The sequence below is a fragment of the Oryx dammah genome, unplaced genomic scaffold (genome assembly GCF_014754425.2).
Source record: "Oryx dammah isolate SB20612 unplaced genomic scaffold, SCBI_Odam_1.1 HiC_scaffold_16, whole genome shotgun sequence".
Classification (NCBI taxonomy): domain Eukaryota; kingdom Metazoa; phylum Chordata; class Mammalia; order Artiodactyla; family Bovidae; genus Oryx; species Oryx dammah.
The window spans coordinates 60,177,460-60,249,548 of NW_024070200.1; the positions used below are offsets into that span (position 1 = coordinate 60,177,460).

At 43.7% G+C, this 72,089-nt stretch overlaps 1 protein-coding gene across 1 annotated transcript; it reads left to right on the top strand.

The window, feature by feature from the left end:
* The first annotated feature begins 19,544 nt into the window (after positions 1 to 19,544).
* Positions 19,545 to 34,043, top strand: ARRDC4 (arrestin domain containing 4). The gene is made up of 8 exons (XM_040257001.1): positions 19,545 to 19,971; positions 25,142 to 25,208; positions 25,919 to 26,066; positions 27,992 to 28,094; positions 29,033 to 29,289; positions 29,979 to 30,141; positions 30,739 to 30,893; positions 31,271 to 34,043. The coding sequence occupies exons 1-8, from the start codon at positions 19,680 to 19,682 to the stop codon at positions 31,325 to 31,327; spliced, it is 1,242 nt and encodes a 413-aa protein (XP_040112935.1). The 5' UTR covers positions 19,545 to 19,679; the 3' UTR covers positions 31,328 to 34,043.
* The last annotated feature ends 38,046 nt before the right edge of the window (positions 34,044 to 72,089 follow it).

Genomic DNA, 72,089 nt, shown 5'->3' on the forward strand with positions numbered 1-72,089 from the left:
TTCCTTGAAGACAGGTATGTCAGCAGATCTAAGTCTGACATTTCTTTGGAGAGCTAGCCCTCTCATTGCGTGTGCTCAGTCACTCAGTCGTGCCTGACTCTGTGTGACCCTGTGGACTGCAGCCCTCCAGGCTCCTCTGTCTCTGCAATTTTTCAGGCAAGAACACTGGAGTGGGTTGCCACTTCTTTCTCTGTGTGTCTCCTGCACTGCAGGTGACCTCTTTACCTGCTGAGCCATTGGGAAAGCCATTCACTGCATGCGGTATGAATACGTGTATAAATCATGATTGCTACATAACAAACTGTGAGGCTTCCCTGGCGGCTCAAACAGTAAAGTATTTGCCTGCAATGCTGGAGACCCGGGTTCAATGCCTGGGTCAGGAAGATCCCCTGAAGGGAATGCCAGCCCACTTCAGTATTCTTGCCTGGAGAATTCCATGGACAGAAGAGCCAGACCAGCTCTCTATTCCATGGGGTCGCATAGTCAGACACGACTGAGAGACTAACACACACAGACGTATCACAAACTGTATACTGTAAATGTTTGTGGCTTAAAACACCCTTTTTTTTTTAAAGTTCATGTGGTCTTCTGGGACCTTCTGCTGATGTGGACTGATCTGGCTGTACCCAGGGGCCCATGCCTCTTCAGTCAGCTGGACAGGTGACTAGAAGCTGGCTTTTTGTGCTGGTTTCAAGATGTGTCTGAAAATTCTTCCACATTCTTTTTTCTGAAAGGTGGAGCATAATTCTCCTCCCCTTGGATATTGGCCAGACGTAGAGACTCATTTCTAATTGAATGTGGCAGAGTGATGGTGTGGGATCTCTGAGGTCACAAAAGGTATTGCTGCTTCCAGCTGGTTCTCCTGGATGATCTGCTCTGGGGAGGGGCGTGGGCTTGTTATTAGGGCACACAAGCATGCTAGAAGGGGAGAAAGGCCCCCGCGAGGAGTAAGGAAGTTGTCTAGTAAACAAGTAATGCCAACTGACCAGCCAAGTGAGGGAGCCACTTGGCCTATAAGAGCAACTTATCAGAAGAGAAAGTTCTGGCCTCAGATGACTACAGGGCCGGCCAAAATCTTGTCCAAACCTCGCGAGAGACCCCCAGCCTGAAGCCCCCCATCTAAGTGGCATGTGGACTCCTGACCTTCCGAGGCCGTGTGAGGTAATAAACATGGACCACCGCCTTGAACTGCTGAGGTTGGGGAGCCGTCTGCAGCACAGCGGAATTAACGGACTCACTGGCTAGGATGACTCAGCTGGGACGGCCCCTCTGCACGGCGTTCAGCCTCTCATGCCCCACCAAGTAGGCCTGCCCTTGTTCTCAGGACTTGAAGCTTCCCAAGAGAGAGAGCAGAAGCTTATGAGCCTGTGTGACCCACCCCCAGAGATGCCACCTATGGCTGCTGTGTTAGTCGCTCAGTCGTATCCGGCTCTTTTCGACCCCGTGGACTGTAGCCCGCCAGTCTTCTCTATCCATGGGATTCTCCAGGCGAGAATACTGGAGTGGGCTGCCACGCCCTCCTCCAGGGGGTCTTCTGAACCCAGGGATCAAAGCTGCATCTCCTGCAGTGGCAGGCGGATTCCTTCCTGCTGAGCCACCAGGGAGGCCCGAAACATCACCGACTGTCGGCTAAAGCAGGCCCGCCAAGGTTCAAGGTGGAGAAACAATACCTTCCCCTTGAGGGAAAAAGCTGTGAAGTCATTACAAGGGCCAGGAATAAAGGGAGGGTAGTAACTGGGGCTGTACTGCCAGTCAAGCTACCCAAACAGCATTGTCTGTCAGCCAAGGTGTTTCCCTGCCTTGGTCCCGGAAGTGAGCTCTTGACTGCAGCACGTTTAAAGTGCTCTCCACCCCAGGACTGTATGACTCAAGAGGAAACGTGAATGCTTTCCTCTTGACAGTGAGCAGTTTGTAAAGGCAGAGCACTAGTTCTTGACCCCTAGATTTCTGGAGCTCTCCTACTTCCTGTCCCATCTGGCTCTCAGTCATCCTTTCTGTAAACTAGTAGATGCTTTCTTATAAATGCCCACTCTTTCCTGCCCAAGTTAGTTGGAGTCAGTTTCTGTTTACTATCAAGAAACCCAGCCAAGGAACCCAGTGACCTTGGCAGCACTCAGCTCAGGACTATACGAGCTCTGGTATTTCTTCCAAAGTTAGGGGCCAGAAGATGCCACAAACGAAGCTCTGGGAGATCCTTCAGATGATCACTGGCATTTAAAAAATATCTTTGAAAACTCTTTAAACATACTTAAGGACGATTGTAATAAAAAATGCAAAGCAATCATAATTAATGGTATAGAAACTACCCTAAGATGGTGTTTTCTGGGGACTTCCCTGGCAGTCCAGTGCAGGAGGTGTGGGTTCGATCCTTGGTCAAGGAACTAATATCCCACATGCTGCTTGGCACAGCCAAAAAAAAAAAAAAAAAAGCCTGCTGGATTGTGTATCAGTAAAGAAACTGTGTATCTGGCAAGGGCTGACTGCACTGTCTGGCAGCATTTCCATGCGGCAGTGTGACTGTCTGCCAGGGAAATCATAGAGCAGGAGAGGTCAAAGTTTCTGGCACTTGGACCAAATACTCATATTCAGGCTGTGAAGGCGATGGCATCACACCTCCTGCTTCCCCTTGACATATGGCTGTTTCCGGCCGCTGTCTCCACCCATCTACTGCAGTACAGCTTTATAGTCACTCCCAGCCTGAAATGATTTCCACTTTCAGCTGGTCATGCTTCCTTATTAATTTGTTAAACAATCAGGAATGACAGAAGGTATCAACTCCCTTCCGGGATACTTAAACTGTGAGTAGTCATTCATATGCAAATAGTGTGCCCACGAACTTTTAAGAACTTTGCTTATGCAGAGTTCCAGAGCACAAATGTTGCAGAATCAGATGCCTCCCCCAAACATTTCTCCCTCTGACATTCAGCAGCTTCTAAAGGAAACTCATTAGTGGTTTTTCACTGCTGAAGTTATAGCAGCTATCAGTCAGCAATGGGCTTGGGCACTTGGCGGTGGAGACAGTGTGTCCTAGTGATTAGGAGCACAGGCTTTAAAAGTGAGTGAAAACTGTGAGTTCCAGTCTTCGCTCCACCTCTCATTATCTGAGTGATTTGGGGCAAGTTCCTTGACTCCCTGGGCCTCAGTTTCTCTATTACAAAGATTGTGCCAAAAAGAGAAACTATCTCATGGGGTTCTTCAGAGAATTATATGAAAAAATATGTGCAATACACTTAGTCTATAGCTTGCAATATAGGAAGCAATCAATAAATGCTAATTGTTAGTGCTTATATCATTATTATTAATACTAATACCACTACTATTCATAATAATCATTTAGCATACCAGCAGCTTCCAGGACTGGAACAGCAAGTCCCAACAACATCTGACTCACCAAGTTGCAGTAGCAGAGCTACTGCTGGCCCAGGCAGGATTGGCACCAGCCCCTAAGGGCAGCATCCAGTGGGGCAAGGCGAAATGCTGCGGCTCAGACTCCAAGTTCCATCGCTAGTTGCTGTCAGCATCTCACCTTCACACTCCATCTGGGTTGGATTAGCCATATCTGAAGCAGAGCCAAGCCTCAGAAAGGCTGGGCTCCAGACTCAGCAGAGAAGCGGAGTGGATGCCTCAACCTTGGCAAGGAACAAGACAGCTGCAAGGGTCCGACTGAAGCTCGGGAACACCCAGGGTTCTGGCCACACAGCGCCAGCTGGGGCAGCAGAAACTCTCCAGACCCATCCAATCGACAGAAAGGAGCCAGTTCTTACAGGGCTGCCAAGGCCAGATCTCAAGCACACTGATGGCAGGGCTGTAATGTGAGCTGCTCCTGGGCTGTAGGGACAATAAAGATCCTCCCCTCTGTGCAAAGGGAAGAATAACAAATCAACAAGGAAAAGGAAAACTGGAGTTCACAGAGCAGGACATCTGCGGCAGCCACAAAGCATCCAGGCAGGAGCAGGGCTGTGCACCTGAGCAAGAGCTGTTATCTTATCTGGCGGATTCAGGGCACCTCAGGACTCGGCCACCCTCTCCTTGATCTTTGGACAGACATGGTCAAAGGATCCCAGCTGATGAGTCATTCGCAATAGAACTCTCCCACAGCCTGCAACTCACGGCAGGTCTCAGAGGAAATCAGAATCAGCATTTTAGCAAGATGCTCACAGAATACCCACACGTTTCAGTTTAAGAAGTTCTGTGAGGATGCTTTTACCAATTGGTGAGGTTTAGCATGTGAGTTCAAACCTATTTGCCATCCTCCCTACGAAAACAGACGGAAATCTCAGGTTGCTGAAGGCATGAAGACGTCCCTTATTTCAGAAACAAGATCGGAATCTCTAAGCAGTCTGCCAGAGACTTCTGGCTCATGAGAAGGCTGCCGGTAGCCAGAGCTAAGACTGTCCCAGCCAAGAGGAGATGGAAGGTCAGGAGGAAGTCAAATATTAAGATCTCTGGAAAGTGGAACAGACATCTAGAGCAGGAACATGGTAAAAACTAGAAGACGCTTCATGTGACCCTTGTGTGTCATGAAGTATCTTATCAACTGTCTTGTCTGTTCCACTTCAACATTTGTAGTTTTGAGATGGAACCCACTCAGCTGTGCTAAGGGGCTCCAAGGAAAGATGACTTTCTCTAGGGCAGGACGGCAGATGGGAGCCACAGCAGTCCCCTGAGAACAAGGAATTGGTGACTGAAAGAATCAGAGCATGTGAAAGAAACAGAAGAAAAGTGACAATGTGGGGAAGTACTCAGGGCCCTCCCACATTTTCTTTAACACTGTGCATCTTTGTGTGGGTATGAATTTCATGAAAGTGGCTTTTCCCTCTGTGGCTTCTTTTGAGAATCCTCTCTAAGGGATGGATCTTTACCCCTCTCTCTCCATCACCAGTGGCACTAGTGGAAAAGAACCTGCCTGACATTGCAGGAGACATGAGACACAGGTTCAATCCTTGGATGTGGAAGACCCCCTGAAGAAGGGAATGGCATCCCACTCCAGTATTCTTGCCCAGAACATCCCATGGACAGAGGAGCCTGGCAGGCTACAGGCCATGGGTTTGCAAAGAGTCAGACACGATTGAGTGACTAACATCCCATCCCCTAAACACAGAGACCCACATATATGCCGAACTTGGCACATAATTTCAGGGGTTTACAGAACACCTATGATTTCAGGGATCTCAGGTTAAGAACTCAAGCCTGGCACTTCCTGTACATTTTTATTTCTTCTTTGAATCCCTAACTTTAAGCCCCAATACTACCATTGTTTCTAAACAAATAAGGATTACCAGGTTGTTTTCCATTTCCAATGAGAATAAACTTACCTTTCAGACAACAAATATTCAGAGCCATGGTCCTTGCACCAGATATGCGATTTAAGCTGGGATTTCTGGGAAGGCTCAGAAATAAACATCAGTGACAAGGCCAGAGTCTTTGATGCAATTTGTTTGGGTGGAACCCAAGTGTAGGGAGAGAGCAAATGAGCCAAGATGGTCTGTTCAGGCTCTCCTGCTCCACATTTTGTAAATAATGACTATGTAACAGCTGAGATCATTTCTAGCACCGCACATGTGCAGCACGAGGTTATCCTTGGTTGTGGGCTACTGTCTGTGCAGTACCCCTCTATGAATGTCACTATGAAAGCCCAGCCTGCTGCTGTGCTGGGGCTACACTGGAGTGACCCCATGACTATGTCACGTGAGGTTATGTTATGGCTCCGTTATGGCTATGTTATGGTTATGCTGTGGCTGCTGCGTCAGCCAGGAGAGAGGCTGTGTTAAGGTTGCCAGGCCAGCCAGGAGAGAAGAAATGTGTCTGCAGTCCCTATGGCTCTTCAAGTCTTCTTCCAGCCTCTTAGCTCGCACCTTGACTACCATGGGTTCAGCAGACAGTATGAACAGCAAGACAATTGCCACTCTCAGCAGGGTCAGCGATACACCAAGCATCTGTATTTTTAAAGCGCCCAGAAAATTCTACAGTGCGTGGTCAGTTTAGAACCCCTGCTCTAGACTGACTGCCTACAATGGACCTGGGGTCATCAGCAGTCACCCCTCTACCGACTTACTGCACCTTCCCCTGCGGCTCGCAGCACCCGCTCTGCACTGGTAGCACATGTGCGCAACCTCGGGTCAAGTGAGGCGAAGAAAATCTATCTGTAATCTTTGCCCGCATGTACAGCCCTGTTTACATCCTAAACATGAAGCCTGAAAAAAATACTAATATAAATAAGTTTTTATCGAAGTATAGTTTATTTACCATATTGTGTTAGTTTCAGGTGTAGAGCATAGTGATTCAGTACTTTCCCTGGTGGCTCAGATGGTAAAGCATCTGTCTACAATGTGGGAGACCCGGGTTCAATCCCTGGGTTGGGAAGATCCCCTGGAGAAGGAAATGGCAATCCACTCCAGTACTCTTGCCTGGAAAATCCCATGGACAGAGGAGCCTGGTAGGCTACAGTCCATGCGGTCACAAAGAGTCGGACACGACTGGGCAACTTCACTTTCACAATCATTACAAGATTTAAAAAGAAATCAGTTGCTCAGACACGTCTGACTATTTCTAACCCTAGGGACTGTAGCTCTCCAGGCTCCTCTGTCCATGGGGTTTCCCAGGCAAGAATACTGGATTGGGTTGCCATTTCCTCCTCCAGGGGATCTTCCTGACTCAGAGACTGAAACTGCCTGTGAGAATTACTTCCCAGTGAACCACCTCAGTTCACTTCAGTTCAGTCGCTCAGTCATGTCCGACTCTTTGTGACCCCATGAATTGCAGCACACCAGGCCTCCCTGTCCATCACCATCTCCTGGAGTTCACTCAAACTCATGTCCATCAAGTCGGTGATGCCATCCAGCCATCTCATCCTCTGTTGTCCCCTTCTCCTCCTGCCCCCAATCCCGTCCAGCATCAGAGTCTTTTCCAATGAGTCAACTCTTCACATGAGGCGGCCAAAGTATTGGAGTTTCAGCTTTAGCATCAGTCCTTCCAAAGAACACCCAGGACCTTTAGAATGGACTGGTTGTATCTCCTTGCAGTCCAAGGGACTCTCAAGAGTCTTCTCCAACACCACAGTTCAAAAGCATCAATTCTTCAGCGCTCAGCTTTCTTCACAGTCCAACTCTCACATCCATACATGACCACAGGAAAAACCATAGCCTTGACTAGACGGACCTTTGTTGGCAAAGTAATGTCTCTGCTTTTCAATATGCTATCTAGGTTGGTCATAACTTTTCTTCCAAGGAGTAAGTGTCTTTTAATTTCATGGCTGCAGTCATCATCTGCAGTGATTTTGGAGCCCCCAAAAATAAAGTCTGACACTGTTTCCACTGTTTTCCCATCTATTTCCCATGAAGTGATGGGACCAGATGCCATGATCTTAGTTTTCCAAATGTTGAGCTTTAAGCCAAATTTTCCACTCTCCTCTTTCATCAAGAGGCTTTTTAGTTCCTCTTCACTTCCCCTTTTACTAGTTAACATTAAAATCATATTTGTAATTAGAACATTTAAAGGAAGATTCAAATACTATCTGTAACCAATGAAGAATTTCAGGATTTTGGGTGTCTGGAGTTGTGGGTGTTTAAAAGACATTCTCACCTAGGCCATTTTCCATAAAGATGTGTAATAAGGATCCCAGGTAATCATCCAAGCCATTTGCTCGGAACCTCATGTCACACTTCTTTCTTGGACCTGAGCCACACAGGATGCTGCTGTTTGAAGACACAGTGATGCTGACTTACAGCCTTGACTTCATGCCCAAGTCACACCGTCATAGATTATTTGGGGGAGAGGGCAGTGAAGACATCTCAGTTGCTTGGGTTCACTATTCTAACTATCAGAGTAGAAATAATCCTTTCCTTTTATTCATCAAACGTAGGCTGGCATAAGAGGCATTTCGATTACTGTTAACAAAATGGATTATCACAAATGTTGATTCTGAGTCAGAAATTCTTTGAGATTGGACACAGTGGGTTGCAGTGTAATAACATTTGATTGAAGGAAACCTTATTGATGAGACTTTTTTTTTCTTCATAATATCATATCCAGGCAGATTCTGCAATCAGGCAGTGGCTGATTTCAACATCCTAGAGGTGAAGCCCAATGAACCACATCCATCAACGTGAAAACCATCTATTCTAACCTTGAAACAAATTATTTTGTAAAAAAGCTGTTAGAAGTAATCAACTTTTCCAAGTAGAACTTTTAAGACTGCCAATTACTTCCTCACATTCTTTGCCAGTACCCTTGAGCTTTACATTTATTGCTCAATGATTTTCAGAGAAGTAACATACTTTAAGCATTGACTGGAAAAATCCATGTTCTCATAAAATGCACATGGAAATGATCTGCATATACAGACCAGAGGTGGAGTTATAAGCAGGTATCTTTGGGATACTGACACTTGTTTACAAAATACCAGATGCCTCACCTGAAGTTTCACAGCTGCTAGTGGTGATTCTGAGAGAAGTCAGAGGCACGTCCCCACCCTACTTGTGAAAAACCTTTGTACGTCGTATGGGGGCGGGTGGTGAAGGCTAAGATTCATGACTTATTGACAGGTACTTGTTAAACTTGGATTTTATATCACTGAATGTAAACAGAAACAGACTCAGACATGGGAAACAAATGTGGTTACCAAAGGCAGAGGGGAGAGGAGGAGGAATAAATTAGGAATATGTAACTAACAGATGCAAACTACTGTGTATACAATAGGAACAATGATATAGCACAAAGCACTATATACTCAGTATCTCATAGTAGGAACTCCTTAATAGGAAAAGGAGTACGTCAAGGCTGTATATTTTCACCCTGCTTATTAAACTTATACGCAGAGTATATCATGAGAAATGCTGGGCTGGAAGAAGCACAAGCTGGAATCAAGATTGCCGGGAGAAATATCAATAACCTCAGATATGCAGATGACACCACCCTTATGGCAGAAAGTGAAGAGGAACTCAAAAGCCTCTTGATGAAAGTGAAAGAGGAGAGTGAAAAAGTTGGCTTTAAGCTCAACATTCAGAAAACGAAGATCATGGCATCTGGTCCCATCACTTCCTGGCAAATAGACAGGGAAACAGTGAAACAGTGGTTGACTTTATTTTGGGGGGCTCCAAAATCACTGCAGATGGTGATTGCAGCCATGAAATTAAAAGACGCTTACTCCTTGGAAGAAAAGTTATGACCAACCTAGATAGCACATTCAAAAGCAGAGACGTTGCTTTGCCAACAAAGGTCCGTCTAGTCAAGGCTATGGTTTTTCCTGTGGTCATGTATGGATGTGAGAGTTGGACTGTGAAGAAAGCTGAGCGCTGAAGAATTGATGCTGTTGAACTGTGGTGTTGGAGAAGACTCTTGAGAGTCCCTTGGACTGCAAGGAGATCCAACCAGTCCATTCTAAAGGAGATTGGTCCTGGGTGTTCTTTGGAAGGACTGATGCTAAAGCTGAAACTCCAATACTTTGGCCACCTCATGTGAAGAGTTGACTCACTGGAAAAGACTCTGGGAGGGATTGGGGGCAGGAGGAGAAGGGGACAACAGAGGATGAGATGGCTGGATGGCATCACTGACTTGATGGACATGAGTCTGAGTGAACTCCGGGAGATGGTGATGGACAGGCAGGTCTGGTGTGCTGCAATTCATGGGGTCACAAAGAGTCGGACACGACTGAGCTACTGAACTGATTAAAATATATTTGTTTTCTACATCTCAACAAGAGCATTTGTTTTTCTTGCCTTGAGAAGGAAGACTGTCAGAAGTGACATGACTACCAGCTACTGTCACATGAAATATAACAAGGTACTGACACATATGTGTTCTCACTGAATCCTTTAATTATGACCAGCCTGACTTTGAAGAAACTGAGGCTTAAAGAGTCCAAATGGCTTGCACAAGGTGCATGCCATGAGGAAGTGGCAGAGCCAAGGCTCAAAACCAGCCCTGTCAGACTCAAAGTCCTTTTCTACCAAGCACCACAAAGGCCACCATTTGTTGGCATTTATTGGACAGCAGGAATTTTTCAGGGCTTCCCTGGTGGCTCAGCTGGTAAAGAATCCACTTGCAATGTGGGAGACCTGGTTTGATCCCTGGGTTGGGAAGATCCCCTGGAGAAGAGAAAGGCTACCCACTCCAGTATTCTGGCCTGGAAAATTCCATGTCGGAAACGAGTGAGTGACTTTCACTTTCAGGCACTTTTCATTCAATAATGTGACCCACAGCAAGGAAGGTGTTAGCATCAGAAGCTCAGAGAGCTTAGTCCCTTCTTCAACTTTACGCAGCAAATGCTAGAAATAAGGTTTGAATCCTACTCTTTGACTGTTTCCACTGTTTCCCCATCTACTTGTCTTGAAGTGATGGGACCGGATACTATGATCTTAGTTTTCTGAATGTTGAGCTTTAAGTCAACATTTTCACTCTCCTCTTTCACTTTCATCATGAGGCTCTTTAGTTCTTTGCTTTCTGCCATATGGGTGGTGTCATCTGCATTCTTATTATTCTTGAAAGAAAGTGAAAATCCATGTCGTGTCCTACTCTTTGTCACCCCATGGACTATAGAGTCCATGGAATTCTCCAGGCCAGACTACTGGAGTGGATAGCCTTTCCCTTCTCCAGGGGATCTTCCCAACCCAGGGATTGAACCCAGGTCTCCTGCGTTGCAGGAGGATTCTTTACCAGCTGAGCCACAAGGGAAGCCCATAAGCAATAAGCAATACCCCATAGCAATAAGCAATACCCCATAGCAATAAGCAATACCCCATAGCAATAAGAAATCTGAAAATATATAGGAGGAAAACAATCCTATCACATCAAAATAGCAGAGGAAATATAAATTATAAACCTCACCAAAAATGTGCAAGACCCATATGAAGGAAAAGATACAATTTTATTGAAGAACACGTAAGTCCTGGAAGGTGTTTAAAACTGCTCATTCCCAACAATTTAACATTAATTCACTGTTCTCCAATGCTATTCCTATTGAATATACAGTTGTTGTTTTTTTTTTAATGAAAACCAGACAGGTTGGCCCTAAAATTTTTTTTGGAAGAAAGCATGTATAAAAATAGCCAAAATAAAATGCTTAAAGAATAGAAAGGAAGTGATACTTGCTCTACTTGTTACTAAAGCATATGTAGAAAAACCTGAAATAAACAAAGATGTTGCTTTGGTGTAGACACAGCCAACAGAGCAGTACAAGAGAGAATTTTTCTTTTTAAATATACTGAGGGACTTTGTCAATTCACTGTGTGATAGAAAGCCATATTCTCATACTGAAGAATGGGGATAAACCAATCACAATAAATTATGTAGGAGGAATTAGCTGTCTCTTGGGGGGAAAATAAGTATTTTTCCTGACAAGAGACTCAGATTATTTAAGAGCTTAAGATAAAAAAATAATTAACAATTTTAGAAAAAAATATAGAGAAAGGCTTTATAGTTGCAAGAAAGGGAAGGTCTTTTTATGATTAAAACAATTGATAACATAATGTAATGACTTATACATGTGACCACAGCAAATGAATTTATATTCAGTTTAAATTTAAAGCATCTGTAATATTTATAAAAGACTAAAATGCACAAGATGAGAGAAAATGTTTACAATGTATAACACCAAGTTTCAATATTCAAAAGACGTAAAAAATAACAACTCAATGAGAAAAAGGACAAGATGAATTGCCATCTCCCAGAACAACACGCTGTGTGAAAATATGCAGTTTCACTCATAGTCGCTCATATTCATAAAAAAGGTAAATTTAACCCCTAATGAAATACCATTTTTCACCCATCTGAGTGGAAAGTATTTCAGACTGATTATATCTAGTGTTGACAAGATAAAAAATCGATGCTGTCCACTCATTAAGAGGATATGATTTTTGGGGGGACATTTTAGCAGCATCTATTTACATTTAAAATGACACATCCTTTGACCCAGCAACTACACTGTAAGGTTTCTATCCTAGGGGAAATACTTACACACATATACAGGAGACTTACACAAGATGTTCAGCACTGTTATTATTAATGACCCCAAACCTAAAGCTACCTGAATGCCTATTAGGGGTACTGCAATTATACAAACAATGGTGCTGTTACAAAATGGAATTGTGCATTACATAAAGGCAGGCCTTTAGGTACTGATAAAAAAAAAGCTCCAGGATACTTTGATGTGAAGAGAAACCAGGTGTAGACCCATAACTATAAGATAATTTATGTATGTGACTGTGTGCAAGACAAACACATAAAAACTAAATATACACACCATGCGTGCATGCTTAGTCACTCAGTCGGTGTCTGACTCTTTGAAACCTCATGGACTGCAGCCAGCTAGGCTCCTCTGTCCATGGGGTTCTCCAGGCAAGAATACTGGAGTGCGTAGCCATTCCCTTCTCCAGGGACCTTCCCGACCCAGGGATTGAAGCCAGGTCTCCTGCATTGCAGATGTATGTTTTACCACCTGAGCTACCAGGGAAGCTTACAAATGTACATGCTGAGCTGACAACAGTGGGTATGGCTTCAGATCAGGGAGAAGAGCTCCAGTGGTGGAAGGGTCTGAATGGGACCAGAACAGGGGTCTGGGGCTGGCGCCCGTTCACATGTTCGCAGCACAAGTCCACTGGAAAACAGTCTTGATTCTCTGGACTCAGTTCATAAAGTGATTTTTAAATGTTATTACAATTTACAGTGCTTTCATGATAATTTTATTACTTAATTTAATTAGACTTCTTCCTGAGCATCAAATATTTGCAAGGAGGTGTTTTGTGAAATCAACAAGAGTCTGTTACCACATGACCGTCTCCAAGGCAGAGTAGGAGGCAGTCATGTAGAACGAATGATGTTGGGTCACCATGAGCCTTTCCCATCGAGCCTGCATTCAATACAAATCTAATTATATTTACCTAAGATCATTAATGGTTACTTATCTCACATGCTTTGCTTTCTGATCTGCCTGTTCAGTTTTCATAATGGAATTGTAATCTGCTATTACGTTCATCTGCAGGAGACAACTTTCCTTGCTCTATTCAGTTGTCGTCACAACACACTATATTACCTGTGTGTAAACCATGTGGCGGAGAAGGCAATGGCACCCCACTCCAGTACTCTTGCCTGGAAAATCCCATGGATGGAGGAGCCTGGAAGGCTGCAGTCCATGGGGTCGCTGAGGGTCGGACACGACTGAGCGACTTCCCTTTCACTTTTCACTTTCATGCATTGGAGAAGGAAATGGCAACCCACTCCAGTGTTCCTGCCTGGAGAATCCCAGGGACGGCGGAGCCTGGTGTGCTGCCGTCTATGGGGTCACACAGAGTCGGACACGACTGAAGCGACTTAGCAGCAGCAGCAGCAAACCATGTGGACTGCAAGGAGACCCAACCAGTCCATTCTGAAGGAGATCAGCCCTGGGAGTTCTTTGGAAGGAATGATGCTAAAGCTAAAACTCCAGTACTTCGGCCACTTCATGCGAAGAGTTGACTTATTGGAAAAGACTTTGATGCTGGGAGGGATTGGGTGCAGGAGGAGAAGGGGACGACAGAGGACGAGATGGCTGGATGGCATCACTGACTCGATGGATGTGAATCTGAGTGAACTCCCGGAGTTGGTGATGGACAGGGAGGCATGGCGTGCTGCGATTCATGGGGTCGCAGAGTCGGACACGACTGAGCAACTGAACTGAACTGAACTGAAACCATGCAAGAAGAAGGCAGGATCCTTAACGCTGTTTAGAATAAGATATCTTTAGCAAAACAGTCCGTCTGCCCTTATGTGAACTCCAGTCTCTCCACCAAAATGGAGAATCAAATAAAACTTGTCTGCAGTACTTCTTTATAGAATTGTGTTTTATTTTCTCTTGTATCCCTGTCCTTAGTTGCCTTCTTCCCTCATATGCCTTCTCCCATCCAACTTTCCTTGAACCAAAAAAAAATAAAAAGTTCATTTCAGTTATTTCCTCTGCAGTTGCCACAAATCATTTTTGGAAGAAAGCAGAGGGTCAATTTGGGTCCATGGATGGACAGGGTGGGCTTCTTGGGTGGCTGCCAAGAGATCTGTCTGCAATGCAGAAGACGCAGAGGACACTGCAGGTTTGACCCCTAGGTCGGGAAGATCCCCTGGAGGAAGGCATGGCAACCCCCTCCAGTATTCTTGTCTTAGAGAATCCCATGGACAGAGGAGCCTGGCGGGCTACAGTCCATAGGATCACACAGAGTTGGACACGACTGAAGCACCTGAGTATACAGGTATGGACAGGGTACTCCAGAACAGTGCTGGCCATGTCCAAAAGGGCATCACTAACTCAGAGAGGAGCACGGCATAGTCAAGTGTACATACACTGTGATAGTAGGGAATCCATGCTGGTAATGGTCAACATCTGATCTCATTCCTTATTAAAGTAAGTTCATCTTCTTTCCTTTCTCCTTTCTCTTCCATCCTTCTTCCCTTCCTTTATCTTTTCCCCTTAACTTACACTGAAGGCAGTTTAATGAAGATGGAAGGCCTTGGTTCTGACCTTGGCCCTGCACTTACTGGCTGTGGAATGAAGCAGGCTGCTCCATCTTTCTGAACCTCAGGCTCCAACCCTGTAATCTTGGACCTCACTCCAAGGGGCCCCTTCACCAGGTAACTGTGAGGCTGAATGGAACTGCATACATTGAACATTCTGACTGGCATTCAATGGTGTGCAATAAAGCTTAGGTCCTTCTCCTACTTCCTAGACATCTTTGCTTTGTGAACTCAATTTCCAGCTCTGAAACAGGAATTCAGACAGCAAACACATTTCAAATGTCAGCAACCTTGTCAGTGCCACCCCCAAATTAAGATCCAGGTATGGGTGAGCATAAACTGAATACAATAGGCAAAAATAAGATGAGTGTGTGCATGACACAAGAATGAATGGGAGCTGGTACGTATGTAGTGATTTAATTACCTTTATAAGACCTGTGGCTCAGCGCTAAGGAATCCACCTGCATTGCAGGAGATGTGGGCTAGATCCCTGGGTTGGGAAGATCCCCTATGGCAACCCACTCCAATATCCTTGCTTGGAAAATCCCACAGACCGAGGAGCCTGGTGGGCTATGGTCCACGGGGTCACAAGAGTAGGACATGACTTACAGACTAAACCACCACCACCATAAGACCTGGATCAGGAAAGATACTGGGCAACTGGGAGTCAGCATACAAAAAGCTTTCTCGCAGTGATAACAACTAAAACTCTGATAATGGTTAAAATAACAATAACAATATAACAATAATAATAACAGCAAGTATCTGAGCACCAATAACAGTTAGCAGCTTAGGGAGGGAAGTCAAAACTTAAAAAGCAAACCATATTAAAAGTGAGCTTTGTGGAGGGTTTTCTTTTATCTCCTGACTTGAAACCAAGGGTGGCCCCTGTGTGGAAGTACAAAGAAGACACAGGCAGCAAAAACTCAGAACGCTTCGCTTTTAGTCAGAAAACTAACACAAAGTGTTGACACAAGCCGGAGAGTATGGGGGAAATCCCTGTTGCTGTCCTTGTTGTTTCCAGTAAACTTTTACTTTAGAATAACTTTAGGTTTTCAGAAACACTGTATAGTATCGAGTCCCTGAGCCCCCCTCACTCTATTTCGCCCATGGTTAACATCTCATGTTAACATGTTCCATTTTTTAAAACCAAGAAAACAATGCTGGTATGTTTAGACTATGATTTTAAACTCCAGACTTACTGTCCTTCACCGTTGTGGGCGCCATTCTAGGACACCACATTTCATCGTCATCATGTCTCCATGGTTCTCTGGGAGTTTCTGGGTCTTCTCTTGCTTTCTTGGCCTTGAGTCTCGAGGCACACTCATCAGGTGCTTTGTAGAATGTCCTTCAGATTGGGTTTGCTGGATGTTTTGCTCATGTTTAGACTGGAGTTATGGGTTTTAGCAAAGAACGTTAAAGAGCGAAGTGTCCTTTTCATGCTCTCACATCAAGGGTAACTTCTGTCAATATAACTAATCACCAGTGGTGTTAACCTGGCTAACGTGTTTGCCGGTTGGAGACAAGTGACTCAGTCTAGCGCACGCTCAAGGGGAGGGAAGAGAATCTACTTCAAAGGCTGAGAATTCTTCTGTAAGGAAGATCTGTCTCTTCTCCTCCATGTTTTAGTTTACATAACCGTTGTGATCAGTATTGAGTCACATAGATTTGGGATTTTTTTTCTCTTTTTTTTTTTTCTCCTGGCTCTGCCCTGAGGAGGCCATGGTGGCACAGGAACCTAAACTCAAGGAGAAAACCTGTCCATCTGGATGGAGGACCCTACGGCCTGGAGTGTGAAGATCCCATTTTCTTTTCTCCTTTCCCTTACTGTTTTGCCTTGATAGTAACTCTAATCACAGCAGTACATGTAGCTAAAACTCCTAGAAGAACACCAGATTTCTACCCAGAGGGCTGGATGAAGGGGTCCCTGGGAGTCACAGGAAATGGGGAAAATAACAAAGGGTAAAGAAATAGGGAAAGGCAGCCCCTAATTCTGTGTATGAACTGATCAGAGTCCTAGGCTCACTCTGAGCTGCTTGCATAGGGTAAAGACCCACAGCAGGAGAACAAAGTCTTTAAGAACTGAACTGACATAGGAACGTCTGCCCACAGAAGGAGAGCTCACACACAGGTTCACTACCTGTCAACAGAAAATAGCTGGCATTCTCCAGAGGATTTTAACAGGACTCAGAATCGTGTAAGATTCAAAATGTTTATAGTATAATCTAAAATTACTCAACATACAAAATACACGGAAATGTGACCAATTCTCAAAAGAAAAGACAATCAGATGTCAAGCTCAAGATTATCCCGATATAGAAACTTTTTCAAAGACCTTTAAACAACTATAATCATCATGTTCAATGAGACAAAGGTAGATACTCTTGAAATAAACAAAAAGATTGATGTTCTTAGCAGGGAAATAAAAATTATTTTTTAAGTGAGTATTTTAGAACAAAAAAATACAATATTTTAAACAAAGAAATTCACGGGATGATCTCAATAACACAATGAAGGTGACAGAAGAAAAAGTCAGTGAACTTGCAAACAGATCAACAGATTTATCCAATTTCTATAACAGAAGGAAAAAAAGATTGAAAAAAATCATCCTCAAGGTACTGTGGGACAATATCAAAAGGTCTAATATTCATGATATTTAAGTCCCAACAGGAAATGGGAAAGAGATAAATGCAGAAAAAAAAGGTAGACATTATCAAAGAAAACATAAATTTGGTGAAAAACATAAATCTACAGCTGTAAGACAAAATAACCTCAAAGGAAACCAAACCTATCCACATTATAATTAAACTGCTGACAACTAAGATAAAGAAAAAAATCTTGAAAGTAGACAGAAAAAACAATTTCCTTTATGTATGTCCATGGGAAGAACAACTGGAAGGACTGTTTGGTTTTTCATTAGAAACCAAGGTTCTGAGAAGGCAATGCTCTGTAAAGTGCTAAAAGAAAGAACATTACACTGTCCACCTGAAACCAACATAATGTTGTAAACCAACTATATTTCAATTTTTAAAATAGGTATGTGGCAATGTAAAAAAAAAAAAGAGAGAAGAAAAGAATTGCCAGCCCAGAAGTCCATATTTCACACACATATCCTTCAGTAATGATGTCAAAATAAAACTTTCTCAGACAAACTAAGGGAACTCATTGCAGCAGGCCTTCTCTAAAATACTAGAAGGAATCCATCAACCTGAACTATTCCCTGCAGGAACTTGGAACTTCCGAATAAAGAAAGAGTAACAGATATGATAATAGACAATTTTTTTTCTTAGATTCTTTAAAATACATGTTATTACCTGAAGCAAAAATGTAAACACTGTCTGATGGAGTTGTCAATACATGTGGATGTAACATACACGCCAACTATGGCATCAAAGGGTGACTCCTAAAAAAAAGCAAAACCAAGAACACTACAAAGAGATATAGTTCAAAATCAGTGGATACATTTAAATAGATTACTAAAAGATATAGGAATATCTGAAAAGACCAGAAAGGTGTAATAGAGAAACACCCACCACAGGCACAAACTAAGAAAATAATAAAATAATACACTTAAAACCCTAAAATCAACCATACTAATGATTGTGTTAGCCTAACACACTGGGATGGAATTGGGGTCTTCTTCATGACAGGTGGATTCTTTACCAGCTGAGGTACCAGGGAAGCCTCCGTATACAAGGTTAGGTTAGGATAAAAAGAAAAGTGGTGGAGTGAGCATGCTGGGGGCAAATCCAGATAAACTGGAAAAAAAGAGAAGAGCAGGTACTTCAGGAATTTATGCAGAGATGGATTTGGGACCTTTTCCATGTTCTTTAGGAAGAGATAAAAGTTGTAAACCTTGTAAAACCTTATTAAAGTTTCACGTTAACACGCTATATTTAGAGCGGAAAATCAACCTTTAGTTTGGGATTATTTTAAAAAACAAAAGAAACATCGGTATCAGGGAAGATTTTTAAATCTCAGTATATGATTGCTCATTCCGTGATCCTCACAACGTTGCTATTTTTTTTAATAAGGGAAGAATTTATAAGGGTTAGAAAATGATGGCCTGATAGTGGCAGAGCCGTTAGATAACAATAATAATAATAAAATCAGAATCGGGAAGGAATGAAAGATTAAAGAAGAAAACGAAACTAAGGAGAGGTGAGAGGAGCTGCGGACAAGAACAAGTCATCAAGGCAACTGGAAATTTTCATGAATTACGACACGGAGGTCAGGAACTCCTTTAGGGTGGGGCAGAAACTTGGGTGGCAGACGTTGTTTAGAAACAGCCTGGTTGATGACCTTATTCAGAGCTGGAAGAACGACCATTCCTTTCCTACCATTGTCAGTCTAAAGAGGCTGAAAGGAGATGGGCAACTGAACTCCTTAGGGTCCTTTCAGGTTGAGAACCCCAGCCTTCAGTCTCCCTGTCTGCAGCTCTATCTTAGGCGGGCAATTTTGAAACGCGGGAGTGGCTGGGGCTCGGAAACCTAAATTCCGAGGCGGCCGGCCCCCAAATCTCACAAGGATATACTGTTAAGTTCGTTTCTCCAGGACACGTATATCCTCTTAATACAGATGTAATCAGAACCACAAACCCTTTACAGGCACCACCTCACGTTCCAGTGTGAATCCCCTTAAGCCCAAGCTACTAGAAACCCCGCCTCCACCTGTAACCATGGGAACGGCTGACACGCCGCAAGCCGGAGATTCCTGTTTCCGCCCCCTCCCTAACAAATATTGTTTCCCACTAGCTGTCCACATGGGCGCAACGCCTCTCTATTGGTCAGGACCCCAGGACCGTGCCTTGCCCCAGCCAATAATCGGCCTGTGCACGTGCACCCTCGCGTACCCTGATTGGTCACCACTCGTTGATCACGCACTGCCGTCCTGCTTCAGCCCCGTGCTCAGGGGCGCCAATGATATGACTCAGTAATCCTTTACAACCAATCGGCACGTCGCGGGGCTCCCAGCCGGCCTATGGGCGTGCGCCGGAGGTGGGGTGTCCCGGCCCCTCGCCTTCGCCAGCTGGGTTTGTTAAAGCGACAGGCCCTACGGCGCGCCGGGGCTCCACTGGGCAGCGCACGGCGGGCGCGGGGGCCCTCGGCGTGCGCCTGGCGCCCGTGACAGCGGCGCCGCTCGGCTCGCGACCTCGGCTCCGGGTCGCTGCCGACCGCCTCGGCGCGGCCGCGTCGCCCGGTAGGATGGGCGGCGAGGCAGGGTCCGCGGCAGCGGCGGCGGGCTCCGAGGGCCGCGTGAAGAGCTTGGGTCTGGTGTTCGAGGACGAGCGCAAGGGCTGCTACTCGAGCGGCGAGACCGTGGCTGGACACGTGCTGCTGGAGGCGGCCGAGCCGGTGGCCCTGCGCGCGCTGCGCCTGGAGGCCCAGGGCCGCGCCACCGCCTCCTGGGGCCCGAGCACCGGTGCCGCTGCCCCGGCGGCCGCCTCGGAGGTGGAGTACCTCAACGTGCGCCTCAGCCTGCGCGAGCCCCCGGCCGGTGAGCGCCGACCCCGGCCTGGGAGAGGGGCCGGGGGGGACGGGGAAGGAGCGCTCCGGGGGACGCCCGCCGGCCAGGGGTCCGGGGAGAAGGTTTCCGGGGGTGGGGTCCGCTCGCGGGGTGGCCCAGCATCCCTTTGGGGGCTGTGACGGGCGAGCAACAATGCCTGCGCACCTCCGCCTCACAACCCCGGAGAAAAGGTTCTCCTCTCCACCTGGCGCCCCGCTCCTGCCTCGCTGGGAGCTGCATCGGGGGTCCCAGGACCGTCTAGGCAGGCTGTGGGAGTGAGCCGTTGCCATGGGAACCAGGATCTGGGGCTCTAGGTCCTGTTCCTTGTGGCCTAAGGAATGGAGGGCAGAACCAGTCTGTCCTGATGTGCCCGGTGTTTTACGGGTCTTCCCTTCATCAGCATTCCTCCCTGCCCCGCCATCAACCCCCAACTCGCATCCTTCTTGCTTCATGATGAGTTAGCAAAAAGCTCAAATCTTAGGAGGGAAGTCGTTCCCTGAGCATTAGGAGTTCAAAGGAAGTGCTTTTTGACTTGATCCATCATCCTGGGATTCCCCCCTTTTGGGGAGCGGGTTTAAGAGTTCTACCTTTGTCTTTATGCTTCGCTTCTTTTTGTTCTCTTTGCATCTTCTTCCTTCCTTCCTTACACCCCCCCTAAACCTTGAGTTCCAATGGGATCTGGCCACTGAAAGAGTTTGTGGAGGAATGATGACCCTGCTTCTGAAGTCGTTAATAGTGTAGGATTTTCCAGAAGTACCCCTGTGAAAATTCAAAGCATGTATTCTCTTAATGTTGGTGCAAAAATAGATTCCCTTAAAATACCAGGGACAGTGAGTCTTAGTCTTCTTTTAGTTGAGGAGCTCCTTTAAACTGTTTTACCTTTTTGCCTCATCAGCTTCAGCATTTATCTGTAAAATGAAACAGTGATGTAGACTCTCCGCCTTTGAAGAGTAAAATGCAGTGTATCAATGTTTACCCTTTGCTATGTATTATACAAAAATCAATAGTAAACGCAGTTTTGCCTTGTCCTGCTATGGAACAGTAGTTCACAGTTAAATCTTTAAGGTATGTGAGCATCAACTAATTCCAAAAACTTCAGTGAGGAAAGCACATGTGAACCAAAGCCCTCTCTGGGATTAATAAATGCAGTATATTAGGTGACAGTTCTTTCTTACTTTATGCCCTTTCATCAGTATGGTTTCCAGAATCAGCCCACACAGGCCTTCCCCAAAGGTAACAGACAACACAGATTTTCAAAATGGCTGACTGGAGTCAAGGGCAATGGAAGAGGGAAGTAACTGAGATTTGTCCAGGTTTTCAGACTCTGTGTCCATATCTACTGAGTTTTTGTCCACGGCTTTGAACTGCCTGTATGTCTGTGCCCATAACTACTGAGTAAATAGATATAAGAGTAATAGAAGTTAGACCTGGGATTTGCAGTGGGAAAAACGCTTTGGTGAAATACAGACTATCAAATAGTGTTCTGATTCACAAGTCAGATTTTTTGTTATTCTGATGAAATAGAATGGCTCATTCTAGACAACCTGAAAAATCTTAGCTTGTTTTAGAACATACAGTAACAAACACTGACGAAAAGTAAAATCATAAGTCTATTTTAGTTGACTTAATGAGGGGGGGACCTCCTAATATCTATAGTCTGGGAAAAGTTAGCAACATTATATAACTGTAGATCTTAGGTTTGTTTAATTTCAAAATCTAGCTGAATTCCAGTCACCTGAAGAGATTTTTTGAAATCTAGGTGATGGGATGTGTTTTCAAAAAATCTACTGGATAATTTGTTAGCCTTGTTAATCTAACTACTTGCTGTTTTGGTGGTTGATTTTCTTCATATTTTTATCAGTAATGGTAGAAAAACAAGACACATCAGAGAGTTGGTTTCACATGTTGGCGGCGCACCAGAAGGATGACCTTGTGTACATTCCTCAACCTTTGAGCTGCAGGCTCTGCCGCTGTGTTGGTCTGGTAGCTTAGGACTCACCAGTGCCCTGAATTCTGTGCTTGGGCTGAGGAACCATGAGTGAATGAAGCATCTTGTGACATTGTAGGTCTCATTGCATAAGGCAAAGGTAATAAACCTTGAGAGCAGAAATGGACACATGATTCAGTTTATGGACCTTCTTAATTAAAAGTTAATAAAGAGGAAGAACGCAAGCCAAGATTTGATCCCAGTGCTGCGCTATATGTGCTTAGTCACGCAGTCATGTCCAACTCTTTGTGACCCCATGGAGACATGGGGTGTGTCCTGCCTGGCTCCTCTGTCCTTTGGAGATTCTCCAGGAAAGAATACTAAAATGGGTTGCCATGCCCTCCTCCAGGGGAATCTTCCCAACCCAGGGATTGAACCCAGGTCTCCCGCATTGCAGGCAGATTGTTTACTGTCTGAGGCACCAGGGAAGCCCCAGAATACTGGAGTGGGTAGCCTATCCCTTCTCCAGTGGAACTTCCCGACCCAGGTATCGAACCAGGGTCTCCTGCATTGCAGGCAGATTCTTTACCAGCTGAGCTACCCAACTCTCTGAACAGTTTTTTTTTTTTTTTCCCTCTTTATGTTTTGAGGTAATTCAAAGTCATTTTATTTTTTTAATATAAATTTATTTATTTTAACTGGAGGCTAATTATTTTACAATATTGTATTGGTTTTGCCATACATTGACATGAATCCTCCACGGGTGTACATCAAAGTCATTTTAAATGTTCTGGTTCCTATTTGTTTTTTTTCTGAAGAGAGAACTTCATCTCTCTTATTCTCTTCCAATGTCCTGCACAACTCTGTTCTTCACGCTTGCCTGCCATGCCCTTCCCTTCACCTAACCCTTGTCTCCATGCCAACCCCTTACATCAACTGCAGAGATGGTTCACCGCCCCCCACCCCCCACCCCAACCCACCCCCCAACAATAGACTGGGCATCCTAGGGTCATTCAGTTCAGTTGAGTCACTCAGTTGTGTCCAACTCTTTGTGACCCCATGAATCGCAGCACACAAGGCCTCCCTGTCCATTACCAACTCCTGGAGTTTATTCAAACTCATGTCCATCGAGTGATGCCATCCAGCTATCTCATCCTCTGCCGTCCCCTTCTCCTCCTGCCCCTAATCCTTCCCAGCATCAGGGTCTTTTCCAATGAGTCAACTCTTCACATGAGGTGGCCAAAGTATTGGAGTTTCAGCTTCAACATCAGTCCTTCCAATGAACACCCAGAACTGATCTTTAGAATAGACTGATTGGATCTCCTTGCTGTCCAGCCTAGGGTCATTACTTGCATACAAGTGTCTGCAGCCATCTTTCCTCCCAAGGTCTATTTGGAGATTGAAGTTACTTAGCTTTGTATCAGCTTTGTAGCTGACAATCACTATAAATTTTGGACGTAATGAAATCCACATCTTTAAACATTTTAAGTACTTTATTGTGTTGAGCTATCTGATGATTACAATTTGGAACTTTAGCCCAGGTCTCAGGAGTATCAGGATTCCTTGAGCCTCATACTTGATAGTTACAGAGTAGACAGGCTTTCCCGCCTTCTGGTGCTGGGGCTTGTTTAGTGGCCCTGGACACACTTGAGCCCTGGGACTCACTCTGTCACTATTATTTAACATGTTATTAACATTTAACATGTCCCTATGACTTATCACTTTGCCTCCAAGTTAACCACCTGTTGAATATTTCTGAGTGACTGTAAGTGGCAAACGCTGTTATGATTTTTTTTCACCTAATATATCACACATTGAAAATCGGAGATACATTTAGGAGAGTTAATGAGCCAGTGATGCATTCCCTTTTCCTAAAAGTACAAGGTTGAAAGTGAGAAGGGTCTCCCTGGTGGCTCAGATGGTAAAGAATCTGCCTTCATTGCAGGAGTCCCAGGCTTGATCCCTGGGTCTGAAAGCTCCTCTGGAGAAGGGGACCGCTATCCACTCCAGAATTCCTGCCTGAGAATCCCATGAACAGAAGAGCCTGGCAGGCCACAGTCCATAGGGTGGCAAAGAGTCAGATATGACCGAGTGACTAACACTTATAACTTTCAAAAGTATAGGGTTGAAATACTAACTGAATTGATGAAGGGCTTAGACTATTACGTTCTAAGACCTATTAACTGTTTAACCATTTCACTAGTGATTTCTCACCTTTAAATTTTTTTTTAATGAATGATTACAATAGAAATCTCCATTTTAGTATCAACTGACCAAGCAGATCTCAGAGAGAAAGTGCTCAATCTGTGCTGCACTTTTTTCATCTCAAGTCACCCCCACCCTTGGGGGATTTAGTTCTGTACCTGGATCTGTGCACACAGATTGAAGGGAACGTTTATAGGTCTCCCTGGGGAGCCACCCAACCAGCACTGATGTCCCTGGCATTTTCTTTGAAGCTGGGCACTCAGTCGGCACTCCAGCGGTGCCTCTGACCTTGCTCAGGCCATCCATAGTCTGCCTCCCAGCTTTCTCATGGTCAGGGGTAAGCTGACCCCAGAGCAGGAGGAAGGAGCTGTGGCCATGCCTGGCCATCCACACTTCTCTGTCCCAAGCAAAACAACATTCTCTATTGATCAGTAGTGATTCCTGCCTAATAACTGGTCCTGTTGAATTGGCTGTTAAGTATTATACCCAATATGCATAGCACACCAAGGAAATTTTTCACCTCCTTTTCCAGCTCTGCCCAAAGAGTATATAGTCTGATTTTTGTGATATGCCTAAAATAAATAGATCTGTTTGTTTTTTTTTTCTAAATTAGTTTTGGGTCCTATGTAGTATTTGTATCTCAGGTCAGTATAATAGTATACTAACATATTATACTCATGCTAGTATACAAGTGGGGAAAATAAATGTTTATGTGTATATAGGTATGTATGGTTGTGTATACATACATATGTATGTGGGAGCTCTGGTACTTGATGGCAATTATGTAATTGGTCTATTTGCAGATAGCATATATGTTTATATACATATATGTGTAATTTGAAATTGATTGAGCTTGGTAAAAGTTGATTCAAAATTTATCAATAATTCTCTAAATCTCGGGTTAATGTACTTTTTGAAGTATATTCAGTGGTACAGCCAGGAGAACCTCCCTTTAAAAAAAATTATGATTTACACTGAAAATTCTTGATCTAATATGAAACTTAAATAAAAATATATTGTCTTTTTTAGGGGAAGGCATCCTCTTACTACAGCCTGGAAAACATGAATTTCCATTTAGTTTTCAACTTCCATCTGAGTAAGTGAAACTGTGAAGCTTTGGGGGTTTTCTTTCCCTGAACGTGTCTGTACATTGTATGGTTACTGAGTACCTTCTAACATTCAGGTGTAAATATTTATCCTAACTAACCCCTGATAGATCCCACCCCTGTCACCTTTCTTTTCTTTAACTGACACTTAATTTAAGGGGTTTCCCCCATGGATTGGAGAAGGCAATGGCAACCCAGTACTCTTGCCTGGAAAATCCCATGGACAGAGGAGCCTGGTAGGCTGCAGTCCATGGGCCGCTAAGAGTCAGACACAACTGAGCGACTTCACTTTTCACTTTTCACTTTCATGCATTGGAGAAGGAAATGGCAACCCACTCCAGTGTTCTTGCCTGGAGAATCCCAGGGACAGGGGAGCCTGGTGGGCTGCTGTCTATGGGTCTCACAGAGTCGGACACCACTGAAGTGACTTAGCAGCAGCAGCTACATGGATCAGTGGTAAAGAATCTGCCTGCCAAGCAGAAAATGCAGGTTTGATCCCTGGGTGGGAAAGATCTTCTGGGGAAGGAAATGGCAACCCACTCCAGAAAATCCCATGGACGGAGGAGCCTGGCAGGTTACAGTCCATGGGATCACAAAGAGTCACAACTGAGCGACTAAACCACCACAACACTTTTAAGAGTTTTTCCCTGTTTTGAACTGAAAAAGAAATTTTAAAAATCACGTCTTCGGTTTCTTGCAGACCTCTGGTAACCTCCTTCACTGGGAAATATGGAAGCATTCAATACTGTGTGAGAGCAGTTTTGGAACGACCCCAGGCACCTGATCAGAGCGTTAAGCGGGAACTCCAGGTGGTCAGTCACATCGATGTCAACACACCAGCATTGCTAGTACGTTCTTCCACCCTCCCTTCCCCTGCCCCTCGTCCTCTTTGCTTTCAGCCATCATCCCTGCATTTAGCAAGTCTAGTGGCTGCCTGTCCTGTCACTTTTTGATGTAATCTTATAACCCATATGCATTCACTATAAATATATGATTCTAGTCGGGCAAATTACAAATTGTGTACGGTAATACTCTTGATTGTGTCCCTGTTATTCAGGGCTTCTTTTGCCAAGAAGTTACATGGGCTCGAAATGCATTAATAAGGCTTAATAATAATAATGCGCACACACAGAGTAGTTACTTTTCCAGAGCAGCCACAGTCACAGGGCTGTGGTATTCTAAACTCTTCCCTAATAGCAGGGTGAGGAACAGTAATTACAGAAGAGTACTAATCACGCTCAGCCTGTTATTGACGCTCAGGCCATTATACTGTGTCTCCGTGCATTTTGCATGTCATTTTCTAATGCTAAGTGAGTATGTGCAGCTGCTCTGGACTTCCTTTCACTTCTCATTTCCTTATGACAGATTTGGCTGCATTAAAGCATTGAACTTCTAATAATCACCAGAAATACTGTAGGCTGATAAGAAAGATCAGGCTGTAAGTAACAACAGAATAGGCAAGATGGGAGCTAATGAGGTAGATTCTTTTATCTAAACCCATATTATCAAAATAATATAAAATTATACCTTATACTTTCATGATAGCTAGTAAGGACCTAATGGTTCATCATTTAAATATGAATGAATGATTTTTTTTTACTTAATAATGTAAACTTTCCATCATGATACTGATGTTGCAAAGATGTATTTTTAGTACTGGAGGTTTCTTCTTTCTAGCCAGTGTTTTTAAAGATCAGGGAAAAAAAAACAGGAGTTAAAAGTTGTTTAACTCTTATTTTCACACAAAAATAAAATAGAATTTACTGTTATGAAATTATTATGAAAATGTAACAGATAAGCCCTAGCTGCATGATCCCTTGCGGCCAAAATCATGCAATAGCCTGACCCAGCTTATAGCTGTGACTTATCACCTGTTCAGCACCTATTTTGAAAATTGATGATGCTAATGACTGCCTTGTGGTTTTAAAAACTACTTAGAATTGGGTGGTTAACTAATTCCAATTTATTTGTGGGGCCATTGTGGCAAATAATTTAATTTTTTTTTTTTTTTTTTGCAAAAAGAGATGCTAATTATCCTTTACTATCTTTCAACAATTAAAAAGCTATATATTGCAACTTTGGATTTTACAGTGAATTTTGGCTTGTGCTTCTTGTATTCTTGTAAACTGAGTATTTTAAACCTTGTGTTTTTTGTTTTTTGTTTTTGCTGATGTAGAATAGAAAGTTGGGTGCTGAGTTCAATAATCCTTTAGATCCGTTACATTGGTGTGTTGTTGTACTGCCATAACACAAAAGCCCCAAATTATTCTAAGTACCCTTGAAATTTCTGCCTAATAATTCATTTGAAGTAAGGACAAAAGGCTGTTTGCTTATTCAACATTTTAAACGCCAGGACAAATAGAACATTCTGATTATTGATTTGAATGCCGTTTCTCCTTCTCCTGATCTACACCTAAAGTCTTTTTTTAGAAAAGGTAGTTCTGTCGTGTTAATAGGGACTGCTACAGTTAGGTTCTGATTGCTTTTTTAAAGGATGATGTATCATTTCCCAGAACCATAATGAAAATACAGAATAAAATAGCATGCTGTCACCCTAATTTGAATCTGAAAATTCACTTAGTTTTCCTGAAAAGGGAATGATTTTTAATGCTTTCTTTCAGTATGTTACATAAAATGTCACAGGAAGATGAAAAAAGGTTGATTTGTTTTTTTGGAAGACATTTCTTTACAACTATTTTATTTTAAAAAATGATATAACTTGTATGAATTTTCTAGATCAATGTAAGTAATTCTATTATTTGAACTTTTAAAGACCCCTGTATTGAAAACTCAAGAGAAAATGGTTGGCTGTTGGTTTTTCACTTCTGGTCCAGTCTCGCTGAGTGCCAAAATTGAAAGAAAGGGATACTGCAATGGTAAGCAAACTGTCTAAAATTCCAAATGCAAGATTCATTGATTAGCTAATTGAAAGTAATTTTCAATAATATGTTTTGTGATTAATGAAGTATATACTATTTTAAAACATGAGTAATATGATTCTAGTATAAGTCATTGATATTTAAATATTTGTAAATAGATGAGTAGATACCAACAATCCTAATATTTCTGACTTCAGTCCTGGTACATTCATAACTGACAACAAAATAAGAAGATGCCAGAATTTATTTTAATGTTGCAGAAGACTGTTCCAAGCAGTGTTGCTTGGAAGAGAGCTGTTGCTGTATGAAAATACTGTTAGACATTCTGACTCCATGCTGGGAATTGTACACACAGGGCTAAAATGTAGGACGTTGACACTCTTTAACACAGACTAATACCAGAACAACCATCTGTGAAAGGCCCATTTCCATCCAGTGGATTTGGCCCTGCTCCAGGGTTCTGGCTGTTTGGAGACAGGGGTGGTATGGGATACTACGACAGTGGGTGTGTAATGTGGATGTGAAATTTGTTTACACCATCCATTGCTTAACATCCGTTCCTAAAGTGCAAACTTTGTTCTTTTTTTGGGCAGGTTTTGTTAAGCATTGATGAGTTTGGTACTTGATAGTACTAAATCATTTATTTGTATATCGTCTCTCAATTTTTATAGATCATGGTCATTTATGGATCTTTAGAACTGGTAGCCTAATATTGCTACATTAGAAAAGTGAATCTTGGAATAATTAGAAAACATGATCTGCACAAGCTGCAGTGAAGTTTCTTTTCTCTGACTCAGATTTGCAGGGTAAATTTTTCCATGAGGGTTCTCAATTTCTTGGTCACGTTGCTACATTTCAGTTTCCGTCAGGGACGGCTCTGTTCCACTGTGGTGAGAACTTCCAAGTCTCTGAAGGTGTTTCTGTTTTCTTTTTAGGAGAAGCTATTCCGATCTATGCAGAAATAGAGAATTGTTCCTCTCGTCTGGTTGTTCCCAAAGCTGCCATTTTCCAGACTCAGACTTACCTGGCCAGCGGGAAGATGAAGACCGTACGGCTCATGGTGGCCAACGTGCGCGGGAACCACATCGCCTCCGGGAGCACCGACACTTGGAACGGGAAGACCCTCAAGATCCCACCCGTGACGCCGTCCATCCTGGACTGCTGCATTATCCGCGTGCACTACTCCTTAGCCGTGAGTGCGGAGCCCGGGGCGTAAGACGCGGGGCGTGCCCTGCCCTATTCCTTAGCCTTGAGTGCAGACCCGGGGCATAAGACGCGGGGCGTGCCCTACTCCTTAGCCTTGAGTTCGGACCCAGGGCGTAAGACGCGGGGCGTGCCCTACTCCTTAGCCGTGAGTGCACAGCCTGGGGCGTAAGATGCGGCCCTACTCCTTAGCCGTGAGTGCGCAGCCTGGGGCGTAAGGCGCGGGGCTGGGAGCCAGGCCCGGTGCTGTGCCGCCGAGGGATGTCCTTTTATGTCCGTGTCACAACAGATTGTGAAATAGAGGGTCGGCCTGTTTTTTTCATCAAAAACTAGCCCCCTGAGGGGTTTAATTAAGCTGGAAGAACGAAGGTGCCATCAGGGCTGCTCGCTCCAGTGAAGATGCATCCTTAACTTCCTGTGGTTTTGTGTGAGCCGTGGTCACTGACAGTGAAGCGTGTTCAGGACAGTTCTCCAGCACAGAGCGTTCTCTGTATTTTGTGGGCTCTTCATTCGGTTTGCTCATTTTATTCTGTCAGGACAGTTTGCGATTGTGTTGGGAATAGTAGCAGACAAAAGAAGCTTTTTTTATGAAAAAATAATTGGGTTACTGACTATGAGGTTTAACTTACATTTGTGCCTCTCTCTCTCTTGTTGTGGTTTTGGTTTTTGGCATATTAGGTGTACATTCACATTCCTGGTGCTAAAAAGTTGATGCTTGAGCTGCCCTTAGTGATTGGCACAGTTCCATACAATGGTTTTGGCAGCAGAAACTCCAGCGTTGCCAGCCAGTTCATTATGGATATGAGCTGGTTGACACTGACTCTACCGGAACAGCCCGAAGGTAAGATGTTTTGAGGTTCTTTCATGATGAAGTCACAGGAGCAGCGTGTGTGAGATAGGAAGTGCTTAGATGATAATCACTACTGCCACTGTGGCTGTCCTCACTCTTCTTATTACTAGAAATCAGCAGACAGTATTCTAGGCAGGGACTTGAGAGTTTGGCCTAGCCAAGACACAGAATTCCCAATGGCACGTCCAGAAATACCATCCATCCACATCTCCCAACTGCTGTTTATAATAGGTAAATAATGAAAAATAATCAGAGTGTGGTTATGTATTTTTTGTAGCCACATTTCATGATTTTTTTTTTTTACCTATACTGTAATGTACGCAACTCAAGAGACTAGAATAGAATCAGTGTTCAGTCGCTCAGTCGTGTCCGACTCTTTGTGTAGTACTTAATAAAGGCAGAATCTATTGAACATTTTTTGTTGTAATGGGCATAAAAGCTTCCTGATTAGAGGGAAGAATACCATTTATTTTCAAATTAAGCTAAATTTCTTATTTTTATCAATTCAGAAGACATTAATGTAACTAGTTTCTGCCTGGATTTCTTAGATCCAACTGTTTTTTTGGTTTGTTTTTTGGTTTTTTTCAGCACCACCAAATTATGCAGACGTGGTGTCAGAGGAAGAATTCTCTAGACACGTTCCTCCTTACCCTCAGCCCCCTAATTGTGAGGGAGAGTCGTGCTGTCCTATGTTTGCCTGCATCCAGGAATTCCGATTTCAGCCTCCGCCACTGTATTCAGAGGTAAACACATTAAAAGGAAACTAGGCTTGTGCTGTTCTGTTTGTAAATAATCTTGTGTCCGTTGTTGATTCCCAGTTATTAAAAGATACATACAACAATTTTCTATGGTGATGATGATAAATTATCACTGGTCCATTTACCACATTTTCCAATATTTTCTTGGTACTTTCTAGCATGCCTATAGAGTATCATGAATTGCCTTTAAGGACACGGAATACAGAGAACTTAATAGTATTCTTAGAACTTAGAAGTCTTTGGGACTTCTTAATAGTAGCTTTGAGCAGCTTGGCTTAACTGTCATCATGTAATTAGAAATAGGTTCTACAGTTGTGTTAGAGAACATTGCAGTAGTAATCTTGGTCTGCTTGTTTTTTCAGGTTGACCCACATCCTAGTGATGTAGAAGAGACCCAGCCTGTTTCCTTCATTCTTTGAACATGTTTCAGAAATCACTGTGTTCATCATCAAGTTAGAATGTTGGTTCTTTCCCCCTGCCATTTTGGGGAATAGGGAGGGAAGATTAGCTTAAGAACATAACATCAAGACCGAAGGTGGAAGAAATTTAAAAAATGCAACGAGAACTTTCCAGTGGGCCAACAGGAGTGTTGCGCAAGTTTGTGATGTGGTCTTGTGTTCCCTTTGAACAGTGGGATGAAGATGTGATGTGAGAAGCCTCAGAATGTACTGAAAGTCCAGATAGTGATAGAGTACGTTGAAGGGGTGCCTGTGCCAACCCAGGAGAAAGAAAGGTGCCTATGAAGAGTGGAAACACTGTGAGCGTGTCTTTAGAAGGTTTCTCAGAGTGGAGCAGCTGTATCTTAAGCTTTGAGGCAGTGTGGACGTATTGGGAGGAGACTTGATTTTAGAGAATGTAGCAGCTCAAGAATGTGCATGAGCAGGAAAGGGGCCCACTCTAAATACGAAGCGAGACCCTGCAGTGTCAGGGTCGTCATGATTTCCTCCCATACTCGATAGGACTGAAGGTCCTTAAAAGAATCCTTATCTGAGCTCATGGTCTTAGGAGGTACTAATGAAGTACAGTTTTCACTCTTTTAATGATAGTCTAAGAAGTAGTTTATAAATTGGCTCTACAGTATTATGAAACCAAGAATGAGTTCCTTAAAAGGCTTGTCAGTTGAAAGGGGAAAGGTGAATTCAACTTGAGAACACATTTTGTTGAAGTTGCCACTTCTTAACCCCCTTTAAGTACTTTAGCACGGTACATGTTTGATTTTCCTCGTGTCTTAGTTACCTAGGAGCATATTTTAAAAAGGGTTAAAAAAACAAAAAAGCTTGCATCCTTAGGATGCGTTGATAACTGCACAGTGAGGGGGAAAAGGCCTTTTCTTACCTACCTCTAACGGTGTTATCAGAATCAGAGTCAGTTTAAAGCTCCAGGCCTGAGAAGTCTTCTCTGGAGTTTCTGCTCATTTGTCTATAGCAGTCTTATCTCTCCTATTCCCAAAGCTGAAACTGGACTAAAGGCAAAACTTGTAAGGTTAGCATTAGATGAAGGTTAGTATGTGTATACCAAAGGGTATTTCAAGTTAATGTAAAATCAAGAAGGCAGAAATACCATTTTTTTTTAAGTCATAAAGTTAATTCCTCTCAAGAGACATAAGTGTACTGGTATGATGGCAGTCACTGTGTTGTCCATTGTTATTCCACTTCTTTAGTAATTCTATTTAAACTGTGATTTTTTTTTTTATCATTTTGGTGCAATATATTACTATCCTTTAACCTCAGGATATTCAGACCAACAAGATTGTGTTGCTGCTAAAAGTCTGAGCAGTGTTTTTATGTCCCTCTGTCACCTCCTAGTCAGAGTCAAACGTTCACTTGTTTTTACTTTAATCTGTTGGTTTCATGAGCTGAGAGTATTTCCGGATGCTGAGTGGAAGGGAGGTCAGGATCCCCATGATAGAGATTTTGGACCAGCCCAGTACTTTGGTTTTCTCCACATCCTAAGGGTTTGCTCTAGAAACCCTGGTGCTTCCCATGCCAAATACTGTACTTCACTCAACTGAATGATTAGCTTTTCTTTCGATCAGTATACTCAGTTAGAAAAGTCCTAAGGTTAAATTTTGTATGTAAAAATTAGATGGACATTTGATCAGGGATTTTTATACAACCATTAGGTAAATGTACACTTAATCCTTCTGGGCATACCTCTCTTCTCTGTAATCACGTAAGCATCTTAAGCCGTTCTTCCATTGTACGCCCCTGTTGAAAATCACAGTGCAAACTGTTCTCCCAGTAATTGTGGTACTGAAATTGTCATGAATCGTTACTCCTTCCTTTGGTTTTTTGGTGATCTTTTATTTTGCTTTGTTTTTGTGTGTAAGTAGCTATGTGTTGTCTGAACAGTTTTATTTGTACTTTAAAAAAAAGATCATCTCCAGCTATTTCTTGACCTCTGAATAACAGTTTACATGTTTTGTCAAGACATTGTCCATCTCCATGATACCAAAACACAGTGAAAGAAACAACAAAATTATACGGAGGAAGAGCAAGTTTGTTTATCTGACTGCAGGTAGAAAGGCAGCTGCTTACTAGGGTCTTCACTTGGATTGTCTTGCCACCTTTTTTAAAGAAATCATAAAGTGCACCCATCAAAGTAAAACAGCTGATTTTCTAGCACTTAACAAGAATAGCAAAAAGATATGATTTGCCTTATTGAATTGATATTGGTATATCTGACCTTAAGCAGTAGGTTGAAACTGCATACCTTTTTATAATCAAGAAGTTATTTGATGAATGTAGAAGATTCTACATTGGAATAGAGAATACTTGGGAATGACAATAAAAATTTAGCTGCTATTTGCTTGTTCATTCTCCTCTTGTTTCGTTTGCAAAGAAACCGTGGCCTTAGAATTTTCTTTTTGATGCAGAATTTTTTTTGAAGTTGAGAATGTGCATCTTTTGGCTCACACAATTCTTCCATGGGCAGAACTTTGATGTTTTTGTTTTGCACAATAAGAAACTCAATAGGCAGGGGTTATGTTTTTGATAAGTTAACTATCAAAGCTTTTTATTTTTATTATAAAAATGTAACAATTTAACCCACAAGGAAAAAAAAATTGTATTTTGTACTCTTGTCTGAACCCCATGGGTTCCTTTTGTTAATAAAATGATTCCACTGATGCTGTGAGTTACTAGTCGTGTTTTGTTTTTGTTAAGACTATAACTCAGATTGTTACAGATTTAAGGGAAATCAACACCATGATACAGAGCGTTACCACTAAGATCTTTCTGTAGATGTGTGCTGTCATCAGGCCAGACACAACCCTGGTGCATTCTGAGCCTGTTTCTGTGATGGCCTCAGTTTCCCCAAAAGGTAATCAGTTATTAGCATTCCAGGAAGAAGAGTAATTGATGTGAAAGATAAAGCTTAAGCTCTATTGGTCATTGAGAGAGCATTATCTCCATTTATTCTGAAATGACAGTGACTACTTCTTAAAGTTTCCTGAGTTGTCATGTTTGTTTGGCCCGAATCTTTCCAGGATTAATTTAGTAGGTCTGGTGGCAGACCTGCTAGATAGGTCTAAGTAGCCTCCTCTCTCCAGATACATACTCAAATGGACAGAAGTCATACATTTTGTACAGGGAATATGTAACAATATGTCATCTCAGAAAACTGCCTTGACCCGCTGTCCTGGAAAATTACAAACCTTAGCTAAGTGGTAAACATCAACCCAGATAATTTACTCTCCAAGTGTTTATAATGTGTGAAAGTGAAGTCGCTCAGTCGTGTCCGACTCTTTGCGACCCTGTGGACTGTAGCCCACCAGGCTCCTCCGCCCATGGGATTCTCCAGGCAAGAATACTGGAGTGGGTTGCTATTTCCTTCTCCAGGGGATCTTCCCAACCCAGGGATCGAACCCAGGTCTCCTGCATTGCAGACAGACGCTTTACCGTCTGAGCCACCAGGGAAGCCCTATAATGTGTGAGATGATGTTAAATGAGTCTCTTCTGCATCCACATTTGCAGTCAGCCATAAATTAAGTTTGTCTCATGCACTAAATAGCGAGGAAAAATTTATAAGATCACCATTAAAGTTTCTGTCGTTTATTTTGTAAAGTTGTGGGTTATAAAATTTAGAACTAGGCAGGTCATTGCAGTCTAGGACATAACCTTCAGATTAAAAATGGGGATACTAAAACCCAGAGGTGTAACCTGAAAATTTGGCCTACATTCTCTGTAAGATTGCCGCTCACTCTAAAAGTTCCTGATTCTATCAATTTAATAGAAGTTATGCAAACAGCAATTGCTTTAAATTACACAGTTTAAGACTTGCAGACCTGGGTACTACTAAGCATATACTAAATGAGTCACAGCATTTATATCTAAAAACCTTTGTCCCTTGAAAGGATACCAGTCTTTGACTAAATTGCTTCTGAAGTACTTTTGATTGGTAGCTGGAATCCTTTCTTCAGCAGAGGCATTTGAGTTTAACAAAAAGTTGCATTACCACTATAGAGAGATCCTGTGTGCCCATCACCCAGGCTCTCCCACCCATAACTATAACCTTATCAGGAAATTGACATTGACAGTAATTGATTAATTAGTGTTCAGGCCTTTTTCAGATTTTACCAGTTTTTGAGTGTACTCATTGTTCTCATGCATGTATGTATGCATATATATTCTTGGTTTTGTGTATAATTCTATGTCGGGGTTTATATTACCATTACAAATCAAGATAACTACATCACCACAAGGAAACTCCCTTGGGCTGCCCTAAGGCACTCACACCCTCTGCTTCCCTAATCCCTGACTGTTCATCTCTGTAATCTTACCATTTTGAGAATGCTTAGCTTAGATATGTACCTTTTGCAACTGCCTTTTCCACTCAGCATAACACCCTGAAGATCCATACAAGTTGTACATACTCACATGGAGAGTGTTTTCCTTTGTGTTTCAGCTACCTACAAAATTTCGGAAGAAACTGGCTATTACTTAAAATGTCATCTTGCAATTTTCAAAGAAAATATGTAACACATATGTGCACAGGCTACCTTTGTAAATATTGTGGTTTAACATTTGAAAACTACCTTTTACGCCGAAAATACAGAAGTGCAGCTTTCCACAGCCTTTGGTACTCAGCTTGCCAAAATCCATGAAGTCTATGAACGTAAATACAAAAACACAAGGGCATCAACTGCGCTTGATTTATTCATTTAACAATATTTCCCCAGAACTGCTCTTGGCGCTTTCCAGGAGGCACTAATGATAAAAAAAAACCTGCCTGCCAATGCAGGAGGCTCAAGAGATGTAGGTTCAATTCCTGGGTCGGGAAGATGCCTGAAGAGGAAACGGCGACCCACTCCAAAATTCTTGTCCAGAAAATGCTGTGGACAGAGGAGCTTGGCAGGTTACACAGCCCATGGGTCTGCAAAGAGTCAGACACAACTGAGCACACAACACCTCTCTTGGGGCTTCCCTGATGGATCAGTGGTAAAGAATCCGCCTGCCAATGCAGGAGACACAGGTTCGATCCCTGGGTCGGGAAGATCCCCTGGAGAAGGAAATGGCAACCCACTCTAGTATCCATGCCTGGGAAATCCCATGGACAGAGGATCCTGGTGGGCTACAGGGTCAGACACAACTTAGCAACTGAACAACAACAAATACCTCTCTACTAGTCTTGTACTATCTAGGAGAAGACTTCTTTAAAAATTCCTGATACTATAGCCCTTTCCCCACTGGGACCCCAGCCCCATATCTATTTGATGACTAAAGGATATAAACTGTTCTAAAAATGCTAACTTTACATATAGACACTCCTTATCATAACATAAAAATGTCCGTTGTTTTTTTATTTGGTCTTTTAGATACCAGAATCCATCTGAGTCCACTTGATAAGCATTTGGTATATGATAGCTTATTTGTAGTATCTTCTACTGCAAATATTCAGTCTTGACTGGTTTATCGAGTTGATGCACATAAAGTATAAAGGTTTATGGTCTGTAGTTGCTGTGCTTAGTCTCTCAGTCATGTCCGACTCTGTGACCCCATGGACTGTAGCCTGCCCGGCTCCTCTGTCCATGGGCTTCTCCAGGCAAGAATACTGGAGTGGCTTGCCATGCCCTCCTCCAGGGGATCTCCCAACCCAGAGATGGAACCCAGGTCTCCTGCACTGCAGGTGGATTCTTTACCTTCTGAGCCACCAGGATGCCCATGTATATAAAGTGTAAAGGTTTATGGTATATAGTTAGCTTACTTCAAAATATATTGGGTGTGTGTGTGTACATGTGCACACACAATTTCTTACCTAGAAACTTCCCTCTGCAGGCAAGATAGCTATCAAGAATTATATTGCTTATGTATCTGGGAAGACAAGAAAGGACACATTACCATCACCCAGTATCCCTCTACTAGAAGACAAAGGGTTAGCCTTATTTTTGGTAGCTGATACACTGGTGGGCAGTAAACAGATAAGAGTGAAAGAAGCTTTCAACGAAACACTTCCATATTTCATACACAGCCTGTGTCACTACAGTTCGGAAAGTTGGAAGCAAAACCCTAATACTGAACCGTAATAATCTCTGGCATAATTCAGAAGGATCCAGGAGCTCACGTGAGAACATGTAAGAAACTACACTGAATATTCACTATCAGAGCCTTATGGAGACTCGTTTAAATAGTTTCAAGAGACCTGAGATCATGGAAAAACAGCTTAGGAACTAAGTTCTTTTACAACTGTTTCTCTTTCCTAAATTAAGACAAAAGTACATGTATGTGTAAGTGAAAAGTGAAGTCGCTCAGTCGTGTCCAACTCTTTGCGACCCCATGGATACCAGGCTCCTCCGTCCATGGGATTTTCTAGGCAAGAGTACTGGAGTGGGTTGCCGTTTCCTTCTCCAGGGAACTTCCCGACCCAGGGATCGAACCCAGGTCTCCCACATTGTAGACAGACGCTTTCCGTCTGAGCCACCACTTGATCTTAGCCAAAAGGCCAGTATAGCAGGAATACAATACTGAGCAAAAATCTAGTTTATCTTCTTTAGGAAAGGATGAACTCCAAGATTCCCTGTAAATCCCTTAAGAGAGCCTACTTCTACAATTGTGGTTTTAAAAGCAAATTACAATGTTTGTTAGTCCATCCTCAAATCAACATATGGAACGTTTAGATTTTAATAAATGCAGAATTCTAGGTACTAAGGGAAACTCTAGCAACAAACACCTACTTTTATCTTATTTGACATAACAAAAAAACCTCAGTAATGCTGTCAAAAGATAGCTTATCTCAAACACAGAGGGATGCAAACCCAACAACTGTTCCTCTAAGAGAGTTGCAAGATCACATCCAATAAATGTGATGTTTTTAAGAAAATTAGTTGCGTTGTACTTGAAACCATCCTAAAACAACCACCTTCAGAATTGTCCTCCCAGAAATAAAAATGACCCCTGCTGCCAACGGGAAGATGTTTTAAATGATATCTGCATTGATCAGAGGGATTTCTGATGGTCTCAGATTTGTTTCAGATTGCAATACAGAGGTCTCACGGGGAAAACTGAGCTGGTGGTAGCTGGGCAATCTACATGTTAACCTTCTTTTGCAGTCTCACCCAGTCATAGATACCAGGCCTTTGACCTGTCAGCCTTGCCTGGCTGGTTCCAAGATAAACTGTCCCTCGGCAGGCTCCGAGGCAGATACTGGGGTGGGATGTCTCTCGTGGCCCAAAGTTTGCCTTGAGCCTGGTTTATCCCCTGGCTCTTCAATCGCCTCTTGCTGATCGTGTGGCTCACATTAAGAACTGGATTCGTGCTGGGAGGCAGGGCTTCCCCGGCTTGCAGAGCTGAGACCCAGAACCTCAATCCCAACACCAGGGAGAGGAAGGTACAAGAAATTCCTTCAACCCAGGGATAAATCAGAAGTGGTTGCCATCAGCAGAATTGAGGACTCCCTGTATCAGATAAGTTCGCTGACAGGAAATTGTCCCTTTGGGTGGTGGTTTTGGTTTGGGGTATGAGATTTGTCCCTGAATTTGGTGAAAGAAGGTTATATCTCAGATGCTGCCCCTCCTGCCTGCCAGAACCTCAGTGCCCTGCCCCGTGGTTGCTCGTCCTTGTCCAGGGAAACCAACTTGTCCTGTTGGCCCAGGACTTTCCCCACATGCCAGGACCCCTTCAATCGCAGACACAAGGGCCCAGTGGGTCACCTAGCCTTGCCTGGCTATCGGGGGGCGAACCCCACGCTCCTGGACACACCACAGCACCCCCTCATGAGTCACTGCCTGTACACCTCCAGCACCAAATCCCTCCAACTGTCACCCAGCAGCTCCCTGCAGCAGACGGTGCTCCGCACGCAGGGGGAAGCAGCTCAGGACCCTTCAGCCTTTGGGTTTGGGACTGGGAACCGCGCCCCCCCGGAGGCCAGCCCAACAGCTGGCCCAGACTCCACCTCCCCCATCTCCTTCTCCCTCTGCTGCAGAGGCCCCGGCCCGCCCAAGGCCGGCTCTGGGCTCCCCAGGACCAGGGTCTGGACCTTGAGTCACGTATCTGCAAGCCACTTCCTCCCAGGCTGTGAGCTTTGTGCATAGATGCACATGGTCAGAGGCCAGTGGTGCTCTTTAGGCTGACTTCTCCTTTTCTGTCTCTCTCTTTTCCAAGAAAGAAGAGCCTGATTTCCCAAGAGCTTTGGGGTCCCTTTCTTCCTCTTGCAGCAATCCCAACAGAGGCCTGGGTCCAGGGTAAGCTGGGCCTTCTCACTGAGTAGCCACCGTGCTGGGTAATTACTGGGGTGAGCTGGGAAGCTGTTGCATAGGAAGACCCATCATTAAGTGCTGTGGCATTGCTGTGCCCACAGGATGTCTGGATATCTTCTCTGCAACTTGCCCCCTAGAGCCTATGGCACCATCTTCTCAATATCTCCCTGATGAAAAGTCTTTATCTTTTGAGATTGGAATTTATATTTGAGACTGTCCAAAAACCATCCAGAAACTAGCCTGGAGTGTAAAGCTGAGTAATGGACTCAGGGGGCACTGATTAAACTGGCCAGAGCAGAGGTGGGGGACAGCAGTCAGCAGGGTGCCCTCCTGGGTGTTGACCAGCTGGCTCTGAAGAAAATGTTCAAATGTGGTACCTTACTCATGCTTCCCCTACCCCAGTGAGGGCAGGCCCAGCTGGAAACGGCCGCTAAGGGAGAGCACAGGGCCACGTGCTGACAGGTGGTCAGCAGGAGTGAGCCAGGCACGGATGGGCCCCGGGGCCTGCTTCACACTTCATCCCAGTCCTCACTGCCGATTCCACTGCTCTGGGCCCACGGGGAGCCCTCCGATTCCCCGCTTGGACAGAGCCGTGAGAGGAGTATGGCACTTGTAGTGAGTCTTGCTGCTGCAGCTTCCCCCCGTCTCCTTTTCACCGGTTTTTTTGGGGTTGCAGGCCTCAATTTCTCCGACGAGCGTCTCTTATAAAAGGCCTCCATTTGTGCTCAGCACAGGCTCAGAAGCCCAGGGAAATTTCATATTTATTACAGAGAGAAGTAAGCATCCATTCTGCCTGCTTCCATTAACACACACTGGCAATTAATGTGTTTGGTTCAAAAGCCTTCAAACATTTGTACTTCCATTTGCACATTTAAACGGCTCTGTATAACAGTTAAGCAGGTGGTTAACTATATGTATATTAAATTCATAGAGAAACTGGTAATTTTCAATTATAATTGTCAGTTCACAGTTTACATGATAAGAATTTTTTGAATAGACCCATTAGCTGATTTAGTTAGCCAGGGTTTTTATAAATCATGGTTTATTTGCTTATTCTACTTATAAAGGAGGGATTTTCAGTGTTCTCCCATGAATCAATAAATATTTACTTTGGTCTTTATTCTGCCCAAATGCCAAGTTTGACAATGGATGAAATATCATTGGGGTTTCTTAAACAGCTGTTTGAATGCGGCTGTTTTATTAGTTGTTTTGTTTAGTATTATTACCCGGAGAATGGTTTAAAAGTTTTATTCATTTGCTATTAATCTGTTTTTTATAAATAAAGTCAAAACAGGACTGAATTGCGGTTATTTGTAATTTTACAATGTATTGTACTTCCCTGGTAATATGTTTTGACAATAGAAACTTCCAAGCCCATGAAAAGCCGTGCCATTTTTCTAAATGATATCCTTTAAAGCAAAACTCTGAAATATATAGCACTGGTTTGCACATAATAAAATTTGATGATTTTGTCACCAGGGATAATATTTCTCTTTTCTAGGCAACAGAAATAATTTAAAAGCCTCTCATTTGGGTTTTACAGCTTAAGAGGCAATGAGACACCAGATCTGGTGGGGGTGGGTAGACGCTAAACTAGAGCCGCGATGCTGAAGTCCACACTGAGAAATACCTTCAAAGCTATCCAGCCTCATGACTCCCTCACGTCATTCCTGGTTCTCTCCTTTGAAAGCACGATTGGGCAGGAACTTCTCATCCCTAAAACATGTAAAGAGGGCTACTGGAGAAATTTCAGGTAGTTTCCAAAAACTTGGAACCCCAATTCCATAAACTCCCATAAAACCCCATGAACCTCTTAAACAATGTCAGAAGCAGGAAAGCAGGTAGCCCTTGAATAAACACTCACTGAGGGTTCCATTCTAAAGGAGATCAGTCCTGGGTGTTCTTTGGAAGGAATGATGGTAAAGCTGAAACTCCAGTACTTTGGCCACCTCATGCCAAGAGTTGACTCATTGGAAAAGACTCTGATGTTGGGAGGGATTGGGGGCAGGAGGAGAAGGGGACGACAGAGGATGAGATGGCTGGATGGCATCAGCAACTCGATGGACATGAGTTTGAGTGATCTCCGGCAGTTGGTGATGAACAGGGAGGCGTGGCGTGCTGCGATTCAAGGGGTCGCAAAGAGTCGGACACGACTGAGCGCCTGAACTGAACTGAACTGAACTGAACTGAGCTGAACTGAACTGAGGGTAACATCAACCTCAACTCTGACTTAGGGTAGGTTACAAAGGTTTGCGAAGTTAACAAAAGAGATTCTCTCTATGTTTGTGTCCAGGGAAGTTATCAAGTGGGATACTGCAGGAAAAAGTGAGATGCTATTCTTGAAATGTGTGTTTACAGGTGGCTGAAGAACACGTCTTGGTACAGATAAGAGATCGTGCTTTCAGAGAGGAAAACAGACAAGAGAGTGAAACAGACCAAGTCAGAGGGTTATCTAAGAGAGAGACAGCAGGCTTTAACTTCTGGCTCCATAAGCGTGCACCCTTAGGCAAGTCACTCAGTTTCTGTGGGCCTCAGTCTCCTCATCTGAAGACAAGGAAATCGTAATATAACCTCAGTGGTCATTTAGAGAAATAACAGGGTAACATCTGCAGAGCATAGATTCCATCAAATATGAAGTCAAAATGGATGTTAAAGAAATGGGCCATGAATCCAGAAACGTTAACATTTTTCATTCACTTCAGTGATGTGCTCTGTCACGCAGTCATGTCTGACTCTCTGCGACCCCGTGGACTCTGGCCCGCCAGGCTCCTCTTGTCCATGGCATTCTCCAGGCAAGAATACTGGAGTGGGTTGCCATGCCCTCCTCCAGGGGATCTTGCCAACCCAGGGATTGAATCCAGGTTCAATGGTGAGATGAGTTAAATTTGATTCCAAGGAGGCTGAACATCTAGGCTCCTCCTCTGCCCCTCCCTGAACTGTACCCCCTACCTTGTAATTCTAAAACAAACCCTCCTCCCCTCTCCTACAGCAGTTCTGGGGTGGCCAATGTAGTCACCACTTAGGACCCTGGTGGTCAACTTCTACCCAAGCCCCCTTGGCTGTGCCATTCAGGTAGAAGAAGGTGGTGATGGGACCTTGGGAAGATTTTTTTTTTTTAATACCCATCTTTAAAAAAGACGTGAAAGGCAAAGGAGAAAAGGAAAGATATATCTATTTGAATGCAGATTTCCAAAGAATAGAAAGGAGAGACAAGAAAGCCTTCCTCAGTGATCAATGCAAAGAAAGAGAGGAAAACAATAGGATGGAAAAGACTAGAGATCTCTTCAAGAAAATGAGAGATACCAAAGGAACATTTCATGCAAAGATGGGTACAACAAAGGACAGAAATGGTATGGACCTAACAGAAGCAGAAGATATTAAGAAGAGGTGGCAAGAATACACAGAAGAACTGTACAAAAAAGATCTTAATGACCCAGATAACCATGATGGTGTGATCACTCACCTAGAGTCAGACATCCTGGAATGCAAAGTCAAGTGGGCCTTAGGAAGCATCACTAAGAATAAGCTAGTGGAGGTGATGGAATTCCAGTTGAGCTATTTCAAGTCCTAAAAGATGATGCCGTGAAAGTGCTGTGCCTAATATGCCAGCAAATTTTGAAAACTCAGCAGAAGCCACAGGACTGAAAAAGGTCAGTTTTCATTCCAATCCCCCCAAAAAAAGCAATGCCAAAGAATGTTCAAACTACCACAACTATTGCACTCATCTCACACCCTAGCAAAGTAATGCTCAAAATTTTTCAAGCCAGGCTTCAACAGTACGTGAACTGTGAACTTCCAGATGTTCAAGCTGGATTTAGAAAAGGCAGAGGAACCAGAGCTCTAATAGCCAACCTATGTTAGATCATCAAAAAATCAAGAGTTCCTAAAAAACATCTGCTGCTGCTGCTGCTGCTGCTAAGTCACTTCAGTCATGTCTGACTCTCTGCGACCCCATAGACAGCAGCCCACCAGGCTCTGCTGTCCCCGGGGTTCTCTAGGCAAGAACACTGGAGTGGGTTGCCATTTCCTTCTCCAATGCATGAAAGTGAAAAGTGAAAGTGAAGTCACTCAGTCATGTCCGACTCTTAGTGACCCCATGGACTGCAGCCCACCAGGCTCCTCCATCCATGGGATTTTCCAGGCAAGAGGACTGGAGTGGGGTGCCGTTGCCTTCTCCTACTTCTGCTTTATTGACTACGCCAAAGACTTTGACTGTGTGGATCACAACAAACTGTGGAAAAATCTTCAAGAGATGGGAATACCAGATCACCTTACCTGCCTCCTGACAAATCTGTATGCAGGTCAAGAAGCAACAGTTAGACCTGGACATGGAACAACAGACTGGTTCCAAATGGGGAAAGGAGTACATCAAGTCTGTATATTGTCACCCTGCTTATTTAACTTATATGCAGAGTACACCATGAGAAATGCTAGTCTGGATGAAGCACAAGCTGGAATCAAGATTGCTGGGAGGATATCAATAACCTCAGATATGCAGATGACACCACCCTTATGGCAGAAAGCAAAGAACTAAAGAGCCTATTGATGAAAGTGAAAGAGGAGAATGAAAAAGTTGGCTTAAAACTCCACATTCAGAAAACTAAGATCATGGCATCTAGTCCCATCTCTTCATGACAAATAGATGGGGAAACAGTGGAAACAGTGACAGACTATTTTGGGGAGGGGCTCCAAAATCACTGCAGGTGGTGACTGCAGCCATGAAATTAAAAGAGGCTTGCTCCTTGGAAGAAAAGCTATGACCAGCCTAGACAGCATATTAAAAAGCAAGACATTACTTTGCCAACAAAGGTCTGTCTAGTCAAACCTATGGGTTTTCCAGTAGTCATGTATGGATGTGAGAGTTGAACTATAAACAAAGCTGAACACTGAAGAACTGATGCTTTTGAACTGTGGTGTTGGAGAAGACTCTTGAGAGTCTCTTGGACAGCAAGGAGATCCAACCAGTGCATCCTAAAGGAAATCAGTCCTGAATAATCATTGGAAGGACTGATGCTGAAGCTGAAACTCCAATATTTTGGCCACCTGATGTGAAGAACTGATTCACTGGGAAATATCCTGATGCTGGGAAAGACTGAAGGTGGGAGAAGAAGGGGATGACAGAGATGAGATGGTTGGATGGCATCACTGACTCAGTGGACCTGAGTTTGAGTAAACTCTGGGAGTTGGTAATGGACAGGGAAGCCTGGTGTGTTGCAGTCCATGGGGTTACAAAGAGTCACACACGACTGAGCAACTGAACTAAACTGAAATGTCTATATCAAACTCAGCATTCAGCACTGAATTATCAGTAGTTGCCATGCTATCAGCCCTGGTTAGAAAGAAGAAAAAAAAACTCAACGGTCATCTTATAGGCGAAGCTATTTCTGCAGCAAAAATTGAAGCTTTTTGCATATCATTTTTGTTGTTGTTGGGGCAGACCCTAACTGTCTGGTCCATTCCATCATCCCCTTATCCTGCCAGAAGGGTCTTCAAGTGGCAGGTGTCCTAGTGGATTTTAAGTGTCGCACGATTGTAAATGGCCTGGTCCTCAGCCTAAGGAAGAAAGGGGAAAGGAGAGCCCTCACCTGTTTGGGTGGCAGCTAGTGGGGCGCAGTAGGCTGCGTGGCCTTTGGAACACGCTAGAGAGTAACCCTGGCCGGAGTTCCTCAGTTGCTTCCACAGCTATTCACTGTTGGCAGGGGGGTTGAGGAAAAATAAATGAGAGAATTAGGGAGGAGAAAACCCCTGAGAATCCCCGAATGCGCCACCGAAATGTCGCAGTCTGTGAGTTGGAAAAGAATTTCCAGACAGGAGGCAGAATGAGAAGAGATTGAAGTTTATTAGAGTGGGAGACAGCAGGCCAGCGCAAGGGAGAGCTGAGCCTAAATAATGTTTTTAATAATGTACCTGGATTTTCAGAATCATGTTAGATACGATAAAACCCCTGATCATTTCTTTTGAGCTTATTGCTGGAACATTCTGGAAATAAACATTTGGGAGTCAGCCAGTCCTTGAGACAGGTTAGTGTTTGGTAAACCTGAATTTCACTGAGTGACCCATTGTGTCCCCCAAAGTTATATAGTATATTTCATACTTTCAACTATTAGGACTTTCTAGTTGAGAAAACAAGACTAAAATAAAATCGCTCCTAGTCACCACCCAGTTTTCCTCCACCCTTATTTTGCTTATAAAGATCCCGGTGTAGGTCTCCTGATGACTTCCTCCCTCCCTCCATCCTAGAGTGAACCAGGCCACCAGTATTGTGTGACTATCTTGCCTGTATTTTCATAATCTTACTAAGTCTCCCCCTCCAAAAATACACAGGGAATTTCTGTGAATGTGTGTATGTGTGTGGACCTTATACATAACTGTGGTCATACTATTCCGGACCTCTGCAAGTGGCCTTTGTTGCTCTCCATCATTGTCTGTTCTGTTTTCAGTGTCTGTGCTTGATGACACATGAGGACCAGGCTCACTGTTTTCTGTATTTCACTGTAGGAATATGAATGATCAAGTTGAAATGTGCATTTTTTAAAAAAATTATTGCAATAGATTTGATTTATAGTGTTGTGTTAGTTTAAGGTGCACAGCAAAGCGATTCCATTATACTCAATGTACATATATATTCTTTTAAGGAATCTTTTCCATTATAGGTTATTGCAAGATACTGAGAATAGTTCCCCGTGTTATACAGTAGATCCTTGTTGGTTATTTATTTTATATAAAGTAGAGCATACATTTTAATCCCAAGCTCCTAATTTATCCCTCTCTCCAATCTTTCCCCTTTGATAACCATAAGCTTGTTTTCTATGTCTGTAACTCGATTTTTGTTTTGTAAATAAGTTCATTTATCTTATTCATTTCAGATTCCTTATATAAGTGACATCATATGATATTTGTGTTTGTCTGACTTACTTCACTTATTATGATAATCTTTAGGTCCATCCCACGTTGCTACAAATAGCATTATTTCATGTTTTGTGTGTGGCTAATACATGTGTGTGTGTGTGTGTGTGTGTGTGCGAGCTTCCCAGGTGGCACTAGTGGTAAAGAACCTACCTGCCAGTTCAGGAGATGGAAGAGACCTGGATTCAGTCCCTGAGTCGAGAACATCCCCTGGAGGGGGACAGGGCAACCCACCCTAGTATTCTTGCCTGGAGAATCCCATGGACAGAGGAGCCTGGGCTTCCAAAGAGTTAGACTTGACTGAGGTAACTTAGCATGTATATATATGTTATCTATATCTGTATATATATATATAATGTATATATATATATAGGAGAAGGCAATGGCACCCCACTCCAGTACTCTTGCCTGGAGAATCCCAGGGACAGTGGAGCCTGGTGGGCTGCCGTCTATGGGGTCGCACAGAGTCGGACACGACTGAAGCGACTGAGTATATATATATATAATCTGTTGATAGACATTTAGGTAGCATCTGTGTCTTGGCTGTTGTAAATAGTGCTGCTATGAACATTGAGATAAAATGTGCATTTTTTGAGCTGTTTCCTCAGCTTCATTAATACTTAGTATTCCCAAAGTTTCCACTTTATGAAATGGCCCCTTGTTATTTTAATTTTCATTTTTATAATTACTCATAAGGTCCAACAACATTTCATATGTCTACTGCCCACCCGGTATTTTACCTTCTCTGACATTTTCTGTTCCTACTCTTTGCCCATTTTTATAATTAGTTCTTCTTTCTTACTGAATTATAGAATTCTTCATGTATTTTATATCCTAAACTTCTTATCAGTTATATGGGCTCAAACATCTTACTGAAAGATCATTTTCAAAACCCTCTGGGCTCTTACAGGTAAAAATTTCTCTTCCTACCCTCAGTTCAGTTCAGTTCAGTTCAGTTGCTCAGTCATGTCCGACTCTTTGCGACCCCATGAATCGCAGCACGCCAGGCCTCTCTGTCCATCACCAACTCCCAGAGTTCACTCAAACTCACGTCCATTGAGTCAGTGATGCCATCCAGTCATTTCATCCTCGGTTGTCCCCTTCTCCTCCTGCCCCCAATCCCTCCCAGCATCAGGATCTTTTCCAATGAGTCAACTCTTCGCATGAGGTGGCCAAAGTACTGGAGCTTCAGCTTTAGCATCATTCCTTCCAAAGAAATCCCAGGGTTGATCTTCAGAATGGACTGGTTGGATCTCCTTGCAGTCCAAGGGACTCTCAAGAGTCTTCTCCAACACCACAGTTCAAAAGCATCAATTCTTTGGCGCTCAGCCTTCTTCACAGTCCAATTCTCACATCCATACATGACTACTGGAAAAACCATAGCCTTGACTAGACGGACCTCAGTCAGCAAAGTAATGTCTCTGCTTTTGAATATGCTATCTAGGTTGGTCATAACTTTTCTTCCAAGGAGTAAGCGTCTTTTAATTTCATGGCTGCAGTCACCATCTGCAGTGATTTTGAAGCCCCCCAAAATTAAGTCTGACACTGTTTCCACTGTTTCCCCATCTATTTGCCATGAAGTGATGGGACTGGATGCCATGATCTTCAATTTCTGAATGTTGAGCTTTAAGCCAACTTTTTCACTCTCCTCTTTTACTTTCATCAAGAGGCTTTTTAGTTCCTCTTCACTTTCTGCCATAAGGGTGGTGTCATCAGGTGATAATTCATTGCATGTTCACTCATTAATGCATTTTACAAGTGTTTTTGAGTACTGTCTCTCATGGGCAATCAACTGTGCCAGCTTTGGGGCAAAATAAGGAGAAATAAGATGTTTATTTTCTATTTGGGGATATGATAACAACACAAATACCGAAAATACATGGTAAGATGTAATTTGGGCCATAAGAGAACCCAGCCGAAAGTGAAGGTACTTCTGGATATTTCACAGTAAAATTGGCAAAAGAATTTGACCTTGAAAGTTGGGCAGAAATTGACCGTACAAGGCCAGGGTTCAGGACATGGAGCTGGAAGAGATTTCATGAGTGAATATCAATCCATTCTTTGAACAATTTTTATATCTTAGCTCATTTTAGCTTTAAGGCAACTCTGTAAAGTAGTTATGATTGTTGTCTTTTCATGTATGAGAAGCCTGAGTTTCAGAGAGCTTGGGGAGGAAATTTGGCAAAGTCCTCAAAACCAGACATTTTGGAATTTCATGCAAAACCCAGGTTTCCTTGACTTCACAGCCTTCACTCTTGCCACCCAGCTACATTCAAAGGGCAGCAAGCCAGCTTGTAGAGTCCAGGGGTCACCTGCTGCCTGGGCACGAGCCAGGAGGAGTAGGTCAGATAGCAAAGGGCTCCCACCACCCCAGACACATGGACTGATGGCCTCCAAGGAGCTGTTCCTCAGCCTCCTGGAGAGCAAAGGCTGGGCAGGGCCGTATCGCCTGAGAGAGTGTCACAGTCAGTCCTTGTGAGGCGCCAAGCAGAGAAACCAGAACACTGGCTCTTTCACCCGAGAAAATGAAAACTTAGCAGCAAGAAAACACAAAGCCTGGGTCCATGATTGCACAGATAAGAGAGCCAATAAAATTCTACTTTATCAACCAATGTCTTTTGAATGAATGTATAAACAAAGAGTATATAAACTAAAGGCTTCCCTGGTGGCTCAGCTGGTAAAGAATCTGCCTGCAGTGTGGGAAACCTGGGTTGGGAAGGTCCCCTGGAGGAGGGCATGGCAACCCACTCCAGGATTCTCGCTGGAGAATCCCGTGGACAGAGGAGCCTGGTGGGCTACAGTCCAGAGTTGCAAAGAGATGGACACAACTGAGCGACTAAGCACATAGCACATAAAAGAAGGAGGAAAAGAATAAAAATGCACACAGAACTTGGGGAAGCAGCCGAGGGAGGGCACTTCACCACAGAGGAGAAACAGATCAGGCCACTGCTGTTTTCTTTCAAAACGTGCGTTTCTGTCTCAGGAATACTTACCTTTCCGCATTTGCACTGTGGAAAGGGGTGAAGGGGACGTAACCTTCATTTTCCTTCTATTACTATTACATATATTAGCCTCTTCCCATGTATCCTCGGAGCACGGAACAACCCTTCAGCTCCTGGCAGGAGGCTTCCCCGCCGACACAGAAGGGACCACATAGACGGCATAAACAGTTAGTCTATACGGGAGGGTACTAAGGCCCAGAGAGAATTTGTTCCAGGGCACATCCTCCTCTCTGGCCACCCTCTACTGCTAATGCTGGAGTTTATCTTTAGTTTTATAGACTTGAGATATATTGACTGTTCATATGCTGAGAAAAAGAAGCAAATATGTACCAGTGTCTCCCAGATCTTGGGCACTGACTCTTTCTAAAGATCCTCCTGTGGAAGATGAAACTAAGGGGTGATGATGGTGTCACGAAGAGCAGAGAACTGGAAGTATCTGAGCGGAGGAAACACATGATAATCCTTCACATGGGTGGTGACAAAGCCCTTTGAGTCCATTGTCTCCACTGGCCCCCACCCAGAATCCTGGAGACAGTCCTCCCCTTTATCTATTAAAGCTCAGGAAGCCCACAGATAGTGAATATCTGCCCTACAGATGATGGACTAGGAGCCAAAATTTTCTTTCGACTCTTGTGAGAGTATCACACAGAGGGGAAGACAAAGATATTTAGAAGGAAGAAAGGAGCTCGGCCACAGTCACATTCTGGAGTGCATTCATGGGTTCACTCATTCATTCATTGATCCAGTTGTTGTTTTATTGAGAGCTTCTTGTGTGCCAGACACCATAGGAAGCATGCAGTTGTCTCCTCGCTCATAAAGCTAATTATTTTGATGTGTTCCAGGCAGTCTTTTTATGCAAAAAAGAGACAAAACCCTTAAACATAAATCTCTCCCTTTCTACCTTCCATGACCAAATTGCCACCCATGAAAACACATGCTTATTATTTCCAACACCAAAAGATGCTTCATAAGAATTAGTTGAAGCTGGGATATGTCAGCATCCAGGCCCTTTTCCCAACTTTCTGTGCACAGAAAGTTGCTTATTGCCCCATTAAAGCCACCTATGCTGGTCAGATCATTTATATAGTCAGTCATTCAGCAATACAGATGCTGTTAGGATAAAACAAAGATGTACTTGAAGAAGTAAACATATTATCAACTCTTATCATTCCAATAAGAAGTCAAGCTGTGTCTCAAACTTGCTTGACCACGGCTCTCCTAAAAAACATGTTAAAGTACAGATTTCTGGACAGTCACACATCATATCATTTAGGCCTGCCAAGGCAGGGAATCGCAGGGAATCTCCTCCACACCTTTCCTTACACAAGTCCAGAAATTTGGACAAACTCTGCTGTCAACTACCTCTGCCACTTTAGAAAGCAGAAAAAAGAACTCTGGACAGGGCATTTGGGCTTTGTGGTTTTGAAGAATATTTGGAAGCTGGAACACTAAAAGGTGTTCAAAATCCATCAGTCAGGGGAGTAGCTGAGTTGGCTACTACAGGTGAGGCAGGTAAGAGAACGGGCATGGAGGATCAGGAGGCAGATGGGGAAAGGGGTGCTCAGACAAGGACCCAGGGTGAAGGAAGGTCAAGAGGTTGACAGCTCTGTGCACTAGTGGTTCAGCTTGGCCAAGGATATGATTGCACAAAGTAAGCCAGTTAGACCCAAGCCCACCTCAGTCTGAGCCGCCCAGAAACAGAAGTGAAGTGAAGTGAAGTGAAGTGAAGTGAAGTGAAGTGAAGTGAAGTGATGTGAAGTCGTTCAGTCGTGTCCGACTCTTTGCGACCCCATGGACTGTAGCCCACCAGGCTTCTCGGTCCGTGGGATTTTCCAGGCAAGAATACTGGAGTGGGTTGCCATTTCCTTCTCTAGGAGATCTTCCTGACCCAGGGATTGAACCCGGGTCTCCCACTGGTAGGCATTGTGGGCAGACTCTTAACCATCTGAGCCACCAGGGAAGACCGCTCATAAACAGGACTTGCTTAATGCCTACTGCTGGCAGCATTGGGAACTGAGTCAGCCCTTGATGATTCCTGGGTGGGGGAGGTATTCAGTGCCTTATAGCGAACCTCAGCGCCTCTGTGGCTCTCGAGCCTGTTCCTGGTTTGACAGGAGTGAGGAAATTGGTTGAAAGGTTTGGTCCCTAATCCTGAAGCTCCATTGCTTCCTGCTTTCTTCTTGCAAGAATGAAGTTACCAAAATTCCCCATTGTCTTGGCCCTGAAATGCACTTTTAGATTATAGTAACGCTAAGTGCTTATCAACCAAGAGCTGTAACTCACATAAGAATTCCTAAGCTTGGCAACCCTGAGAAATTAATAAAAATTGGAGTTTGTATCATTTTAGGAACAGAAGTGGCAGATAGTTTCAATTAACCAATGTTTTAAAAAAAATGCAACCATTGTCTATAAGGGTGCTAAGTAAAATTTTGGAACATGAAAGGCAGAGGGAAAACTGTTCATCAAGCTCAAAAACGCACCCACTTTATTCCTTGTCCTTTACATTCAATCACCTGCAACCGACTTTCCCGTAAAGAATTTACCTTAATCCTCTGGATGATGAAACGAGGTAGGAATGATTATTCTCAATTCACAGAAGAGAAAACTGAGGTTCAGAGTGGTTATGTAACTAGAGTGGGAGATGAAGCTCTGATTTGAACCCAGGTTTGATATTTTGATTTCAAAGAAAGAGCTACATACACCGTGCAATATCATTTGTATTTCCCAGGAAAATTAGGGGAGTATTCTGATAAGCAGTATCTCCCAACTAGATCATGAATCCTAGGCAGTTTCTCCTACTCATCTCTGCCTTCCTAGAGCCCCACACAAAACTCAGAAACTGTTTGATGACTGAATGAATAATTTAGCTTATGTTTGAACTTTTCATGATTGCAGCCCTTGCAGATTTCTAAACGAGATCCCTTTTGTTTCAAGCCATCCCTCTGTTTTAAAACTTTATTCTTCTAGAGAACCCTTTCTTGGGGTTTGTCTCCCACCTAAACATTTGCCACCAGGGCTGGGATTCAGTGAACCCTTCCTCAAATGCTGCCCACTTCAACACTACCTAATCCCTCAAAACACCTTATACTGCATCTCAGAGACTTGTCCCTGAGACATGAACAGACAGCTAAGAATGTCCAAAGACTAGGGCATTGGTAGACAATTAGATGAGTCCTGGGCCATACAGGGTGATGAGCATCTTTGTCAGAGCACCAAATCCTGGGTGAGTGGTGGGTCTGTATAACTGACCATCAGCCGTAAGGTTAGGCCTCAGCTTGCCTGTGGGAGCCCCGTTCTGGGGGATGGATCTATGAGGTCGCTTCTTCACGTGAAAACTGGAGAGAGAGCCATGGCCTTAGACCCCCACACACACAGCTCACAGACACCATTCCTGGGGCAGGTAACTGCTCCTAGGAGGCTCCCTTCTTAGGACTCAGCAGCTGCAGCCCAGCACCTGGGATTGAGCCTTATTTCTGCCAATTTCCAGCTTTAGCACTTCTGGTTGGTGGTATCACTTTTTTCAGACTCAGTTTCCATGGATGTGGGAAAATAGACCATAATACTACTTTTGCCACCGGGTTGTCATGAAATTTAAAGAAAGGCTCAATATGGAAAGACTTAAAGCCTAGTGTCTGGCACATGCTAAACTTTTGACAAATATCAGTTATTATTAGTGTGCTATTTTTTCACTCTTACAACCATTTTCTTTTTAAATCAAATGAACTGTATGGCAAATATCTGCTACTCATCACCTTGTTCTTGTGGTTCAGTCACTAAGTCATGTCCAACTCTTTGTGACTCCGTGGGCTGCAGCACGCCATGCTTCCCTGCCTTCACCATCTCCCTGAGCTTGCTCAGACTCTTGTCCACTGAGTCAGTGATCCCATCCAACTGTTTTATCCTCTGTCGCCCACTTCTCCTCCTGTCCTCAGTCATTCCTAGAATCAGGGTCTTTTCCAATGAGTTGTCTCTTTGCATCAGATGGCTGAAGAATTGGAGCTTCAGCTTCAGTATCAGTCCATCCAATGAATTTTCAAAGTTGATTTCCTTTAGGTCATAGACATCAAATAGTGTGTGATAGACGTTTTTGGCCTTCAGGGGCTCACAGAACCTGGTGATCTCAGAGGACCCCCAGATAATACGTCTCACTCTAGACTAGGCAGAGGCTGCGAGAGGTGGGCCATCCAGACTCATGTCAGACCTCAGGCTTTCTCTTGTCTCATCTGTGTTGGCTCTGCTGCGTTTTCTCCTCTCACAGTCACAGTCTTCAGTATTTAAATAAATATCTCTCTGGAACCTAAAAATGTTTTTGCTAGCAAAGGAAACTGCCAAAGAACTATTTCTATAGTTCTTCAGTCTTTGCATTTCAAAAATCTCTTACACTTATAACCTAAGTCATAAAACTCTTTAAAAGTCCAGCTTAAATGTCAAGTAGATGAGTCACATGTGTGTGTGTGTGTTAGTTGCTCAGTTATGTCCTACTCTTTGCCACCCCACGGATTGTAGCCTGCCAGGCTCCTCTGTCCATGGGATTCCCCAGGCAAGAATACTCGAGTGGGCAGCCATTCCCTTCTCTAGGGGATCTTCCAGGGAATCAACCCGGGTCTTGTGCATTACAGGTGGATTTTTACTTTACTATTTCAGCCACCAAGGAAGCCCAAGAAATCATAAAAGAGAGGCAGTTTCAGGAAGGTTTGCAGCTAGAGAATGTTCCCATGTCTTGTAAGTCTATTGAGAGATCTTGTTTCCGGATTCTTTTTGAATATTAATTGATTCATTTATTTGGCACATCAGGTCTTAGCTGCGGCATATGAGATTTTCATTGGCGGGCATGAACTCTCTACTTGTGGCTCTCAGGAGTTGCGGCACTCAGGCTCAGTTGCTGCACGCTTGTGAGGTCTTAGTTCCCCCGCTAGGGATCGAACCCACATCTCCTGCATTGCAAGGTGTATTCTTAACCACTGGACCACCAGGGAGGTTCCGCTTCCTGGGATTGTAATCCAATATTTTTAGACCAAAGAGCGTCATGACTTGAAGACATTAGGGCAGTGGGGGCAGAGGGAGGGTAATGAGAGGGTGGGGAGTGAAAGTCCTCTGCAGAGGTCGGTCCTCTACTGAGGTCCATGTGCGCACTAGCACTTTCAGTGGGTAGGCTCTCTTTTCTCATGTTGCAGTGTAATCAGAAGCACCACTGTCCTCAATTCACAGGCCTCAGGATTGGAGGTCCTCTGTGCTCGTATGGAGGTGGTGTCTCCATGAAGACAGAACGAGGTCTGGCTCCCACTGCTGCACTTCCACAGCCTAGAGCAGTGTCTATCAGATGGTGGCTGGCCAACAATACTTGGGGCTGATCCTGTTGCTTACAGGTGAGTTTTAGAATGGAAGATATTAATTTTGATCTCTCCATAGAGCTCACCCCATAGAGTTAACACGAACAAGAGTAACAACAGAACCAATAAAAAGACTTAGTGTGCCGAGACTCAACTCCATCCTTTGCTCGCCAAGCCGCAGAGTTTGCTTCCCCGTCCTTTGCGGATCTCTGGACGGCAATCGTTTAGGTGTGCACTCCTGCCCAGCTCGGGATCCATGCCATCTGCCAGGAATTCACACAATAAACAGGTTTTAGAGAAACGCCAGCTTGTTACTCAGACTTCCTTTTCAGAATTCAGGTCAGTTGCTATCCCCAGATCTTTCTGTCATCAGTTACTGAATTTCAGCTTTGGTTTTCTCCATGGGACACAGAACAAACAATCGGGTAATTGGGTCACCTTCAGACTTATATCACTTCTTGTCATTATCTGAGGTGATCAGCTTGACTTTCGCAGTAGACGAGACTGGTGCCCTCAGGAACCCTGAGAAGCCTTCCTAGAGATCTGATCCTGGGGAAAGAGGTTAAGTCTTTAATGAGGAAAACAAAGAAATAGGATTCAATGGCAGGCAGTAGAACAATTTTTACATGAAAAATGAATTCCAATATGAAAAAATCTATTGACGCCACTGTGTTCAGAGGAAAAAAAAAATAATCCTCTGGTCAAAGTGGCTGAGAGAAGCCTCTCAGTCAGATCTCAGGTGGGAAGGAAGAAAAGATATGGAAGTAATGAAGGGGAATATCTAGATATTTAAAAGATGACCTAGTTTCCCAACTTTTTTTTTCTTCAGATTTATTTATTTGTTTATTTCTGGCTGCTTCATTCTGGGCCTTCGTTGCTACCCACAGACCTTCTCCAGTTGCCATAAGCAGGAGTCACTCTTCATTAAGGCGCGGGGCTTCATCTTGCTGCGGAGCGGGTTCTAGGCACGTGGCCTTCAGCGGTTGCTGCACGCGGGCTCAGTATTTGTGGCGCAGCTTTTTGACGTGTTTTCTGGCCTCCTTGTCTCTCACGTGGCTGCTCTCAGCCCACTTTCTCTCCCTGGAGGCGGTGTGTCCTGACACAGTGGATCCCGCCAGCCTCCAGAGTCCAGTTTGGAGGCATTCCTGCGGGCTTCCAGAGGGAAGGCCTTGGGGAAAGAATAGTGTGAGAGCAACAAGGGAGCGATGAGAAGTCAGCCCCTGGGGGCCAGCCGGGAGAGCGCTCCTGACCTGAGGAGCCTGTGCGAAGTTCAAGCTGCGGAAGCGCTTGGCGAGTCCCAGAGAGCGGAAGAAGTCAAGGAGAGGAGCCTGGAGAGAAGCAGGAAGGCCGCTGAAGAGCTGGCTGCGCCTCCGGATGTAAGCAGGACCCCGTGTCCCTGTAAGTCAGATCCGCTTGTGGAATTTCTGAGGGAAAATAATCTCCAGCATTTTATGAAATGTGACTGGCTGGTGAGGTCTAATGAAAAAGGAAATTTAAAAAATAAAGTATAGGAATTTCTTAGTTCTATTTTGTTGTCTATGAGAATTAAAAACTGTTTGAATCAAGAATGGTAACAATCCTCTTTAAATCTGATGACCCAAAATTCAGGAGAGTTCGTATGTCTGGATATCTTACTGAAGTTAATGGAATACAAACCTGGGTCTGGAATAAAGGAACTGGAACTGTTTTATACTTCTTCAAAGTGTCAGGATAATGCCTTAAGAAAAGCAAGAATGTGGCCATGCTGGTCCCCTCAATTGCTGGGTGACTTTTACAAGTTGCTTAGCCTCTCGAGCTTGTTTCCCCTTCTATAAAATCCTCACGTGGTTATTAAGAGGACTAAATGAGATAATAGTGGAGGCTCAGCTGGTATTAGTTTTGTCTCCTCCCTCCTCCCTCCCCAACCATGTAGACTACAGGAAAGTGAACCTCAAAGAGGAGATAGATGCTATTCTATCTCCCTCTAGTAGAGGGAGAAAAAGGTGAAAATTAGGGCAAGTATATTGTTCATGCTCAAAGCCGTGTCTGGAATATAGCACTTGCTCAACAAATATTTGTGGGATGAGTGTTCTTAAAGGGCCCAGGCCCTCTATGAAGGAGCTGGGAAGAGACACCTGAAGGACACCAGATGGTTGATGTGGGTTCATTTCCAGCTGGTTTGGTTTGAGGCTTGTGGATCTTTTTCTGATTCATGATCTAGCCAGGAAGTGATGAGAACATAGTTGGGGGAAGGAGGGAAGCCACAGATTTTGGGGAAATCTAATCTCCAGAGGTCATCTGCAAGATCAGAGCATTCTTTGGTACTTGGTTTGGAGGATTTGTTAATCTTCAAAAAATTGAATAACTTTTATTGTCTATGTCAACTCAGATCATACAGAGAAAGTAAAACAAAGTCAATAAATCCCACATTCAGATAAATTAATACTTTGTATTTGGTTCATTTAAATTATGAGTTTAGATGTAATTGAGATCCCATTGGGAACTCAATTGTAAAACCTGCCTTTTCAGTCACTATGCTGAAATAATAGTCCAGACTTAAGAGTGTACAGTAATTAACTTAGCCAGTATGCTACTGTTGGGCATTCAAACTGCTTCCAGTTTTCCTACTGTACACTCTTAGCTTCTTTCACTTCACCTTATGACCATAGGGGGAAGGTATGGAACAGAGCAGATACAAGTGTTATCTAAGCTTCACCAAGCCCCAGGCTCCTTTTGGCCCTGTTGCCTCCCCCTGAGAGCTGCCTTCACTGGGCACTCAGCTGTTTGCCTTTCCTTCTCTGAGACAGAGCTCAGGACCATGTCCTGACTGGCACTGGGATTCTCAGACTCCTAGCAGGACAAGGGCCAGAGGGTGGATAAAAGGGTCTGGGGTAAGACTGGCTCATTCAGGGTCTTCACAGTGGAGTTGGGTGCTGAGACTGAGGTCTTCTTCCTCCCAGATTGGACTCTGCAACTGACCCATCTCTTCTCAGGCTGGACAGTATGGACACTTAGCTTTCACCTGAATGCACTCAACCCTTGTTCTAAAGGCATGGAGTCTCACAAGAGCTAAAAAAATTAAAATATATGTAGAAAGGCTATTATCATTATCGGGTCAATAGTTGGGCTGGTGGAGGGTGTGTGTGTTAGTCACTCAGCCGTGTCTGACTCTTTGCAGCCCTATAGACTGTAGCCCACCAGGCCCCTCCACCCATGGAATTTTCCAGGCAAGAGTACTGGAGTGGGTTGCCATTTCCTTCTCCAGAAGGAAGTATAGAAAGAAAGAAAGTGAAGTCGCTCAGTCGTGTCCAACTCTTTGCAACCCCATGGACTGTAGCCTACCAGGCACCTCCATCCATGGAACTTTCGAGGCAAGAGTGCTGGAGTGGGTTGCCATTGCCTTCTCCAGGCTGGTGGAGTAGTGATCTTTATTCCCATCCACTTCTGCCCTGCTCTCCTCTCTAGAGGAAGAAGCTGAACTCTGACTCCCTTGCCCCCTCTCCCATCCCCAAAGAGGACATTCCTCGGGTACAGTGTTGACCGCACTGTGTACACACTGGTGCGTTCTTGTGTCTGCTGCTTGAGACAGTGACTGCTGAATTCTTCTTTACTTTTCCAGTGCTTACGCCATTTCTAGGCTCAGAGCAGGTACTCAAAAAAGGTCTGTTGCTATGGCCAAAAAGCACACGAAAACGTGCTCATCATCACTAATTATTAGAAAAATGTAAACTGAAACTACAATGAGGCTTCACCTCACAGAGGTCAGAATGGTCATCATTAAAAAGCCTACAAATAATAAATGCTGGAGGGAGACTGGAGAAAAGGGAACCCTCCTATGCTTGGCAGGAATGTAAACTGATGCAGCCACTGTGGAGAACAGTATGGCGGTTCTTCAGAAAACTAAACAAAGAGTTACCATATGATCCAGCAATCCCACTCTTGGGCATATACCCAGACAAGACTATAACTTGAAAAGATGCATCCATGTGAATGTTAATAAGAGCAGTATTTACAATAGCCAGGACATGGAAAAAACCTAGATGTCCATCGACGGATGAATGGATAAAGAAGATGTGGTATATATACACAATGGAATATTACTCAGACATAAAAAATAAAATAAAATACTGCCATTTGCAGCAACGTGAATGGACCTAGAGATGATCATACTAGGCTAAGTAAATCAGAAATACAGACAGATACCACATAACATCACCTATATGTAGAATCTAAAATATGACGCAAATGAACCTGTCTATGAAACAGACCAAGACTCACAAACACAGAGACAGCCTTGTGGTTGCCAAAGGGGAGGGGGTTGGGGGAGGGAGAGGCTGGGAGCTCGGGATTGGTAGATGCAAACTCTTGTGTATTGGATGGGTAAACAACAAGGTCCTGCTCGAACCTGCATCGCCTGCCACTCCTGCATTGCAGTGGATTCTTCACTGCTGAGCTGCCAGGGAAGCCTGAAAATCAACCATACTTCAGTAAAAATGTAATAAAAGTTTTGTTGCTCCTTATTGATTAAAAGGAAAAAGAATTAAAGCTGATTTTTTTTTGAAAAATGAACACTGCATAAATACAGTGAAGGCTGTGACCTTCAGAATTGCTGCAGGCCCACTCACATTGCTCACACACAGTTTTGCAAACTCTCTTTCTGAATCGTCTTCAGAGCCAGATCATCAAATCTGTGCTGACTCTCTCAGCAGCACGTCTTTCCCAGCTGCCGCAGTGTGCCTCCGTGAGGCCCCTCACTCTTCACCCAGTTTGGCTCTGCACAAGGGCTGGTGTTTCTCAGAGCTAAAGTTGAAGAATCTGCAGTCATTCTGCTTCAAAACTTTCTGGGAATTTCCCAGATGCTCGGAGCGGGGACTGAGGATGAAGGAGAACTTTCCCAGCAATGTGCTGGGAAGGAGGCCAGGTCCATGGGTCTGGAATAGGTTGGAAAGACTGTTGGTCGCCTTGGCCTGGCAACACGTACAATTTCCCTGTAACTTAAAACCAATTCGATCACCCCACCCCCAACAATTCCTACTGATTTCCACGGAGCCTGTTCTCTCTCTGAAGGACAACAGAGTCAAAAGGGCGATTGTTCTTTGTTGGGCTAAATCAGACAGCACCATTACGCTTTGCCCAGAGCTGCACTGGAAAAAGGTAGACACACAGACTTCTGGCTCTTAATAAAAACCCAAGGGAGGTGTCTGGGAAATTCCCTAGGAAAGAATGACTCTAACAGGAAGTAGCTTCTTAGTATTTTGTTATGACAGAGGACCCTCCCTGATTTAAATCTCCTTTGTTTTTGAGGAGAAAATCATGGGAAAGGAAAAAAAAATTCATCATTGGCTACTCTAAAGGATATGTTTGGGTGATAAGAATCGAGAAGTCCTTTCTCCCACAAAGGAGGCTCCAGTGAATGAAAACCAATGGTCTGTGCCTGATGGAGCCCGATTCGCCCCCTCGTTTTCAAGAGAATGTAGTGGTGCCCAGACAAACCGTGAACAGAGATAAACAGAGTGAGACTCCATGGAGGGGAGTGTATTGGCACTGCTGGGCCGCGTTCCAAGGAGTCATTCATGCCTGGGGTTGTGGATTTTAAAATCCACACGGGGCCTGGTCCTCCACCGGGATGGAAGAGAAGCAAAGCAGTGCTTCAGCTTTCCCTCGGAATATCCAGCGTGAGCATGAAGAACTGCTGAGAACAAATGATCCAAACCAATAATGTAGTGGTTTATTCTAACCGATTCCCCTATTGTCCAGCATAAGAAAATTAACTGGACTCTCTGGAACTTCACAAAGTGGTAAAATCACTAAGAGGCTTCACTTTTGCTGACAATGTTCATCATGTCCTCCCTCCCACCTGCCCCTCCTTTCCAAGATTATCATCTTTTATTCAAAGAGATAAGAAACTTCAAGATGTGTCAAGGCTGCATGAACCTCCTGGCCTAAGAGCCACTTTGGAAATCAATCTCGCGCCCAGTTCTCCCTGACTCAGTTTTCACCTCCTTCTTACAGCACTGGAGCCGACAAAGATGAAAATAATTCTCGTATTTGTCTAAGGGGGTTACCACGAAAAGGGGTCATCCCATCATTTGTCTCTAAGGACAGACCTTGCTTAGGAATGAGGTTACCAAAGAATTAAAAATGCATGTGTATGTGTGTGTGAACATGTGTTCCTCTGCATTTGTGCATGAGGGTCTTGAGACCACAGGTGTGCTTTCCTTGCTACTTTCTAGGGCATCCTCTGGGGATGCTCAGCAGGGGTCTGCTACTCACACCCGCAAACTGTCCATGTCCCCTTCCTAAGGAGCTGCTCTGGGCAGCTCCCTCACTTGCCATCTGCCAGGAGGCGTAAGGAGAAAGGGGAAAGTGGTAAAAATCAGAGACCAAGGATGTCTATTTCCACCTCCATCACTCAGGCACAGTCTTGGAAAGACTCTTGCCAACGTCCTAGGAGCCTCCGAAAGGCTCTGGGTGGTGCGTGCTGGATGAGTGCAGTGAGTGCACATCAATTGCCCCATGTGGCCAGGAGGCACAGCAGACCCAGAGCACATGAACCGAGGAACAGAAAGCCACCCACCAACGGCCAGACAGCTAGAGGAAACGCAGTGCAAATGTTTTGCTCATGCTCTCAAAAGACCAGAAGATTGGTCTCCCTTTGTTGTGCTCAAGACAGGTGCTGTGTTCCAGAAAGAAGTTATTTATCATCTTAAACTTAGACTCCAGGCCCTGTTCCACGTGACCTCGTTGTAAGATCAAGGGCTGTGTAAGCTAAAGATGAAGAGAAAAAGTTAAAATTTTACATCACCTCCTGCTCATTCTGCCTCTGTAATTCAGCTTGCCCCTTGCAAAGTCTAGATCGTGTAGGTCACATAGTCTTAGAAAGTGGGGACTTGCAGTACTAGGAACTGGAGTTTATCTCACTCACCCTTGTCCTGCTCTTTGCAATTGCCCAGCCCCTGCAAACCTGCTTAATCATGCCTGTCCATGTAAAGGTCAGGCATCCCCCTCCCCATCTTGACTGCTGTTCCCGCACGTGTGAAACCCCTCAGTTTAAACCAGCCTATTAGCAGCTAGTGTTGCCCACTACAGTCTGTCTATAAAAACTCTGTAACCCCTTTGTTCTGGGCTTAGAGCTTGGAGTGTTAACTCCTCTGGGCTGGCCGGCGTAATAAACCTGAGTTTTCCAACTCTCCGAGTGTGGTGCTTCGTTTCTCGAGTACTGGTTTCTGGGACAAAGAGAGAGACATATAGATGAGAATATGATCCTAACAACTGAGCAGAGCCATGGGAGTCGGGAACCAGGTCAGTTCGACAGACATTCGCTGAATGTCTGTGAACACATGCTGTGTCAGATCTTCACAGAATCAGATAAGACCAGGGCCCTGCCCGAAGGGATTTCACTGCGTCATCCGGGAGATGGGCACATAATCTTGAGATTAATGCTGACATAGAGCCATGCCCGCGTGTCAGGGGAGGAATTCAGGTGTTTAAGGAAGGCTTCCTGGAGAGTGTCATGCCTGAGTACATACCTGAAAGATGAGTGCGACCTGGCCTGATGGTGATGAGTGAGGGAAGTATTCCAGTAAGAGGCAGGATTGTAAATAAAGTGATGAAAACTGGAGAACTGCAGGCAGCCTGCGGGAGCACAGCACCTGAGGTGGAGAAATACCGGCCTGGGAAGATGACAGACAGGTCAGAGCAGGAGGAGGCAAGGCCACATTTGAATTTAGAGTGCTGTGGAGACTGGACTGAAGCAGGTATTAATAGTTTCAGCAGAGGCAAAAGGGAAAGAAACCTAGACAGGACACTAAGGGAACATTCTAGGTGACGAAGGTGGCCGGTCCCCTCAAGTTCACCTGGATACCAATCATTGTCCACGGGGCTCTAGGCTGCAGGAACTGACTCATACATTTGGATGTTTCTAAAGCAAAGGGTCAAGTGAGTGGGTGTGCCCACTGTTATGGGACAGAAACTCCCAAGTGGCATAACGCACTGCACTCAGTAACCTATAGTTGTGCAGAATCCAGCCACCTCCATTACTCATCCAAAAAGGCTGGTTCAACTAGTGTGTAGGCAACGATGGCCTGCTCATTAGGCCTGTTGCTAAACAGGCATCGTCCACCTTCAGGATAAACTAGGAGAAGAGTCCACTTTAGATCCAGGAGAAAGGCTGACACAGGCAGAGAAGTAATTGGGTTTCACAAACATAACGGTATTTCCACAAAGTGAGGACTTAACTCTTTGATTTGGTGATTTTCCATTACCTGAACCTTCCCTCGGGAAAAATTAAACTATGAAGTTTCCTTCTTTCTTTCTGCATCTACTCACCTTCCTCTCCATTTTAGATGTCTGAGTATTGGCCCTGATGCTCAGAGTGATAGTGATAAGGCTTGTCATTGAGCCAATTTGATACTATTGCTCTGAACTCTTCTTTATCATTGGTTTTCTTTTACACTCATGAAACTACTCTGAAACCCTGTATTGGAAAACTTGCCTGTGTGTTTCTCCTTTATTTTCATGCTACTATCATGCTTAGATGGAGAAGGAAATGGCAACCCACTCCAGTACTCTTGCCTGGAGAATCCCATGGAGGGAGGAGCCTGGTAGGCTACAGTCCATGGGATCACAAAGAGTTGGACACGACTGAGTGACTTTACTTACTTACTTATCATGCTTAGAACATGTCACCTAGTGTACATTGGTTTTTTCACACTTTCAGCAACACCAGCTGGGTGTCCTACAATTCAATTCAGTTTTGCTGCCTATAAATGCTGGAGAGGACTCTTGAGAGTCCCTTGGACTGCCAAGAGATCAAACCAGTCAATCCTAAAGGAAATCAACCCTGAATATTCACTGGAAGGACTGATGCTGAAGCTCTAATACTTTGGCCACCTGATGTGAAGAGCTGATTCATTGGAAAAGACCCTGATTCTGGGAAAGATTGAAGGGAGGAGGAGAAGAGGGGGACAGGATGGTCTCATTGACTCAATGGATATGAGTTTGAGCAAACTCCAGGAGACAGTGAAGGACGGGGAAGCCTGGCGTACTCCAGTTCATAGGGTCCCAAAGAGTCAGACAGGACTTAGCGACGGAAAAACAACAAGAACCTATAAATAGCATCAGATCCCTCAGGCTGAGGACCCAGCCCCACAATACTGCCTCCACTTCAAATGCCAACTGCCAATCCCAAGCTGCCACCTGTACTCAAGACCAACTGGCTACAAATTAGTGCTCTCAAGACCCTCTTCTTGAGTTCAATAATTTGCTAGAATGGCTCACAGAACTCAGAGGAACACATTTACTGGCTTATTGTAAAGGATGTAATAAAACAAACAAATGAACTTCCAGGTTGATACTGAGCAGAACCCTCCTGTGAGGCCTTCCCAGGGATAGATTGATCCCCACCCCACGTCCCTCACCTGCCTCTTGTTCATAGTAAATCTTTAGCTTCTGAGGTCTTCCTCAAGTTCCAAAGAACACATTTCATTGGGAAACTGATAGAAAACAGAAACAATGAAAAAGGGTCAAACATGACAAAATAATAATAGTTAAACCTTAAAACAAAGTCAAGGACTTCTAGTTCCTCCTCAAAGGCTATAGATAATGTCTTGAACCATACCCTTGAGTTTTTTGGCAGATACTAAACTCCCACCAAACAGAAAGTTGACAGCATGCTGACCACAAGCACACAGATCCCAGACTGAATTGAGCCAGAAAACTGATAATTGAGATTCCCAAAACACCATCCTATTACAGCGCCACCAATCAATCAGAAAGATCACCATGAACTGATCACACACCACATTAACCTCTCCTTCATCTTGGCTTTAAAAACCCTACCCTGAACGCCTTAGGGAATTTGGGACTTTAGAGCATCAGTTGCCCATACTCTTTGCTTGGTGCCTTGCAATAAATGCTGTAATCTCTCCTTTACCACAACCTGATGATAGATGGTACTGGCAGTAGATGGGCTTCGCTGCTGATCAGATGAGCATACTCAAGTTTGGTTTAGTACCAGGATGAAAGGATACATAGGGCAAGATCTGGAAGGGTCCCAAGTACAGAAGCTCTGTCCCAAGAAGTTGGAATCCACCACTCTCCTGGCATGTCTGTTAGGGGAAGCACACTGATTGAAACCACCCACCCTGGCCAGGCACCATAGTAACCATTTGCATGAGTTGTTTTATGACAGGAGATCCTGATAAGGAATATGGAACTAATAAGCCACCACCAACCAGAAGAGTCTGGGAAAGGTTGAAAGGAGATACCGCCTGTCGTCCACTTCCCAGAATCCCTCTCGTTAGCATCCATCTTGACTGAGCGATGCATACGCCACCAGGAAAGACTCTGAATTAGAATGACTGGCCAAAGACCAACCGGAAACTAATCCCATCACCATAAAACCCGAGACTGCAAGCCACGCGGCAGAGCTGTTCTCCTGAGTTCCCTTACCCTACTGCTCTCCACCCGGGTGCCCTTTCCCAGTAAAATCTCTTGCTTTGTCAGCACATGTGTCTCCTTGGACAATTCATTTCCGAGTGTTAGACAAGAGCCCAGTTTCCGGCCCTGGGAGAGGTCCGCCTTCCTGCAACATGTCCGTCAACCTTGAAATTTTCCAAAGTCTGTACTTTTGATATCTTTACAGATACTCAAGTTCCAGCCCTTTCCCTTCCCAGAAGGGAGCAGGAAGGGCTGAAAGTTCCAAGCTTTTAATCATGGCTCAATCTTTATAGTGATCATCTTGTGGCCATCCAGGAGTCCACCAAGAAAAATGGTCCTTAGAAACAATGACATCACCCAAGGGATTTAGGCACTCCACACCAGGAACTGAGGGGCAGAGGCCAATATAGATATTTTCTATTATTTCACAAACCCCTTATAATTTTTGGCTTAGGAATATTGACTTCATTTTTCAGCTTCCATTCTTACCACTTAGTCAAAAGGAAATCAGTTTTCTTCCCCAAAGTTGATTTCTGTAGAAAATGAGCATGTAACAAGGGATTCGTATTTATGGTTATATCAACCAGGTCAGTGAGACACAGGAAAACTTCCAGCATTTGGTCAGGTAAAGAAGTGGGGACATCAACACAAGGAGGAGTATAAGGCACTTTATCTAAAACACTCCTTTTTTATTCATGAAAACAACAACAAAAAAAACCATCAGAGAAGTTGTCTACCTGAACCAAAACATTGCCTGAGTCATCAGTTTAGCTCAATCAAGAGGTGTCTTATGCACAGGGCCGGCACCTCCCTGCTTAATGAGAATGTTCCTGTTTGTTGTAATTCCTTAGTGACCTTCAACAGAAGACAACTAGCCCAGCAGAGGAGTGGGGAGGGACCAATGTAGTCACCAAGCAGGCTGCCATTAGAAATCCTCTAGGAGTCTCCTTTCATTGCCATTTCCTGCTTGCAAGCCACACCCTTACTCTGAGCTTTGCCATTCATCATTTGGATGTTGGAATCAGAGACTCATAGGAAGTTTTTCTGGTTATGGAATCTTGAATTAAGGGCCTTGTGTAATTTTCAAAACCAGTATTTAATTTGAAAACTCAATTAAATGTTCTCTTTTTGATCATCCACTGTCTTCTAGCTGCTCTGTGGAGTATAAAAGAAGGACAGCATAACACAATTATAATCACAATAACTATAGCTGGTATTTTGGGGGCTTGTGCAGGGCATCATCTAAGGGGTTATATTTATTAACTCATTTAACATTTATTGGGCTTCCCAGATGGTTCAGTGGTAAAGAATCCACCTGCCAATGCAGGAGACATGGGTTCAGTCCCTCAGTTGGGAAGATTCCTTGGATGAGGAGAAAGCAACCCACTCCACAATTGTTGCCTGGAAAATTTCATGGACACAGGAGCCTGGCAAGCTATATTGTCCATGGGGTTTCAAAGAGTCAGACACGACCAAGCATGCTTGCACACACGCCTTCACACTTATTATATGCCCTGCCGCGATGATACTATTATGTTGCCCATTTTAGGAACAAGGAAACTGATTGATAGAAAAGTTAAGGCCATTGCTAAGATTGCACATCTAGACACTGGTGGAGCAGGGACTTAAAATTTTATGGCTAAGAGCATAGAGGACATCTTCAGGCAGATTTTGGTCTGTCTGCTGCCTCTTCTTTTACAGATGTCACCTTGGGAAAAGTGATCCATTGCTTAAAGCCTCTGTTTTCTCACCAGGATAACTAGATAATTATATTTATTTCACTGGCCAGTTGTCAGGATGGGAAGGGTCTATGCATGTATGGAATAGGGACAGGAACCCCAAGGTTGACCCCTCAGTGTATGAGCTGTTACTATTATTGTTTCCAACCAGCCTCCCCAGGGTACCCAGTTCCATCATTAAGCAGCTAAATCCCTGCTGGGCCACCACCAGCGCCTGCTCTCTGTGGGGTCTGCCCTTGTGACTTCCCATCTAGGCTTGTACGTGAAACCAGCATTCTTTTCCTCTGTGCAAGGACAAGGTCACAGCAGCCCTCTTACTAGCCCTTGGTTAGGTTCAGTTCAGTCACTCAGTCGTGCCTGACTCTTTGTGACCCCAAGGACTGCAGCACGCCAGGCCTCCCTGTCCATCACTCCCGGAGCTTACTCAGACTCATGTCCATCGAGTCAGTGATGCCGTCCAACCATCTCATTCTCTGTTGTCCCCTTCTTCTCCCACCTTCAATTTTACTATCCCTTGCGCTGTAGCCCGCCAGGCTCCTCTGTCCATGGGATTCTCTAGATAAAACTCCTGGAGTGGGTTGCCATTTCCTTCTCCAGAGGAACTTCCCGTTCCAGGGATCGAACCTAGGTCTCCTACATTGCAGGCAGATTCTTTACCAACTGAGCTTCAGGCAGATTCTTTACCAACCGAGCTACAAGGGAAGACCTAGTGTCAGCCTACCTAGAGGACAAACCAGTCCTTTGGAGGAGTTCCTTTAAAAAAACAAAACTGAAAGACTTTTTTTCTATTCCAGAGGCTATATTTTCAGTTGTCTCAAAACTCAAACTGCAAATTTGATAAACTTTCTTCTGTCTCAGCTGCTCTGAAATGAGTTCTACCCACCCCACCCCTCATAAATATCACTTCCTGCTCACTAGATAGCCTGTATTTTGAGTAAATGTATACTCCCAAATTTCTTGATAATCCATCCAGCCACTTCCATATGATGAAACTATTTCATTGATATGTTTATTATTTGTGTAAATATGTATAAGGCTAGTAAACACATATTACAGATCTTTCTGATGAAAGATGTATACATCAGTATGTTTTAAAATCAAGAGGCATGTACAGGACATACTAAGTGATAGTTTTCAACCAGGTCATCCTACGGAGACCCCACGACCTGGCCTAAGGCCTTAGGGAATCTGATCCCCAGGTTCCTCATCTGTCAAGAGGAAGTGGCTGTAATAGTGCAGATTTACTGAAGGCACACTGTGTGGCAAGTACTACTGTTCTATGTGTTCTGCACATACTAGATTGTTTAGCCCTTTCAACAAGTCATTGGTATAGCCACAGCATACCACTCTACAGTGTTCCTGCTCTACAGACAGGGATACTAAAAGCTAGCCGATAAAGCTTTATTAGTGGGGAAGCTGAACCTTTCACCCACAACGGTCTAGCTCCAGGGCCTAAGCTCTTGGTCACTGCATACTTCTTCCCATTTCATACTGAGCTAATTGAAGAGCTCATATACTACTTTGTAAAGAGTCAGCCCTCCTTAACCAAGGACTCCACTCTGAGGATTCAACCAATCACAGATGGAAAATATTCAGTAAAAACATCCAGAAAGTTCCACAAAGCACACCTTAAAATTCACCACACCCAGAAACTACTTACATTGCATTTATTAAGTTGTAATAAGCAGTAATAGTAATCTAGAAATGATTCAAAGTACATGAAAGGGTGTGTATAGGTTATGTGCAAATACCGTCCATTTACATAAGTGATGTCATGGGCTTCCCCGGTAGCTCAGCTGGTAAAGAATCCACCTGCAATGCAGGAGACCCCAGTTCGATCCCTGGGTTAGGAAGATCCCCTGGAGAAGGGATAGGCTACCCAATCCAGTATTCTGAGGCTTCCCTGGCAGCTCAGATGGTAAAGAATCTGCCTGCAGTGCTGGAGACCTGGGTTGGGAAGATGCCCTGGAGAGGGCAATGGCTACCCACTCTTCTTGCCTGGAGAATTCCATGGACAGAGGAGCCTGGCAGACTGCAATCCATGGGGTCACAAACAGTCAGATACGACTGAGTGACTTTCATTTTAACATAAGGGACTTGAGAACCTCAAAGTTTGGTATCTGTGCAGGGTCTTGGAACTGGTACCCTGTGGGATATCAAGGGACCCTGTAAACCCAAAATATAACAGATTTGAAAGTAATATATTGCATTCACAGTCTGAGACCTGAAATCATGCTAATTAAGGGCCCCCAAGCCTAAAAAATCATAGAATATTACTTTAAACAATCAAATAATTTGTGTTTGGGGCCATTGTCTCTAGTCTGAGTATTTTGTAAATTTTCTTGGTAGGATTAGTTGAGAGGAACAGAGAGCTTGGTGACAAGCATTGTATAAATATCCCATAATGAAGTTTATAAAGACCCTATATTAGTTCTTACAAATACAGTTATTTATAAATAATATCTTTTCCCCCATAGGTACATTTTCCTTCCAATTTTATTTCACTGTAATGATCTGGATTCATTCTTTAAATGTAGCACTCCCTTTGTTGCTCAGTCCCAAAGCACTTTAAGAAAAATCAGGAATGAGTGTATTTCCAAGCAATGACTTTGGGAGAAATTAATAGGCAAGAGATCAGTTCAGTTCAGTTCAGTTCAGTTGCTCAGTCATGTCTGACTCTTTGTGACCCCATGAATTGCAGCACTCCAGGCCTCCCCGTCCATCACCATCTCCCGGAGTTCACTCAAACTCATGACCATCAAGTCGGTGATGCCATCCAGCCATCTCATCCTCTGTCGTCCCCTTCTCCTCCTGCCCCCAATCCCTCCCAGCATCAGCATCTTTTCCAATGAGTCAACTCTTTGCACGAGGTGGCCAAAGTACTGGAGTTTCAGCTTTAGCATCATTCCTTCCAAAGAACACCCAGGGCTGATTGCCAGAGATCAAAGTGCCATAAATAAAAAGATTAAAAGATACATTGAACTCACAGAAAAATAGATGTTTAGCTTGTCTGCCTAAAAGAGAGTCAATCTATCTTTGATTCAAACACTGATTTTTCTTCAATATTAAAAAATTAAAAAGTTAAAATACAGATAATTCAAAGAAGCAAAACATTTCTACCTCCTACTTTACCTCTTTTCCTTTATGAAACTCTTTATGAAAGTTTTAAAGAAAAGTTATTTGTTTTGTTTAAACTAATACACTGCATTGAAAGAATTCAACTAATATTTGAAAAAGTATGCTCAAAGATATAACTAGGAAAAAAAATCCTGCTAGAATTGGCTACCACTAATCATAGGGAGGCCGCTCAGTTTGGGGCTTTCAGATGCTTCCTGGTCCATTTATGTTTGTCCATGGACACAACTGTGTTTCAGTCTCCTCATTTGTAAGTGGTGATGATAATAACAATAGTACCTTCACTACAGGATTGATACACATGAGTTAAACCACGTAAAACACCTAGAATTTTGCTTGACATACACCAATAAATATTATTGCTCTTAGTATTATGTTATTGGGCTTCCCAGGTGGCTAGTGGTAAAAAGACAAGGGTTCAATCCCTGGGTTAGGAAGATCCCCTGGAAGAGGTCATGGCAACCCACTCCAGTACACTTGCCTGGAGAATCCCATGGACAGAGGAGGATGGCAGGCTGCGGTCCATAGGTTGCACAGAGTTGGACATGACTGAAGTGACTTAGCACACACTGTTGTTATTATTACTACAGGCTTTTTTTTTTTTTTTTTTTCTTGCTAGACTGCACAGCGTATGAGATCTTAGTTCCTCAATCAGGGATTAAACTTAAACTCCCGACATTGGAAGTGTGGAATGTTAACCACTGGGGAACCAGAGAAGGTCCCAACAGGCATCTTTTTATGCATATACAAAGCTGGAAAGTAGCTAGCTGATCAGAAACATTGGATCATTTTGTAGACTCTATGAAAATCACTGTATTTTATTATGTGTGTGTTTAGTCTCTAGGTTGTATACAACTCTTTTGTGATGCCATCAACTGTAGGCCACCAAGCTCCTCCATCCATGGGGATTTCCCAGGCAAGAACACTGGAGTGGGTTGCCATTTGCTTCTCCAGAGGATCTTCCCAACCTAGGGATCAAACCCTCGTATCCTGTGTCTCCTGCAGGCAGATTCTTTTCCACTGAGCCACCTGGAAAGTTCCCTTTTGAAAATGAAAGGACTAACTGAAAGGAACTCCACTTTGAATTAAATGCTTCTTTATCACAAGTAGTGTAATTTTTAAAAAGATCTCTCTAAAGTCAAAAGTGGGGATTAAGGGGAAAAAAATAAAGGTAAAAGTCATTTTTAAAAAGTCTTGTGCTTCAGTTTTAGACTGGGGCTATTGAACACTACCGCAAGACTTTTGTTGGTAATGTCACTACTGCCACTGACAAATTTTTGTTATTTTAGAATTTTCAAATGATTTTCAAGTTGATAATGGTGCAATATCATCTGTATTTATGATTCTTATGATGATTAATAATGAGTTTTATATTTAAATGGATTTAGTGTTCAGTACAAGTCATCTTATTTTATCCTGATTTCTTTCCTTTTTTTTTAAACCTCTCAGTTAGACATTACTTATACAGAGATTTTGTTGTCTTTGTTTTGCTTTTACTTTTCTGAAATGGTTCATAAGATATTCTCTGTGTTCTTTAATGTTTGACAGTGTCTGTTTATTACCTTTAGGTTTTAATAGCAGCTTGACCATGTATAACAGTTTGGAATGATCCTTTTGCCTAACTCTCCACATTTTTCTGGTATTGTAGAAAACTCTGAGGATAGTTGACTTTTTATTTTTCCTTTGTAGAAAAGAGTTTTACTTTTCTGCCTAGATTTATGAAAAAGGAAAAAAAATCTGTTTATAAAGTTCATATGGAGTAGGTCCCTAGTTTAATTGTTCTAGAACTTTTTAAAAAACATACATGGTAAGTTATTCTTTATTTCAGAAAAAATTTCTCATAATATATGTTATCTTGTATTAATTATATCCATTTTTCCATCTTAATATATCTATTTTGGGGTTTTTTGTTTCAGAGGCTTGCATTAACCTTAGTTGAATAATTTCTATATAATGTA

Coding starts and splice junctions, on each gene's coding strand:
- ARRDC4 (XM_040257001.1), top strand. CDS start 19,680: ATGGGCGGCGAGGCAGGGTCCGCGGCAGCGGCGGCGGGCTCCGAGGGC. Junction 25,209..25,918: donor AGTTTTCAACTTCCATCTGA/GTAAGTGAAACT, acceptor GGTTTCTTGCAG/ACCTCTGGTAACCTCCTTCA. Junction 26,067..27,991: donor TCAACACACCAGCATTGCTA/GTACGTTCTTCC, acceptor GAACTTTTAAAG/ACCCCTGTATTGAAAACTCA.